Here is a 72,089-nt window from a genome sequence, read left to right on the forward strand (position 1 = left end):
GCGTGTGAATATGAAACGTTGTCTTTTTTTGTATATATTCCATCCTCCTATCCTGCGCTTGCCTTACATCAAAGTAGTGTTCGTCTGTATCATGCATCAACCAGTTATGCAGAGCTAATTTTATTCATCTTCTTGTGGTTTTGACTTCATAAGGAAATATCAGAAAATAGGAAGGAAAAGAGTAAGTTAGGGGATGTTGGTGGTCCTCCGCACCGACGCAAACAGAGACTCTCTAGATTTGCCACTGCTACTGCTAATGAAGTTGAAGTCCCAAGTCTACATGATGACTTCATCTCCCGTACTCCACCATCGCAGGTGCTTGCTCTAAGTTGATAGTGTGATAATTGGTTTCATGTTGCATATGTTGTCTAGCCTGTATTTCTTCTATTTTGATTAAATTGCACCTTCTGAGTTTATACGATATACATGTGCATATGACATGGCTTTCTGTGTCTAGAATACACTGCATCTATCTATCATACCATGTTCTTACATCAAAGTACTGCTGTTGTGTATCCCGCATCAGTCACACATGATTGGACGCTTTTAACATGGCAGTTTGATAGTGGTTGCATCTTGCATTGATTTCTACATTGTACTACTTCTAATTTTTCGAATTGTCACTTATGACAAGACACTTTTAACTTGGCAGAGTAATATTGGTTGCATCTTTCATATGGTGTCTAGCTTTCATTACTTCTATTTTCTTGAAAATCCTTCTGCTTAGTTTGCACATCGTAGCTGTGAATATGTCATGCCGTCCTGTTTTTCTTACATATTCCATCCTCATACGGTTGTCTTACATCAAAGTATTGCTTGTCTGTATCATGCATCAATGAGTTCTGAAGAGTGATTTTATTCTTTTGTGTTGTGGGTACAGCTTGACATGGCAAAGTCAAAAAAGAGCAAGGCAAATAATATAGTAGGGAGTGCTGTTACTCGTCGGGTGAAACGGAAAAGGTTCTGCCGTCGAGATTCTGCTGGTACTTATAGTGCAGTAGAAGGTCCAGGTCCACCGGCTAAATCTACAAACACAGTATCACCTGCTCCACTAGCTGCAGCATCTGCTTCAACTGTACCAGCATCTCAACCAGTTACTCGTTCGTTTGCTCCGGAACTGGCCAGTTCCCAAGCTGCCTTCACACCTAACACTACTTCCGAAGCACTGCTGACACAACAGGACTTGGCAAGATCAGATGAACCTCATGAGCATCAACACCGAGACGGTACCTGACCGAGTCAAGTTGCAGTTGCATGCTCCTTTATATGTACTCTCACAGTTTGATGTACACTAACACTTTCCATATTCGTTGTTGAACTAGCACCACGGCGCAAGCGGAAACAGACATCAGGGATAATGCTTGACAGATTAACAAAATCAAAATGAGGAAGAATGGAGATCCATTTTGAGGCAGGTTTAAAAAGGCCACGTGATGCAACAGAGTCAGCCAAGTTAGTATCAGAGGCAGCCGTTGCCGTTAGGTGTCATGCACGTATCCTCCCAACGTGGATCCAGTACAGGAATGAGAAAGACAATACCCAGTTTAACACCTTCCTTGACCATTTATCCGTAAGTAATGTTATTCATCGCAATTAGTAATATTGTCTTGCTCTGTCCCATACTTTCTAGCTTCCTCCTAATAAGACTCACATTCTTTTTTCAACAGATGAGGTTCAAGTTGGGTCCGAAAGATGATGCAACTAAACAAGCATGCACTGATGTTTTTCAGTCTGCTCTGCGACAGTATCGGTACCACCTTAGAAAATCTCACTTTGAAGGCAGGGCTAACAATGAAATCGCCCAAACATCTCCAGTGGAATATATTACAGATGAAGACTGGACAGCCCTCGTTAAACACTGGTCTGATCCAAAGTATCAGGTAGGCTATATGTATTTGATCAGACCACATATTGAACTTGTATTTATGTATGTGCCTTACAAGTGTATCATCTTCTAGGCTAACTGTTTGAAGGACAAAACCAACCGTTCTAAAGTGAAATTCCAACAAACAACAGGATCTCGTAGCTATATTGCACACTGCGAGGCTCTTGTAAATAGCTGCTACTTCCTTTTTTTGTGCCATATTATCGTATCTATATTGACTTGTTCCAAATACAGAGGAAAGCCCGTGCGGACCAAAAAGAACCTGAACCGAATGCAGTGCAAATCTTCAAGGATTGCCACACCAGCAAGATGAAGGGCATGAGCACACCAGTTCAAGCCGCTGTTGTAAGTCCTTACTCCTCCTGCCTTGAACTGATTGGTACTGTGATGTGTTCATTTAACTACTTGGTTTGCAGCCAATGTCAGTTACTCTGTTCACTTTTATTCATAGTTGTCTTAACGTATCATTTCACCTTACATGGTTTAAAAGAGATGAAGGATATTCTTTTGGTCTTGATCTGTAATCTAGTTGTTATGTTCACGTGCGCACACAATGATAAAATAGCCTTTTTGTTTTATATCTGTTTGCCCATGATATGAATGATGTCATACTATGTTCATCCTACTTTAAACCATGTCTCTTTATCCTTAGATGTCAAGAATGTGAGGAAATAGACAATACAGTAGGCATGCTACATGGACATATGTTCCGAAAGTGATTTTATTATGTAGTTGGCACTACAATGCATGCTAATGTGTTACAGTAGTTCACCAAAATAAGTTATGTATAAAAGTTTAACCTACTTTGTTTGTTTTTGTCTTGTTAGTAACTTATCTGGTACACTAATCTACAAGTTCAAACTTTCAAGAAGCTATGGAACAAATGATTGAACAGCCACAACCACCTGAAGGTGACGAGGCTACTACAGGCACAATGTCACCTCTTGCTGCACTGCGTCAGTATCTCTCCACTAACAGTGCAAAAAGCACCTTCCTGCGTAATTTTGGGTTGGTTGTCAAGGTAACCTCGTCCAAATCGCCTATTGAACAAAGTCTTCCTGATAGACAGAGTGATATATCTGTTCTCCAGACACAAGTCCAATCCCTAATGGACGTTGTTTCAGAAACAAGAATAGTGGTTGAGAAATGTCGTCAAGATATGAATGGTTTTGAAACCAGACTATCAGACATTCGCTTCGTTGTTCAAGAGCAATGGCGGAAAAAAGGTGGAGATCGTGCTGCTCCATCAGATTCTACAGCCTGAAACATTAGCACTCAGGTCAAATGATCTGTGCTTCTATACATCTGATGGTGCTTTTATCTAGAAAGACTGTAAACTTTATGCCAACAGGCCTTTTATTGTATGGTTGGAATTTATTTTGTTGTGATACAACATTTATGATGCTGCCTCAGGCTGCAGTAATTACGACGCTATTTTTGTATAGTGTAGGTTTATCTTAGTAATGTATTCGGCTGAAAGCTTCGTACGAGCCCAACATGCCAACATTCGTCGGGCCCATTCCAATTGGGCTAAAAACGATTACGGGCCGAAACTGGCATGTAGCCCACTAAAAATATCTGGGCCTAAATCAGCATAAGCTTTCATATTTTTCTAGTAGGCGTGTGCCCATAGTGGGCCTTTAACGGGCCTAAACATAATTTGGGCCCTCAGTAAAAATAGGCCGTTTACAGGTGTAAATATCTCGAGTCCATAAAAAACATGGGCCTTTAATAGACCGAAAGTGAGATTGGGCCCTGATTGTGCCAAATAACCCACTAGACTTAGCAGGCCGAAATGGTGGCCCATTTACGATGCGGATCTTTGACAGGCCAAAATTCGGACGGGCCGTAAATGCGCCGACCTAATACACGGGCCTTTAACAGGCCGGAACTTCGGTCGGGCTAGATTATCGTCATTTTTATATGGGCCGTTAATGGGGCCGATATGACGTTGGGCCACATATGGCCCATGGTTTACGTCCGGCGTTAACAGGCCGAAAATGACAACAGGCCGAAAGTGGCCCAAAGCTATAGTGGGCCTCTAACAGGCCGAATGTCAGACATGGCCGAATATGACCCAAATCCTTCACGGTCGTTTATGGGCCGAAAGTTTTGATGGCCTGTAAATGGGCCCAAATGAAGCCGCACCTTTAACAGGCCGGAAATACACCGGGCCGTAATTCGGCCCAATTACTTAGCGGACTGTTAACGGGCCAAAAGTGACCATGGGCCGCGTTGATGACAAGTTTAGGATAGGCTGTTGACGGGCCGATTTGACAGAGAATGTTGGGCCTTTAGCTGGGCCGGCCCATTATGGTCTGCAGAATCTTGTGGTCCTTTAGCTAGGCCGGCCCATTGTGGTCCGCAAAATTTTGTGGGCCGTTAGCTGGGCCGGCCCATTATGCTCTGCAAAATCGTGTGGGCCTTTAGCTGGGTCGGCCCATTATGGTCTGCTAAATTTTGTGGGCCTTTAGCTGGGTCGGCCCATTATGGTCCGCTAAATCTTATGGGCCTTCGGTTGGGCCGGCCCATTTAAACTTTGTGGGCCACTTTTGGGTCGGTCCATGTGTCAACATATCATAGGCCCATCTCGACCGTTGGATGAGTGACACCTGTGCCAACGCGGAGCTGACGCGTGGATCTGTCAGCCAATGAGAATTTTACACGTGGAAAATCGGCATTGGTCGTGGCTGTTAACGGGTTATCGGATCCAAAATCCGACCCGATAGCTTAACGGCGTTCCGTTACGGTGGATGCCACGTGTCGGTCACCCTTGACGAAAGCACTTCTGTGACGCGCGATTTATCGTCATGGAAGTGGACACTTCCGTGATGATAATTTTGGCAATGTCATGGAACACTTCTACGACAGCACAGGTATGACTATCTTGATTTTGTCATAAATTTGTCATGGATGTACATGCATGACAGAAAACGCGACCTACTGTGACAAACACGTATCATCACGGAAGTGTATTTTTTTGTAGTGGGAGATGCCCATCAATAGATATCAATGTGAGTGAGTAGGGATTGCCATGCAACGGATGCACTATAGCTATAAGCTTATGAAAGCTCAAGAAGAAACTAAGTGGGTGTGCATCCAACTCGCTTGCTCACGAAGCCCTAGGGCAATTTGAGGAAGCCCATCACTGGAATATACAAGCCAAGTTCTATAATGAAAAATTCCCACTAGTATATGAAAGTGAAAACATCGGAGACTCTCAATCATGAAGATCATGGTGCTACTTTGAAGCACAAGTGTGGTAAAATGATAGTAACATTGCCCCTTTTCTCTTTTGCTCTCATTTTTTTATTTTGGGATCTTTAACCTCTTTTTTTCTTTTTTTCTATTGTTTATTTTTCGTCCGGAGTCTCATCCCGACTTGTGGGGGAATCATAGTCCCCATCATCCTTTCCTCACATGGGACAATGCTCTAATAATGAAGATCATCACACTTTTATTTACTTACAACTCAAGAATTACAAGTCGATACTTAGAACAAAATATGACTCTATATGAATGCCTCCGACAGTGTACCGGGATGTGCAATGAATAAAGGGTGACATGTATAAAAAATTATGAACGGTGGCTTTGCCACAAATACTTTGTCAACTACATGATCATGCAAAGCAATATGACAATGATGAAGCGTGTCATAATAAAATCTCGGAATGGCTATGGAAATGCCATAATAGGTAGGTATAGTGGCTGTTTTGAGGAAGGTATATGGTGGGTGTATGGTACCGGCGAAAGTTGTGCGGCACTAGAGAGGCTAGCAATGGTGGAAGGGTGAGAGTGTGTATAATCCATGGACTCAACATCAGTCATAAAGAACTCACATACTTATTGCAAAAATCTATTAGTTATCGAAACAAAGTACTACGCGCATGCTCCTAGGGGCATAGATTGGTAGGAAACGACCATCACTCGTCCCCGACCGCCACTCATAAGGAAGACAATCAATAAATAAATCATGCTCCGACTTCATCACATAACGGTTCACCATACGTACATGCTATGAGAATCACAAACTTTAACACAAGTATTTCTACAATCCACAATTACTCACTAGCATGACTCTAATATCACCATCTTTATATCTCAAAACAATCATAAGGAATCAAACTTCTCATAGTATTCAATGCACTTTATATGAAAGTTTTTACTATATGCCTCTTGGATGTCTATCATATTATGACTAAATTTATAACCAAAGCAAATTACCATGTTGTTTAAAAAGACTCTCAATATAATATAAGTGAAGCATGAGAGTTCAATAATTTCTACAAAATAAAGCCACCGCCGTGCTCTAAAAATATATAAGTGAAGCACATAGAGTATTCTAATAAATCATGATTCATGCATGTCCCTCTCAAAAGGTGTGTACACCAAGGATGATTGTGGCAAACTAAAAAGTAAAGACTCATATCATACAAGACGCTCCAAGCAAAACACATATCATGTGTTGAATAAAAATATAGCCTCAAGTAAAGTTACCGATAGACGAAGACGAAAGAGGGGATGCCTTCCGGGGCATCCCCAAGCTTAGGCTCTTGCCACTCCTTATTCCATAGTCCATCAAATCCTTACCCAAAACTTGAAAACCTCACCACACAAAACTCAACAGAAAATATCATAAGCTCCGTTAGTATAAGAAAATAAATCACCACTTTTGGTACTGTTGTGAACTCATTCTTTATTTATATTGGTGTAATATCTACTGTATTCCAACTTTTCCATGGTTCATACCCCCCAATACTACCCATATATTCATCAAAATAAGAAAACAACACATAGAAAACAGAATCTGTCAAAAACAGAACAGTCTGTCGTAATCTGGATACTTCGGATACTTCTATAACTCCAAAAATTATCAAAAATTAGGACAACAGAGGAAATTTGTATATCAATCTTGTGTCAAAAATTCAGAATTTTATCACGCTTCTGTGATTTTTACAAATTCTGGGACTGGGCGCAAAAGTTTCTGTATTTCAGCAAGATCAAATCAGCTATCACCGTAAGCCATCCCAAAGGTCTTACTTGGCACAAAAACTAATTAAAACACCAAAACACATCTAACCTTAGGCTAGATGAATATTTATTGAAAAACAGAACTAAAAAGCAAGGAACAAAAATAAAATTGGGTTGCCTCCCAACAAGCGCTATTATTTAACGACCTTAGCTAGGCATAAAAACACAAATAGATCTAGGAATTGTCGTCTTTGGTATGCAATCCATAAGTAGCTCTCATAATAGATTCATATGGCAACTTAATTTTCTTTCTAGGAAAGTGTTCCATGCCCTTCCTTAACAAAATCATAAATTCTTTAACACTATTCTCAAAATCAGAGGGCATCTTATTATAATTTCCTTAAGAACTATTGTAGGAATTACCATAATTATTATAGGAATTACTAGGAAACGGCCTAGGTTTAAAATTGCCTCGATACGCGTTATTACTAAAATTGTTCCTACCAACAAAATTCACATCCATAGATTCATTATTATTTTCAATCAAAGTAGACAAAGGCATATCATTAAGATCTAAAGAAGCACTCTTGCTAGCAAATAATTTCATAAGCTCATCCATCTTTCCACTCAAAACATTAATCTCTTCAATCGCATGCACTTTTTTACTAGTGGGAGATCTTTCAGTATGCCATTGAGAATAATTAACCATAATATTATCTAGGAGTTTAGTAGCTTCTCCTAAAGTAATTTCCATAAAAGTACCTCCCACGGCCGAATCTAAAAGATTTCTAGAAGTAAAATTCAATCCGGCATAAATTTTTTGTATAATCGTCCACAAATTCAAACCATGAGTAGGGCAATTTCGTATCATCAATTTCATCTTCTCCCAAGATTGTGCAACATGTTCATGATCAAGTTGCTTAAAATTCATAATATAGTTCCTAAGGGAGATGATCTTAGCGGGAGGAAAATACTTGGAAATAAAAGCATCTTTACACTTATTTTCCATGAATCAATACTATCTTCAGGCAAAGATGAAAACCAAGTTTTAGCATGATCTCGAAGTGAGAACGGAAATAGCTTCAATTTAACAATATTATTATCCACATCTTTTTTCTTTTGCATATCACGCAACTCAACGAAATTATTCAGATGGGCGCGACATCTTCACTAGGAAGGCCGAAAAAATGATCTTTCATAACAAGATTCAGCAAAGCGACATTAATTTAATAAGATTCCGCATTAGTGGGGGGAGCAATCGGAGTACTAATAAAATCATTGTTATTAGTATTGGAAAAGTCACACAATTAGGTATTCTCTTCAGCCATCGTGACAAAGCAAGCAATCTAACACACGAGCAAACAAAAAGCAAACAAAAAAGATGAGCGGAAGAAGGGGGAAAGAAAAGGGCAAATCTTTTCAAAAATCATTTTAGGAGTGGGGGAGAGGAAAACGAGTGGCAAATGGCGAATAATGTAATGCAAGAGATGAGAGTTTTATGATGGGTACTTGGTATGTCTTGACTTGGCGTAGATCTCCCCGGCAACGGCGCCAAAAATTCTTCCTGCTACTTCTTGAGCTTGCGTTGGTTTTTCCCTTGAAGAGAAAAGGGTAATGCAGCAAAGTAGAGATAAGTATTTCCCTCAGTTAGAGCACCATGGTATCAATCCAGTAGGAGACAACACACAAATCACCAATACCTGCACAAACAATCAAACACTTGCACCCAACGCGATAAAGGGGTTGTCAATCCCTTCACGGTCACTTGCAAAAGTGAGATTTGATAGAGATAGATAAAACTAAACAAAAGATAAAGTAAATATTTCTGGGTTTTTGGTTTATAGATCAGAAAGTAAAATATTACAAAATAGTCGATCGGAAACTTACATGATGGAAAATAGACCTGATGGCCATAGGTTTCACTAGAGGCTTCTCTCAAGATAGCAAATAATACGGTGGATGAACAAATTACTGTAGAGCAATTGATAGAAAAGCGCAAAGTTATGACGATATCCAAGGCAACGATTATGAAATATAGGCATCACGTCCGTGTCAAGTAGACCTACTCCTGCCTACATCTACTACTATTACTCGACACATCGACCGACTCCTGCCTACTTCTAGAGTATTAAGTTCATGAAGAACAGAGTAACGCTTCAAGTAAGATGACATGATGTAGAGGAATAAACTCAAGCAATATGACATAAACCCCATATTTTTATCCTCGATGGCAACAATACAATATGTGCCTCTCTACCCCTACTATCACTGGGTTAGGACACCGCAAGATTGAACCCAAAGCTAAGCACTTCTCCCATTGCAAGAAAAACCAATCTAATTGGCCAAACCAAATCGATAGTTCGAAGAGAATTACAAAGATATCAAATCATGCATAAAATAATTCAGAGAAGATTCAAATAATATTCATAGATAAGATGATCATAAATCCACAATTCATCGGATCTCGACAAACACACCGTAAAACATGATTACATCGGATAAATCTCCAAGAACATCGAGGAGAACATGGTATTGAGAATCAAAGAGATAGAAAAAACCATCTAGCTGCTAGCTATGGACCCGTAGGTCTGTGGTAAACTACTCACGCTTCATCGGAAGGGCAATAGGGTTGATGTAGATGCCCTCCGTGATCGAATCCCCCTCCGGTAGGATGCCGGAAAAGGTCCCCAGATGGGATCTCACGGGGACAGAAGGTTGCGGCGGTGGAAAAGTGTTTTCGTGGATGCTTCTAGTGGTTTGGGAATGTATGTGAATATATAGGAGGAAGATCTAGGTCAGGGGGTCACCAAGGGGCCCATAAGCAAGGGGGCGCGCTCTACGCCCTGGGCGCGTGATACGTCTCCAACGTATCTATAATTTTTTATTGTTCCATGTTGTTATATTATCATTCTTGTATGTTTTACAATCATTTTATAGAACTTTTATATCATTTATTGGGACTAACCTATTGACATAGTGCCCAGTGCCAGTTGCTGTTTTTGCTTGTTTTTTACGTCGTAGAAAATCAATACCAAATGGAGTCCAAACGCAGTGCAACTTTTTGGAGATTTTTCTGGACCAGAAGACACCTGTTGGGCCAAAGAAGTGCCAGAGGGGTCCTCCGAGGGGAGCACAACCCACCAGGGCGCGCCTGGGGACCCAGGCGCGCCCAGGTGGGTTGTGCCCACCTCGGTGGCCTCCCGCACCGCCTCTTTGCTGTATAAATACCACAATATTCCAGAAACCCTAGGGGAGTCAACGAAAATCAATTCCAGCCGCCTTAAGTTCCGGAACCACCAGATCCAATCTAGACACCATCACGGAGGGGTTCATCATCCTTATTGGTGCCTCTCCGATGATGCGTGAGTAGTTCACTGTAGACCTACGGGTCCATAGTTAGTAGCTAGATGCCTTCCTCTCTCTCTTTTGATTCTCAATACAATGGTCTCTTGGAGATCTATTTGATGTAACTCTTTTTGCGGTGTGTTTATTGGGATCCGATGAACTTTGAGTTTATGATCAGATCTATGTTTTTATCCATGAATGTTATTTGAGTCTTTTGATCTCTTATATGCATGATTACTTATAGACTTGTATTTCTTCTCCGATATTTGGGTTTTGTTTGGCCAACTTGATCTATTTACCTTGCAATGGGAAGAGGTGCTTTGTGATGGGTTCAATCTTACGGTGCTTGATCCCAGTGATAGAAGGGGAACCGACACGTATGTATCATTGCTATTATGGATAACAAGATGGGGTCTATTTCTACATAAATAGATCTTGTCTACATCATGTCATCATTCTTATTGCATTACTCCATTTCTCCATGAACTTACTACACTAGATGCATGCTGGATAGCGGTCGCTGTGTGGAGTAATAGTAGTAGATGCAGGCAGGAGTCGGTCTACTAATCTTGGACGTGATGCCTATATAATGATCACTGCCTAGATATCTTCATGATTATTTGAAGTTCTATCAATTTCCCAATAGTAATTTGTTTACCCACCGTATGCTATTTTTCTCGAGAGAAGCCACTAGTGAAATCTACGGCCCCCGGGTCTCTTCTTTATTTTATTTGCCTTTGTGATCTATTTTTATTTACTCTTATTTTCAGATCTATTAATCCAAAAATACAAAAATACCTTGCTGCACTTTATTTTATTTGTGATCTATTTATTCAATATATTACAACTTTCTCACGTCCACTTGCTAATTTCTGGCACTGTTACCCGAAAGGGATCGACAACCCTTTAACACGTCGGGTTGCAAGTATTTGTTCTTTGTGTGCAGGAGCTGTTTACATGGTGTTGCGTGGTTCTCCTACTGGTTCGATAACCTTAGTCTCATCACTGAGGGAAATACCGACCGTTTTTGTGCTGCATCATCCCTTCCTCTTTGGAGAAATACCGACGTAGTTCCAGCCAACATCAGCGCGCCCTCCACCCTTGTGGCCGCCTCGTAGCTCTACTGACTTGCACTCCAAGTCTCCTGGGTGTCTTCTGGTCCAAGAAAAATCATCACGAAGGTTTTATTCCGTTTGGACTCCGTTTGGTATTCCTTTTCTGCGAAGCTAAAAAACAAGGGAAAAACAGAAACTGGCACTGGGCTCTAGGTTAATAAGTTAGTCCCAAAAATAATATAAAATAGCATATTAATGCATATAAAACATGCAAACAGATAATATAATAGCATGGAACAATAAAAATTATAGATACGTTGGAGACACACAGGGATCACTAGCCCTGGGCGGTGAACCGCAAGCTGAAGAAGTAGCGGAAGAGCGCCACCGAGGGCCTCACGCCCACAAAGACCTCGCAGTAGAAGGCGAAGATGGACAGGAGGAGAATGGAGTTGGCTGAAGGTGGAGGGCATGGATTTGGTAATGCGCAAGGATGGTGTAGAAGAACTCGGAGAAGGGCGAAACTAGCCCGGCGAAGATGTTGTGGAGGAAGAAGGGGTAGACGGACTCCCCCAGGCTGCACCGCGCGCCAAGCCCGGCCATATCTGGGTCGCACCCCATTCGTTATGGTCGTCGGCTATCATAGGAAGCACCGGATTAAGGTCCTTCTCCTCAGCGACGGTGGAGGTCAGGAGCGCTGGCGCGAGGGAGGAGGAACTCGCGGCTGGGGCTGCGGACTTCGCCTTCCCAGCGGGCGCCATTCGCGAAGTCGCCGGCGCCGGCGAGGAGGAAGGAAGAGCTGCTCGGTTTGGATCTGGAGAAAGCTCGCGCAAGAGAAAGGGGATCTCGGCAGGACAAGGAAGACGCAGGACAAGGGAGCAATGATGGCTCTATGGCGCGCGCGAGGCTTTATGTCAGCCTAGGCAGTTGCCGCAGCGACGTGGGGAAGTTGGGGCGTCCCGTGCCCCGTCGTGCGCCACGCGTCGAGCCTGGCCCACAGGCGGTTGGGGGCCGCACTTCTTCGCCCTCTCCTCTTCGCCTTCGTCTCAAACCAGGATCATGCGCGCCACGGGCCCAGGGGCTACTAGGCATGTCTGCCTGCGGCCCATCGTGTGGCATCATCAAAGGGCCCGGCCTGGCCCAGTGTCAAGACTCCCCAAGCAAGAGCCTCGCGAGGCCCTCGCCTCGCGAGGCGAGCAAGAGCAAGCATTGTAAGGCACCCAAGGGCTCCGTTAGGGGCAGCCTCCCGAGGCCCCTCGTGGGGGGATACTTCTAGGCTCACCACCCCGCGCTCGCGATGCACGTGGGTGACGCGAGCCATGACGAGCAGCGCTAGAAGGGTGCCAGCGGGCGCGAACTGAGAGGTTTTCCGCTTTGGTGCTAAAGGGACAAGGCTAGCGCGTGGGTTCCCAGGGTTGCCTCTTTGGTGCAATAGGACCAGGACGGCGGGCTCGGCAGGACGGAGGTCATCGCCAAGCCCGCCTATGCATCACAACCAGAAGCTTTGTAGGCGAAGACCACCTTTAGTCAGGATAGGGTGTACTATTGTCCCCCTTCAAAATTGGCCATTGTGGACTCCCCTTCCCGCCTAGAGCTTTGGGGGAGGAGGACCGGGCCAGTATAAATATAGGTTAGATGCCACCGTAGAGAGGGATCGGATCCAGAGACCGAACCCTGAGCCCTCACGAGGTAGTTCATCCTTATACTAGTTCATACTCAGCCTCCTCGCAAGGCAATCCACCACAAAGCAGGAGTAGGGGCTTACACGGCAAGGTGGCCCGAACCTGGGTAAATCACCGTGTCCACCTTTCCTTCCCTCCCGCTCGAGCACGCCGGAGCAAGGCCGTGAGGCAGTGAGCAACAGGTTTAAACTTGGTAGAGTTCTTCGCGCACACCCCAGAGTTTGAACCTATCTTGGGTCTGCGGAGCCCCAATTCCGACAACAGCGTCATGCGGAGGTGGACGTACATATGTGGCGAAGGCAAGTGGTCATGAAGGAGGCCCATTCGCAGCGGGGCAGCGACGGGCTGGCAGACGCACAGGCGACAGCCGTGATGGGCCGCCACATCGCCCAAGGTCATCGCTTCGGAGAAGAGGCCAGGCGGTCGCGCCGGTGTAGGAGTAGAGGAACGCAGGGTCGACGGCGGCAGTAGGTGATGCAGACCGATCTTAGATCAGAGAACCACAAAGAAGACATCGATCAATGCGACCGGGGAGAGAGGAAAACCTAGATCAAAGGATCGGGGAAAAGACTCTATGGGGCAGCCGATCAACTGGATCGGCAGACGAACCCGTGGTACAGGTGGCGCAACCCCTGGTGGCTACCATAGAGATCGACCGCCCCGGGGCGGCGCAGTGCGGAAGCGGCGGCGTCTAGGGTTTGGATCGAAGTTAGGCTGATACCATGTAAAGGGAATAGAGAGGGAGATTGACGTAATGCGGTGGTTGTATTATTGAGCCTCGAGGGCAAGTATATATAGAGTGCAAGACTTGGAGGGCAAGAAGGCGCTCCTAGAGATAAGATAGGAATCGTATCTAAAAGATTTTGATCAATCTTAAAAACCCCTAACCTATCATAATCTATATTTTTTAGAAGAACAGGGAGGTTCCTCCCCGGTCCCGTTGCTCGAAAGAAACCCTCAGACATAGTTCCTTACATGAGCTCACTTAGAGGAGCAGTTCGGAAAGAAACATCAAGAAAAATTAAAAACAAGTTCATCTAATACGCCCTATTACAAGGCAGGCTGGGAACAACTAAAATGGTGGTCGAGGGGGGAAACTACTGGATGCAGGTGACCTCCTGAGATGCCCTGCTGGTCTTCATAGGTGGCGTCGCAGTGGCTTGAGGAGACCAGCAGTTGATGAGTGTCTACATAGGGCTAGTCAAAACAGGTTTGTCACCGATGTCTCTCTTCTTGGGAAACAAGAAGCCCCCATCGTCTTCAGAGATCTTTAGTTTCCTCCATGGGTCAAACGCCAGCATGTTTTGTGGGCTCATCCACAAGTGATCATCATTGGTTTCTGAAGGAATTTCGCCATTTGTGCTGCAAAGACCAACAGTCTTTCCTTGCACAACTCTGGGGACAGAATAGTCCAGTTCCTGACTGTGTTCAGGATCAATCTGAGCACCTAGTTAACAGAGATCCAAGTAGTGTTGTTGAAAATCATAGAGTTTCTATATTTCCAAAGACACCAAAGCAATATTGAACTAATAGTATTCAAGGCCAAGTATTTGTTGTTAGAAATCCATAATCTAGCAATAAACTCAAAATCGGACCCCCCCACTTGAACGCCAAAGTGTTCATTAATGAAGGAGCACACATGTTTGGCCACAATACAGTCAAAGAACAAGTGCATGCCGGATTAATGTTCAGAGTAATAAACACAATCAAGAGGCTTAATTATACATATCTTCCTTAAGTTGTCTCTGGTCATTTGCTTATTATTAGAAAGCAGCAAGAGAAAAACATGTATTTTAGGGGGAACACTAAGTTTCCACACAACATGGATAAACATGGGTTGGACCCCCCTAAAGTTGATCACATGATAAAGAGAACTAGATGAGTAATGGCCCTTGTTATCCAATTGCCAAATCAGGGCATTAGGATTAGAGGACAAAGCAATGCTCCCAACTATTTCTACTAGTTGGTACCATTGTTCCATCAACTTGTCATCAAAGTTCCTTCTAAAGGAGAGCTTCAGCTGATGACCATCCCAGACCTCATTCACACATTTAGTTTGCTCATTGCAGATAGAGTAGACAGGCCAAAATTGAACTGCCAAGGGAGAAGTGCCAAACCATGTATCCTCCCAAAACCTAACTTTATTACCTACACCAATATTCCACCTATATCCAAATTTCAAGGTTTGAGTAATGGAGCTAACCCCTTTCCCAAATCTGGAGCAGTTATGAGTTGGGGCAGGGGAAAATAGGTTAGGCCTCCCTGCCATGTATTTATGATCAATGATCATCTTCCAGGGTTTACCTTATCCCTCTTAATACCTTTTAATCCAAGAGCCCAAAAGGCTGATATTAATCTCTTGGAGGTTAGGGATACCAAGGCCCCCAAAATCTCTTTTCGTAGAGACCATCCCCCAGTTAGCTAAGTGGAGTTTTCTATGACTCTCAAAATCATTCCATGGGAAATTGGCCATTTGGGAATTGATCATATGGACAACCCACTTAGGGAATTTAAAGAAAGAAAGAAGATAGATAGGAATGCTGGCAAGACAGGCCTGTATCAAAACCATCCCGCCTTTGTAGGATTGGAGTTTTCCTCTCCACCCGGTGATTCGCTTTAGGATTTTATCTAAAAGAGGTTGAATGTCCTCTCTCCTTAACTTGTCATGGTGTAGGGGGGATCCCTAGATATTTGATAGGAAACTTCCCCCACTACAATCTAAGATGGGGAGGTAGTAATTAAACTCATGATCGTCAATATTTATGGGAATGGGTTCACTTTTAAAATAGTTAATCCTCATGCTAGATACCTGTTCAAAGCAAGTTAAGACAATTTTGTGGTTCTTGGCATGACTAGGGTTTTTGTCGAGGAACAGAATGGTATCATCTTCATACTGGAGACAGATGATACCCCCAAGACAGACTCCTGGGCAGAGCCCAGCAATCAAGCCCTTGTTATTAGCCTTATACAACATTTACTAAGAACATTTACAACTAAGTTGAAAAGGAGAGGAGAGATGGGATCCCCTCTGCCTCAACCCTTTTCCAATGAGGAAAAATTCACTTTCTACATTATTGAGTTTAACCCCAACAGAACCCCCATGAGTAACCACCAAAACCTCTAAGTTTTAATAGTTCTATCAGGAAACTCAGGTCAACCATGTCAAAAGCCTTCTCATAATCTAATTTGAGGACCAGGCCCTCTTCTTTACTAGAGTGGACTGAGTGCAGTGCCTCATGTGCAGTAACCACACTTTCTAAAACATATCTCCCTTTAAGGAAGGAGACTGATTACTAGCAACCATCCTTTGCAAAACTATAGAGAGTCTGTTGGTGAGAACCTTGGAGAAAATTTTGAAACTACAGTTAATAAGACTAATTGGTCTAAACTTCTTCATATAAGTAGCCTCAGCTTCTTTACGAATGAGAGTGATCATGGCAAAGTTAAGCCTATGTATATTTAGTTCTCCTCTGTGAAAGACCTGAAACAAAGCCACCAGGTTTGTTTTGATGAGATCCCAAAAGTGTTGGTAGAAAATGAAAGGAATCCCATCAGGGCCAAGGCCCCCATCTGGGTAAGAGACAAACATAGCTAATTTAATCTCCACTTCAGAGAAAGGGGTCTCTAGCACATTATTCTCATCTGGGAGACTTTTTCTACATCAGAGAAAAAAATCAGGGCTCGGGCTAAACCCAAATCACTCTTCCTTCTTAAAGAGGTCTTTATAGAAGTCACTAGCAATCCCAAGCATGTCTTTAATATCAGTGACTAGGCCATCAGGACCATCTAAGGAGTGGATAAGGGTTTTACTTCTCCTATGGTTGTCTACTGCATGGAAATATGCAGTGTTACTGTCTCCCTCTTTGATGTCCCTATCTCTAGACCTCTGTTTAGCTTTGGTCTCCTCTTTGAGACAAATTTTGTTGAGCTCCTCATGAATGAAATTCATTCTAGTTAGCTTAGTTTCACGGTATCAGAATATTCTGATTTAATGTCTAGGGCATCAAATTCCAGAAGGAGAATCCTTTTGTATCTCCTAAGGCTACCTTCCTCATTAGTACTCCACCCTTTTGTGGCCTTCCTAAACCTTCTAACTTTTATCTGCCAGTTCTCCAAAGGAGAGCTAGCACCAGTGGGTTCTGACTAGATCTACCTGACTAGGTTAGAGAAGTCCTCGCTCAGAAGCCACCACTTTTCAAATTTAAAACTACTTTTCCTAGGGAGTTGGTTCATACCAGAGTCCTAGAGAATGGGGGTGTGATCACTACCACATCTAGTTAAAGCTTTGCAAGCGGATAAAGGAAACATTTTATCTAGGTTAGTATCATAGAAAAGTCCATCAATAGTAGACACAATAAGGTCCACTTGATTATTGGCCCAAGTAAATTTCCTACTAGTCAGCTTAATCTCCAAGAGGCTCCAATTCAATCCAAGCATTGAAATTGTCACCCCATTTATGATTAATCACACCATTAATTTTATCCCAGAGTTTTAACAAGATTGAAATCCCCGCCAATGAGAGTAGGAGTATCCACATCAATAAAAAGTGTGTGGAGCTCAGAAATAAAAGCTTCTTTGCCTTCCTCATAGGAAGAGCCATAAACAGTAACCAACCTAAAGATTTGCAAATCAGTTTTTACCTTGACTAAACAACTAATAGAGGACTCTAGGTGAGACCAAGAAATTACATCAAAAATTTCCAGGTCCACTCCCATCAGGATGCCACCAGCAGAGCATTTAGATGGTAGGTGATGCCATGAAAAATCCCTAGTCCCCACCAGGGATTTAAGGTAAGAGACAGAGAATGCTCCTTTTTTAGTTTCCTGGAATCCCAGAACAGTTGCATGAGTTTTACTAATGGTGTCAATAATGAGAGGTTTCCTCCCCGAGGCAGCAAAACCCCTCACATTCTAGAACAGAGCATTCGTGAGGAATCTCTGGTCATGGGGTGCTTGCCCCATCTATGTTTGCAAATGAGGGACCAGAGCCCTTCATTATAATTAGCAGGGGAATCAGGAGGAATTTTACTAGAGGTGCTACATGCCAACTCGGATCTAGGAACAGTTCCACAGTCCTGTCAAAAGTAGTATTTAGATCACTAGCATTATCTATTTTATCAACTTCTACACCAATACTAGAGGCAACAGAAACAAACAAGGAATTATTGAAAATAGGGAAAGTGGGGTTTTTCTTACCATGGTATGTAGGTACCTCCAGGTTCTGAAGCTCCTTGAATTGCTGAGCTTTCTCAATTATGGTTCTTTTATCACCAGCCAACCATGACCTCATTTTGACAGCTTGAACAGACCGCCATTTGGTTGAATTTTTGGGTTGAGGGAGCCTGGGAAATTCAGTCTCATATTGATCATCTATAATGGAGGCATTGTGAGTTAATCCAATCTTAGAGTCCACCTGGTCATCATGCAGGTCCTCAGAATCCTCCTCAGTTTCAAGATCATCACCCATCAATTCCAACTCTCTGAGCAAGTTGAAACCCACAACATCTCCTTGCACAGAATTCAGAAACTTTTCCAAGTTACTGACCCTGCGTGAGTATTGTGATTCTGGGAGGTGAGTCTTCAAGTGGGAGGTGGGAGTCACTTCACTAATTAGGTGGTTATGGCCAATAGACTGGTTTCTAGGGTTAATATATAGTTTCACAACCAGTACCAAAGCCATGATCAAACCCAGTTCTAGAGCCCTTGTTAGACCCATCTTCCTCAGAAGTATAGTCCCTATGTTCTGTATCCATGGATGGTTGAGTACCAGAGGAAGGGTTGGTGGAAATGACTGGGTCTGCAGGAGGTATGAGAGGTTCAACCTCAATCAGAAACCTATAGATTTTTCCATCAATCCCAAACATCCTTTCTTCTGGAATCTTATAAGGGTCCTTGCACACAATTTTAACTCTGACAGTCTCATAGAAGGACCTGGAATTATGTTGCTGGTCCACATCATTTAGCACACCTAGAGTAGAGGTGATCTGGTCCAGCATTGACCATTCACACCATTTGGGATTCAAGTTCCTAATTTTGATCCAAACCTCCTAGAGATCATCTTCAGCCTCCACGTCACCTTTCCAAACTTCCAAATTAACAATGTCATTATCCTTCTTGAGACCAAAGCAAGGATACCCAACAACTTGTACCACATATATTTCAGGAGGGAATTTCACTAGGAAGAACCATTCATCCAAAGCATTGATAGGCCATGGCCAATTTGTCTTATAGATACCTACAAATTCACTAGTCAGCTCCTGTTTAGTAACTTCTCCAGACTCCACAAGAACAATGCCAACATTCTTCAAAGCACCAAGATGCTGAGCATGAACAGTTGGTTCATCCACATGGTAAAACCCCAGTCCAGGTGCAGCATTGCCAACATATCTAGCAGAAGTATGTGGCGTTTTCCTGACAGGACAGTTGTCTACTCTGTGGGTGACCATTTTGCAAATGAAGCAATTTTTAGGCTTCACACACTTGTCCACATGATGTCTAGGATCATCACTATTGTAGCAGACCACATCAAGCCAGTGATTGGGTCTGGAGAAACTTTAGCTGCCTGATCCTGCTTCTTCCTCTGTGAATTCTTGTTCTGGGATCTGTTGCTGACCTGGCTCCCAAACGAGACAGAAGTTGGATCTGTCGAGCTCCCAGGGCCTTGCCCCTGCTGTGGACCAAGCGGTGGTGGAGGGGGGCTAAACCACTACTGCTGAGGGTACGGGGGTGGGAACTGCCCAGGGAAGTCCCATGGCGATAGAGCTCCGTGGAAGTCGTACCCAAAGAATTGTTGTGCGGCCCCATTTGAGCTTGCAGCGATTGCTCTTGTTGCCAAGGACCCATGTTCTCCCCTCTACCCCCCCTTTGTTCTTGCCCCTCCTGCGGCCGCGCCGATTGTCCCCATAGCACAATCCACCCAAGCTGTGGTGGAGGCGGTCTTGAGGAGTGGGGTGGAGGAAGAAGTGTTGTTAGGGTTTGCAGGCACGCCCCTATATATAGGGGCCCAAAGTTGGGTATGGAACTCTTCTGCCCAGTCACCATGGCAGCAAGGCAGCAGGCCCTCCATGATGGCATCTCCGTCAGCACTTTTTTGACAATTTTCTTGGCGCGTCTCTCCTTCTGAAAGAATCTGAATCCACCTTATCTCTGCATCACCAACATAGCAGTGCCATTTTCCTGGCCAGAGCCAGCAGCCGCGAGCGCAACCACTCCCCCAGCATCAAACTACCCCCTCTGTGTTGCGAGCATATCTGAGACAGGGCTATGCAAGGATCGCTCCAGCTTTTGCTCACTGGGGATCCATTCCAATCCATGCACGCATAGGTGATGTTTATGATAAGCAGAGAAACAAAGCTGGGCAGATGAGGCTAAAATCCCCTGATCCTGCTCCCAAATGTTATCAGCTAGGTAATTGAGGTGCACTCCCACAAAAGGCAAACCTGAGCCCCCCAAATCCTTTTGCCTAGATCCTGGAGGTCCAACTGGTGCAGCACTGAAACTTGTAGTATGCGGCGCAGCCATCAGTCCATCGCTGGAATCGGCGACAAATACGGCAGCAGATCCACCTACTCCGGCTATGGCAGAACCCTCCTAGGCATCAGGCCCGTCAGGCACTCCCACCGAGTTGCGCGGCGCGGGTCCTCCGATTTCCCCTCCTACTTTGCCCAGTTGACAACGCGGCTCATGGATGCAGCATCCTGCGCTTCTCCTCCAGGCTGCCTTCGAAGTAAATCCTCCAGGCCAAGTTCAGCAGTTCCCAATCTGTGCGAGCCTTGCACATCAGTGCATGTCGATGGGAGATCGAGTACGGATCTGAGCTCTCCTCCACCTCCTCCTCCGCTTCCCTCCACCTCCGAACACATATCGTCCAGGAGAGGGCGTCGTCGTGGATCCGCTACGCTCCACCCGATCCCTCCATCTTCTCCCCCTTGTCTCTCGTAAGACGTCCGACGAGACTGCGCTGAGAGACTGCAACATCTCCGGGAATGCCTGATAGACGAATGGAAATGGCATCTGGAATCCTCTCCCCTCCCCGAACAGCGTCCTTGTGGATCTGGGGGTATGAGGCTGGGGGGGGGGGGGGGGGGGGGGGGGGGGGTAGTGGCGTCGGTGGTGGCATCGGCGGTGGGTAGCGGTGGCGGCGGTGATAGTGGCGTGCGGTGCGGTCCCTAGAGCAGTCATGCGGTGGCAAGTAGCTAGCTCATTGCTTCAACCTATCATAATCTATACTCCAACAAAGACCACGCGGACTAATGCGTCGGCCACGTTGGGCGCATCGACCAATCCAAATTCAAAAGTGGACACGCGCGTCCGCTCGGCCGACCCGAGGAGAAAAAAGAACAGCGTTCGGCGATGGAGTTGCCCTAACAGTCGGTCATACTCATATAGTACATATGGTCTTTGCTTTTGGCTAGCCACGCGGATACTCATGCCTCGCTTTTTGGTAATCCTACGTGAGCTAGCTAGGCTGCCGATCTCACTTGTTGGACGGCGGCGACGCCACCATTGGGGTGCGATGTACTGGTGTGTGATGTGATGAGAGGGCGGCATCTAAGCATGCTATTCCGAGTCAGAGGCTGTCCCCATTGGATGGGAAGCCCTGCAAAGAACAGCCTCGAAAGATTGCGGCCATGATTCAGCCTTTCTTTTGTGAGCAAGCTGTTATGATTCGTCCTAATGCCATCGCCCTCTTTTCAGTCGTTATCCCTGCAATTGTAACCCTACCTCAGTTTAGTAGTTTATGGTACACTGGGACACTGGGACAGCAAGAAAAAACAAGTGGTCTATGGTACGTGCTCGGCTGCTCGCCCAATGTATAACAGTAGTATAAGACTAGTCTAGGACTGGGACTAGGAGTGCACTTGGCCTCGCTTGGTCTCCTGTCATGTTTGAATCATTTTGGCAGCATGCATGGGTGCATGGGAACGATAAAACTAGGTACGATTAACCGCGCGTCCGGCGGGTCCCTTTAAATTAGTGCGACTGGTTGCATGTCTTGTTGCGCGCGCGTGTGTATTCTGTGTGTACGTACGCACGGCGCCCCTCAGGCATCAGTGCATGGCTTGGCCTGCATGCATATGGTCGCCGCGCCGGATGCGGCACGGAGAAGCAAAACACGCAGCATTAGTAAAAGGGGAGACGCACCGGTCGTACGTGCGTTAAAACAGCAATGGCACGCCGGAGCCCAGCCCTGTCCCGGCAGCGCAGAGGGCATGCAGTGGGTTTTGTCGCGCCCTACGGCACGTTCTCGCCGGCCCCGCCTGCCCGGCGGCAGGCAAACCGGCGAGCCAACCGCGCTGGCTGGACCGCCTCCACGTACGTACGGTCTCCCGTCTCCGGCCGCGTGCATGCGTCGGAACCAACCGGGCCGCACCACCTGCTGGACGGCTTGTGGCGCAATCGGCCTCAGATTCTGCTTCAACTAGTAGTAGTACTCTCTGTTTTTTGTTTGAAACTGATTCTAGCTAGTGCGCGTTGAAGGGATTAAACTGCATGCATACGTGCGTCACAAAGCTCTAGCGGAGTTGCAATATTTGTAGCCTTCACACTACATATGGAGCAAGTTTCATAATGTTTTGAAGCCTGTTGAAGCTGTACGCAGCTCGCCATATAATGTGGCCTCCATCTCCTTTTCTATTCATCTGTTTTCTTCTTTCTACACTATTGCAACTATTTTGATCAAACAATTCAATACTCTAACAAATATATTACAAATTATTAATCCGAATACAAATAATTCAGATTAAGAAACAATCCAAATGCAACAAATAGCCCGACCAAATAAATTGTACAAGTAAAAATAAATGAATTTCGGAAAAAAAGTAAGCACACTATTTAGCTAGCTGCCAATGGCGCTGAATGAGATCCTCATTCAGCTGATGATGGGAGAACCGATCTCCAAACTTCGGGTACTCCTTAAGAAATGTTTGAATGTGGTTTGTGTGTCCACGGGTCCTCACGATTTGTGCCAATATGTCTGTATTCAATGGGGCTTGCCATGTCTCTCTCATCCATGAATTCATGATCTTTGTCAAGAAATTCTTATTCCAGCAATGAGAAGGCCCCTGGAAATTTTTCAACCTTGCTTGCTGCACTCCAAATGCTCTTTCAATATCGTTCCTCGCTACTCCTTGCATCTTGGTGAAATGTTTAAGTTTCTTCTTGTCGATATTAGAAATTGTCTTCACAAATGTTGACCAAGATGGATAGGTGCCACCAGCTAGATAGTAGCCTTGGTCATGGCCATTCACCGAGAACTTGCAAAGTGAAGCAGTACCACCAGCTAGCCTTGCAAACATATGAGATCTCCGCCAGGCATTGATGTGATTGTGAGATACAGACGACGCAAAGTAGCAATGGCAAATCCACAAATCTTCAGAGGCTTCCAAAGATATTGTTCGGTCAGGACAATGCCCGGTGAATTTGTCGTGCAAGCTGCAAGGTAGTTCTTCCACCTTCAGTGCATACTTCCAACACTCCATAGCATCCTAGGCCAGCCTCTTGCTTCACTATGCGCTAGAAGCCTTGTCCTGTCCTCGGCATTGGGTGCTCGCATATACTGCTCTTCATATACCCTCACCATAGTTTCAGCGTACATTTCGTGCATTCATGCATTTGCAAGAATGCCGCATCAATCATCCGAAGTGCCTTGGTGACCTAATAACAGGAAGCCTAGGACACAAACATCTTTTCCCCGTTGTTGAAAGAATGGTTTATTGGCTTCCATGTCCGACAAGACAGTCATACGGTCATGCGGAAGCAGCGCCAAAAAAACGAAAGGGAAGATACAACTCGACAGAAAGTAATCACGCATGAGCTTCTTGTGGCCCTCGATTTTGTTAAGTGAAATGTCGCACGACCAACCTGCGACCTCACACGCTTTCTCTTTGTTCCGGTTGCCTCTATCCATTCGGCAATCATGAACACTCCTTGCCTTTGCCAGACTGATCTCACTTTTGAACTCAGAGCTTGAATCCAACAAAGAATCATAAAAAAAGCTCCACCAATCCATCTACATACAATGTGAATCCTATGTCATCAACACCAATCTATGAGCCGCTAGACTAAATCTATAAGAAAAGGTTTGGGAAATTTATCTCTCGGAAAGTTGTCGAAAACCTTGGGGTCGTCCGATGAAAGGGTTCACGGTCAGATGGTGGGAAGTAGGCGCGAGGCTCCGATGAAGCATGGGAGTTCTATGAGTGGCTTATCGCAAGCGACTGGGGCCAAATTGTGCAGTCCGAGTGGCAAAGGTGGCACCAAATAGTGGCCGCACTGGGTTATGTGCAGAAGCGGAAAAGCGCATGCATCCTAAAATGTCTGTGGCGCCAATATTTGGGTGGATGGAGGGAACGCTATATCTCCTCACCCAACTGCCAAATACTGAGGTTCGCAGGGCTCGATTTGGCGCGACCTCCACAAATTAGGCCGATCGAGCACGGATGGCAATTCTGCTACAGCAACTTTTTGGCCAAAATCGCCATACTGGCGATTATTATGGCAATCACACTGATATAACAAATTTGCTAGAGTTGCTCTTAGATTCTTCTGCTGGTAGTGGTATCTGTTGTTGTTTGAAACAAGATTTATAAGTACTTAATGATCTAAACGATGTCATATTTCTTTATAGAGGAGTATATGTGTGGCTAGTGTGTGTTGAAGGCACTAAACTGAATGCATAAGTCGAAGAGGGAGCGAGGAAAGATGGTGGCTTGTGCAGTTAAACTAGATAGGGAAAAAGACTATGGTAGAGTGGAGTGATCATACTTGAGAGACAATATGCTCATATCGGGTTTCTACTTATCCCGGGTTAATATCGCGATGAAGTGTGCGTGTATTATGGATTTCTTAATAAAGTTAACAAACAACTCCGGGACTCCATTAAGCCTACCAGGCGTATTAGGCAAGAGGATCCCATTCTCCTATCTTTTTCGGCTTTTTAGTGAGGGGATCTTAAGCTTACTGAAACTTTTTGGGCCGCAATTCCTATCTGGAGGTATTCATGTGGTGATCCACGTGCCATGGATTTACTATCTACTCTTTGTTGATTACTACTTGATCTTTGCCGAAATTCGGCGAGAGGGGCTGATTGTTTACAGTCCTTGCTTGATTGTTGCAATAATGGTTCTTGGTAGCTAGACAATACGACACAATCCACAACTTCCATCAGCAATAATTTTCACAATGATGTGAAAACCAAAGTTCTTCAGCATCTTAACATTGATTGGGAGGCCCTTGGGAAGAAGTATCTGGGGATGCCTAGAACCTTGCAAGGAAGGACGGCGAAGGCCTTTGAAAATGTATGCACTATTGTGCTCAAGTTGGTGGTTGGGGGGCGATAAGTTTTAAGCTTGCCTGGGCGGGAAGTGTAGCTGAAATCTATGGCCCAATCAATTTTCAAAAAATCCTTGACCCGCTTCTCCCTGTCCAATATTATGTGTACAAATTTAATCTTAGCTATGGCTGCATATTGGTGGGGAGCTGATGTGGACAATCGCAATATGCACTGACACAAATGGAGCGAGATTACTCAGCCAAAGCCCTGGGTGACATGGGTTTTCTTGACATCGAGAGATTGAATGTGCCGATGTTAGGGAAGCACAAACAGCGCATGATTACCAATCCAATGAGCTTCTGTGTGTGTCTTCAAAGGAAAACTGTTTTTAGAAATGAAGAAATTATGAATGCGACAAAGAAAAAGGGTGCTTGTCACACTTGGCGGGATTACCTGAAAGGAAGAAGTCTGCTGGAGCTTGGCCTTATGGAACGCATTGATAATTGTAGATCTACTAAGATTTGGAAAGACAAGTGGAACCCTGTTGATGTTCTATTTAGTAGTGCTATTGAGAGATAGCAAATCTATTTGGGCGGGTATACTAGTGGTAGATTGGAATGACTACATATTCGAGACAACATGGTCTACCCAGTTTGTAACCCCCGAACGTGGTTACACCCTACTCCTACTGTGGGGATGTATTACGTTGATGTTCATCGGAGATGGGGGAGATCTTGGTGAGGTAACTCGACTACAAGGTGCTACAATGAGAGCCAGCAAGAGGGATAGGAAAGATTAGGCGAGGAAACCCCTTTCCCGCTTTATATACTTGGATCGGTTACATTTCTCAGGTCTGTTTATATGTTAGTGCATATGCTACTGGTCACGTTGGACATGGGTCGGTTAGTCAGCTGGTTGGTTCCCGTGTCCCTTGAGATGGTGGAGGCTCCCTCATATCTACTACACACTTCAATTATTGGAGACTTTGTTGGGCCTCCAAGCAAAGACGATTGTAGGACAACCGCAATTTCTCTCAAGTGGATTACCTAATGTTTATCAATTCATGGGAGGTGTAGTTGAAAGTAGTCCCTCTCAAACAACCCTACAATCAAGATACAAGTAGTCTCTTGTATCCTCAACATGCGCAATACAGTTGTCAATTGTATTTGTGCACTAGTTCAGGAAGATATTGAAAATTTTGATGGTAAAAATACTTTTGAATTTTGGAATGAACAAGGACAGAAAGGTAACAAGTAGCAAAAGTGTGTAAAATGGTGACTCAATGCTTGGAAATAAGGCGTATAGTTCATACTTTCACAAGTTTCAACTCTCTACATCATTAACGTAGTTAAAAGACATGATTCAAAAAGTGTGGTAAAGAATCACCCCCAAAGTTCCTCTTCTTATTAGATAAAAGTGGGATGAGATAGCATAAGTATTGCTAGGCACACCCATAAGTTTATCTTTCTAATCATGATTCATAAAAGAATGCCCCAATGTCACCTCAGGCAACCCCAAAGTTTATAGTCAATAATCAAATAATGATCTTTATCGTTCTACTCTTAATCCACGGAGTCACCTAAGTGCCACTACGGGTATGTCTGGAGATTATACTAGATATGCATCACATGATCTCACTGATTCCCAAAATATTCAATCCCAAATAAAGAAACTCGTAGCATGAGCAAGATTCAATTCACCAAAGGAGGGAATACATCACATAGTTAAACTCCATTTGCTACAAGAAAAGGGCACATCCATGACAATATGGCCCAAACAAAAATATTTTCTGTCATGGAAGTAATACTTCCATGATGATAATAGTGACAAAAACATGTATCATCATGGATGTGGTGGGTACCTACTTCTATGAAAAAAGATGTGCTTTTCTTCTTGGGCGGGCGAGAGGCGCACGTGCATGACATTTTTTTGGGCCGTCCATGACGTAAAAATCATGGTAGAGGTGAGGGCGAGAATTTTTTGGGGACTTCTCTGCCTCACACGGTAATACGACGGGTGGTCGGGAGGGCTGGTTTGCATGTTATCTCGTATGCACGTCTGTGCGAGCGAGCCCTTTGCATTACTGAACTCGAGCGATCCCTCCCATTACTGAGCTCGGGCGTTAGATGCGAGAGTCGACTGATTGAACGTTGCTCGTGCACATACATAGTTTGCTGGCCCGACCGGTCAATGCGAGTCTCTCACTACCTTCAGTTGTGTGTGGTGCACGAGAAGCCTGCATATGCGCGAGTCATTGCGATTATGCGTGGTAGTGTTGGACGACCGATTGAATGATACATGTACATTACTCTCGCTCGCACGATTGTGTAGTTGTTGTGAGGATTATACTTAGAGTCGAGACCAGTTGTTTGTTGCATCGAGCCCCCATGTGCGGAACATAGAGGTGGCCTAGCCGGTTGTGAGAGGAGGCTCTCTATGTGTACAGCACCCCCATACTCATCCGGTTGTCTATCGATGTCCAGTCCCCGTTGCTACCGCGCGTGTGTATGCCCACCCCAGCCGGTGTGGGATTATGAACTGGACCCTATTGAGGTCATAGGCAGTTTGCGCTGGATAAACAGGACCCCGAGGAGGCCGTTCTGCGGTCCGCCAGACCCTAGTTGGTTGCACCAAAATTATGATGGATGCAGTCATTGGAACCATGAGGGCAGGCTTGAACAAAGCAACAGAGCTATGCTTCTAAACACTGATTGTCCCTTCCTATGGTGTCGTCCGACTATGGGGGGGGTACAATGATGACATGCGAATTTGCGTGACTGCCTTCTTGAAAAGTTCCTTCCACACAGAGCTTATTAATATGCGATCTCTATCACGCACTAGAGCATTGGGCAGCCCATGTAACTTGTAGATGTTGGTCATGTAAGTTGTGGCTATGTGCAGAGCAGTCAAAGGATGTGACAAGGGCACAAAATGATAATAGTGTGTTAGCTTATCCACCACAACCATAATGCAAGAATATCCTCTAGAATTAGGCATCAATTCGATAAAATCTGATACGTCCATTTTGCATCATGCTTTTATATTGATATTTATTACATTATGGGCTGTTACTACCTATTTTGGTACAATACTTATGCCTTTTCTCTCTTATTTTAAAAGGTTTACATGAAGAGGGAGAATGCCGGCAGCTGGAATTCTGCGTTGTAAAAGGAGCAAATATTAGAGACCTATTCTTCACAACTCCAAAAGTCCTGAAAGTTCATGGAGAGTCATTTTGGAATTAATAAAAAATATTGGGCGAAGAAAGCACCCGGGGGACCAACCAGGCAACCACAAGGGTGGGGGCGCGCCCTACCCCCTGGGCGCGCCCCTGCCTTGCCGCCTACCTGGCAGGCCCCCGGTGCCCATCTTTTGCTATATGAAGGGTTTTTACCTGAAAAAAATTAAGAGGAAGCTTTCGGGATGAAGCGCCACCGTCTCGAGGTGGAACTTGGGCAGAACCAATCTTTGTCATGGAAACATCCCTCCCGGAGGGGGAAATCATCGCCATAGTCATCACGAACGATCCTCTCATCGAGAGGGGGTCAATCTCCATCAACATCTTCACCAGCACCATCTCCTCTCAAACCCTAGTTCATCTCTTGTATCCGATCTTTGTCTCAAAACCTCAGATTGGTACCTGTGGGTTGCTAGTAGTGTTGATTACTCCTTGTAGTTGATGCTAGTTGGTTTATTCGGTGGAAGATCATATGTTCAGATCCTTAATGATAATTAATACTTCTATGATTATGAACATGAATATGCTTTGTGAGTAGTTACGTTTGTTCCCGAGGACAAAGTCTTGTTATAAGTAATCATGTTAATTTGGTATTTGTTCGATATTTTGATGAGATGTATGTTGTCTTTCCTCTAGTGGTGTTATGTGAATGTCGACTACATGACACTTCACCATGATTTGGGCCTAGGGGAAGGCATTGGGAAGTAATAAGTAAATGATGGGTTGCTAGAGTGACAGATGCTTAAACCCTAGTTTATGTGTAACGCCCACGATGCGGCTATATCTCCCACGTGTCGAGGCACGACTTAGAGGCATAACCGCATAGTGGTTTTGTCGCAAGAAGGGTCATCTTCACACAATCCCATGTAATGAACAAGAATGGGATAAAGAGTTGGCTTACAATCGCCACTTCACACAATACATGATTAAATATCATACATCATCCAAAATACAATCATATATAGACTGACTACGGTCAAAATCCAGATGAAAATAAGACAACCCCAAATGCTAGATCCCCGATTGTCCCAACTGGGCTCCACTACTGGTCATCAGGAAAAGCACATAGTAACGACCACGTTCCTCGTCGAACTCCCACTTGAGATCGACGCCATCATCGGCACTGGCATCGTCGACACCTGCAACTGTTTTGGTAGAATCTGTGAGTCACGGGGAGTCAGCAATCTCACACCCGCGAGATCAAGACTATTTAAGCTCATAGGAAAGGATGGTGTAGTAAGGTGGAGCTGCAGCGGCAAAAGAATATATGGTGGCTAACTTGCGCAAATGAGGGCGAGAAGAGAAGCAACGGAACGGACGTCATCTAGCAATGACCAAGAAGTGATCCTGAAGACCTACTTACGTCATACATAACTCAGACCGTGTTCACTTCCCGGACCCCGCCGAGAAGAGACCATCACGGCTACACACGCAGTTGATGTATTTTAATAGGGTCAAGTGACAAGTTATCTATAACCGGACATTAACAAATTCCCATCTGCCTCATAACCTTGGGCACGGCTTTCGAAAGATAATACCCTGCAGGGGTGTCCCAACTTAGCCCATCATAAGCTCTCACGGTCAACGAAGGATAAACCTTCTCCCGGAAAGACCCGATCAGTCTCGGAATCCCGGTTTACAAGACATCTCGACAATGGTAAAACAAGACCAGCAAAGCCGCCCAAATGTGCCGACAAATCCCGATAGGAGCTGCACATATCTCGTTCTCAGGGCACACCGGATGAACACTACGTACAGCTAAAACCAATCCTCGAGTTTCCCCAAGGTGGCGCTGCAAGTGGCTCTAGTTTGGACCAGCACTCAGAGGAACACTGGCCCGGGGGTTTAAAATAAAGATGACCCTCGGGCTCTAGAAAACCCGGGGAAAAAAGGTATAGGTCGCAAATGGTAAAACCAAGGTTGGACCTTGCTGGAGGAGTTTTATTCAAGGCGAACTGTCAAGGGGGTCCCATAAATCACCCGACCGCGTAAGGAACGCAAACTCAAGGAACATAATCCCGGTATAACAGTAACTAGGGCGGCAAGAGTGGAACAAAACACCAGGCATAAGGCCGAGCCTTCCACCCTTTACCAAAATATATAGATGCATTAATTAAATAAGAGATATTGTGATATCCCAACATATCCATGTTTCAACAAGGAACCAACTTCAACTTCACCTGCAACTAGCAACGCTATAAGAGGGGCTGAGCAAAAGCGGTAACATAGCCAAACAACGATTTGCTAGGAAGGGATGGTTAGGGGCTGACATGGAAAAATGGGTGACATGATATAGCAAGTGATAGGTAGCGGAGCATGGCAATAGAGCGAACAACTAGCAAAGCAAAGATAGAAGTGATTTCGAGGGGTGGTCATCTTGCGTGCAAGGTTCTCAGAGTTGTCGAAATCTTGATCCTCGTAAGCGTACTCAACAGGTTCCTCGTTCACGAACTCATCTCCCGGCTCTACCCAAGACAAGAACACAAGCAAACGTAATCACAATCAACCACGAGAAATGCACAAGCAACATGATGCAAAACATGTATGATATGCAAGATATGATATGCGATGCATATGCGTGCTCCGGAAGGAAATGATGAACATGGCAGTAACTTGGCAAACCAAGCATGCCACTGGAAAGATGAGATTATTTCGGTTGAAATCGATATAAAGATCACCGGAATCGGATGCACGGTTTGCAAATGGCAAGCAAAACAAGAATGACACGAATCTGCGATTAACAGCAAGGTAGCACTTAAAATGCAACAAGCAGCAATGCTACAGCACCCCAACATAGCAACAAAGCATATGACAGTAATCTACAGGAGATGCTTGACAAAATATGAACACTGAGCTACGGCTAGATCACAACATATCAAGCTCAAACAAGCATGGCAAAAGTGCAAAAGATAACAGGATCACAGACGGTGAAAAACTGGACATGGCAGAAAACAGCATCAGATAGCAATGTTCAGAGCACGAAATCAATATGCTACAGAAACTTAACATAGAAAAACAAGGCATGGCAGTGTTCTACTAAATGCACATGACAAAAGTCCCTTACTAACCATAAGCCAAATAGGACCAGAAGATATGATGGCAAGCATGTAAACATAGCAAGTTTCGTTATCAGGTTTCAGACTTAGCAGAAAACAGAGCATGGCAGAAATAATAATATGTAGGCCTCTTTGTGAGCTTGATGCACTCAGTACATAGCAATTCATGACAAACCAAGCATACCTACAGCAAGATGGCATGTTTAAGAAGCTATCCACGGCAAGAACACAAGCATAGCATGTAAGCATAAACTATAATAAGCTTGGCAAAATTGCATATCATGTTAAGAATCTGCCAGAAATATTTAATAGCAAAAGTAGAGCAAGATTGAGTCATGCTACGGCACTCCTTAATTGCAAAAAATTGCAGGAATGGATCAATTACAACTATAGCTACAAAACATCCTTACTGAAAATTTCCAAAATATGAATGGATCTCTCTGTAGCATCAAGTTTACATGGCAACAAAATAACAGCAGACAAGGACAGAGAGAAATCACTAAGTCCCTGAAATCAGAAACATTACGGAGCCTACTTTGCATGCTTGTGCTAGTCACCAAAGAGATAACAAAAATACATGGACTACACCACTGGAAAGATGGAATGGCATACTTCAAAACACATGTAGAGCTGATTCCCATAAGATGCACAGATTTAATGATACAAAAATGACAAATCTCCAAGTTCTGATAAGAACCAGAGAATAACAGCAACTAGCCCTCTTCCGACAGAGATTTGGGCATCAAGATTACCTCTAATGAACATGGTGCAATTGAACAAAATGTAGAGCATCACGAGTCGAATAATTTGACATATTACACGCGCGAATCGGAGCTACATGGAAGGAGTTACACATTGAGGAACATGAGCATATGCTGTGAAAAAATGAGGACAGAAGAATTTCGGGCGGCTCGGGGAAAAAGTCAACCGTACGGGATCGATCGGATCTGGCCCGAGCTCGGGCTCCGGTGGCCGGTGCGCTGCTCGCCGGCGCGGAGGAAGGAGCGGCGCCGGCGGTCGGAGCTGCGGGAGGAGGGGGCCGGTGACCGGCGACGGGAGAGGACGAGGCGCCGGCGGGGTCGGGGTCCCCGGGAGGCGCGGCTGCCGGCAGGGGAAGGGGCGGCGCCGGCGGAACGACGGCGGCGGCGCGGGCACGGCGGCCGGCGGCGGCGACCGCGGCGGAGGGCGCGGGCGGAGGAGACGGCCGAGGAACGGGCGCGGGGAGGCGCCGTGGGCCGCGGGGGCCGGCCACGGGCTCGCCGGGCCGCGGGCGGCGCGGGGTACGGCCCGTGACGTGGCGGCCTGCAATTGGCCGGGCGCGGCGGCGCGTTTTGTCCGGCGGCGGCTGGACGCGTCCGGTGGCGGCGGGGATTTTTAGGGTTACGGGAGACTGCGAACGTATTTCGGGATGCACACATATTTATAGGTAGAGGGAGCTAGGAGGCTCCAAATGAGGTGCGGTTTTCGCCCACACGATCGTGATCGAACGACCTAGAGCATGGAAGAGAGTTTGGTGGGTTTTGGGCTGGTTTTGAGGGGGTTTTTGCTGGACACTCAAATGGACTTTGCGGATGCCCGGTTAACCGTTGGAGTACCAAACGACCTCCAAATGGAACGAAACTTGACCGGTGGTCTCCGGGTGGTATAATAAGGCCACTTGACAAGCCTCGGTCCATTCCGAGAAAGTTTAACACCCGCACACGAAAGAAAACAAGAGGGGTGCACCGGAGGAGATAGGAGCGCCGGATTGCAAAACGGACAACGGGAAAAATGCTCGTATTTGAGAGACGAACACGTATGCAAATGCAATGCACATGATGACATGATATGAAATGCATGACATGAACAAAATGCAAAACGAAAGACAAAACCCGACAACGGAGGGAATATCATATCACATAGCCGAAAATGGCAAGAGTTGGAGTTACAAATATGGCAAGTTACATCCGGGGTGATACATTATGCGTTGCTTCGTAAGGGGCTGATTTGGATCCCTATGTTTCATGCCGTGGTTAGATTTATCTTAATACTTCTTTCATAGTTGCGGATGCTTGCGAGAGGGGTTAATCATAAGTGGGAGGCTTGACCAAGGAACGGCAGCACCCAAGAACCGGTCCACCCACATATCAAATTATCAAAGTAACGAACGCGAATCATATGAGCATGATGAAAACTAGCTTGACAATAATTCCCATGTGTCCTCGGGAGCGCTTTGCTTTATATAAGAGTTTGTCTAGGCTTGTCCTTTGCTACAAAAAGGATTGGGCCACCTTGCTGCACCTTAGTTACACTTGTTACTTGTTACCCGTTACGAATTATCTTATCACACAAATATTTGTTACCGATAATTTCAGTGCTTGCAAAGAATATCTTGCTGAAAACCGCTTGTCATTTCCTTCTGCTCCTCATTGGGTTTGACACTCTTACTTATCGAAAAGACTACGATAGATCCCCTATATTTGTGGGTCATCAAGACTCTGTTCTGGCGCCGTTGCCGGGGAGTGAACTGCCTTTGGTAAGTGGAATTTGGTAAGGAAACATTTATATAGTGTGCTGAAATTTATTGTCACTAGTTATTATGAAAAATAATCCTTTGAGGGGTTTGTTCGGGGTATCTTCACCTGAACGGAAGAGCAAAGAGTTGCCCCTCAACCTGATGAACCTACTGAAAATATTTATTATGAAATTCCTTCAGGTATGATAGATAAACTGCTAGCTAATCCTTATGCAGGAGATGGAACATTACATCCTGATATGCATCTAATCTATGTGGATGAAGTTTGTGGATTATTTAAGCTTGCAGGTTTGCCCGAGGATGAAGTCAATAAGAAGATCTTCCCCTTATCTTTCAAGGGAAAGGCATTGACATGGTATAGGCTATGTGATGATATTGGATCATGGAACTACAACCGATTGAAATTGGAATTTCATCAGAAGTTTTATCTTATGCATCTGGTTCATCGTGATCAGAATTATATATATAATTTTTGGCCTGGTGAAGGAGAAAGTATCGCTCAAGCTTGGGGAGGCTTAAGTCAATGTTATATTCATGCCCCAATCATGAGCTCTTAAGAGAAATTATTATTCAAAATTTTTATGCTCGGCATTCTTGTAATGATCAATCCATGCTCGATACTTCTTATACTGGTTCTTTTATGAAGAAGACTATTGAATTCAAATGGGATTTATTGGAAAGAATTAAACGCAACTCTGAAGATTGGGAACTCGACGAAGGTAAGGAGTCAGGTATAAACCTAAAGTTTGATTGTGTTAAATTTTTTATGGATACCGATGCTTTTCGTGAATTTAGCACTAAATATGGACTTGACTCTGAGATAGTAGCTTCTTTCTGTGAATCATTTTCTACTCATGTTGATCTCCATAGGGAGAAGTGGTTTAAATATCATCCTCCGATTGAAGTGAAAGTAGTAGAAACTATTAAAGTTGAAGAAGAAACTATTACTTATAATGTTGATCCTATTGTTCCTACTGCTTATATTAAGAAACCACCTTTTCCTGCTAGAATAAAGGATCATGTTAAAGCTTCAACTGCGATTCGTAAGAGTTATACTAGAGCACCTACACCCCATGAACAAATTAAAGTTGAACTAGTATTGCTATGGTTAAAGATCTCTTGGTCGATAATATTGATGGGCATGTTATTTATTTCTGTGATGAAGCTGCTAGAATTGCTAAACCCGATACTAAAGATAAACATAGACCTGTTGTTGGCATGTCTGTTATTTCTGTTAAAATAGGAGATTATTGTTATCATGGCTTATGTGATGTGGGTGCTAGTGTGAGTGCAATTCCTTTTACTTTATATCAAGAAATTATGAATGATATTGCACCTGCTAAGATAGAAGATATTGATGTTACTATTAAGCTTGCCAATAGAGATACTATATCACCAATTGGGATTGTTAGAGATGTTGAAGTCTTGTGTGGGAAAATTAAATACCCTACAGATTTTTTTGTTCTTGGTTCCCCACAAGATGATTTTTGTCCCATTATATTTGGTAGACCTTTTTTTAATACTGTTAATTCTAAGATAGGCTATGAGAAAGAAATTGTTACTGTAAGTTTTGGGGATATGTCTCATGATTTTAATTTCTCTAAATTTCGTAGACAATCCCATGATAAAGAATTGCCTAGTAAGGATGAAATTATTGGTCTTGCTTCTATTGCCATGCCTCCTACTGATCCTTTAGAAAAATATTTGCTAGACCATGAAAATGATATGTTTATGAATGAAAGAAAGGAATTAGATGAAATATTCTTTAATCAAGGGCCTGTTTTGAAACACAATTTGCCTGTTGAAATCCTTGGAGATCCTCATCCACCCAAGGGTGATCCCGTGTTTGAGCTTAAACAATTACCTGATACTTTGAAATATGCTTATCTTGATGAAAAGAAGATATATCTTGCTATTATCAGTGCTAACCTTTCAGAGCATGAAGAAAAGAGATTATTGAAAACTCTGAAGAAGCACCGTGACGCTATTGGATATACTCTAGATGATCTTAAGGGCATTAGTCCCACTCTATGTCAGCACAAAATTAATATGGAGCCTGACGCTAAACCAGTTATTGATCATATACGACGGTTAAATCCTAAGATGAAAGAAGTGGTAAGAAATAAAGTACTAAAGCTTCTGGAGGTAGGTATAATTTATCCTACTGCTGAGAGTAGATGGGTGAGTCCCGTTCATTGTGTCCCTAAGAAGGGAGGTATTACTGTTATTCCTAATGACAAGAATGAATTGACCCCACAAAGAATTGTTACAGGTTACCCTCTACCTTTTATTGATCAAATGCTAGAAAGACTATCCAAACATACACATTTTTTGCTTTCTAGATGGTCATTCTGGTTTCTCTCAAATACCCGTGTCAAAAGAGGACCAAGAAAAGACCACTTTTACTTGCCCTTTCGGTACTTTTATAGACGTATGCCTTTTGGTTTATGCAATGCACCTGCTACCTTTCAAAGATGTATGACTGCTATATTCTCTGACTTTGGTGAAAAGATTGTTGAGGTTTTCATCCGTTTACAGAACTTCTTTTGATGATTGCTTGAGCAACCTTGATCGAGTTTTGCAGAGATGTGAAGAAACTAATCTTGTCTTGAATTGGGAGAAGTGCCACTTTATGTTTAATGAAGGTATTGTCTTGGGGCATAAAATTTCTGAAAGAGGTATTGAAGGTGATAAAGCTAAAGTAGACGCTATTGAAAAGATGTTGTGTCCTAAAGATATCAAAGGTATAAGAAGTTTCCTTGGTCATGCTGGTTACTATAGGAGGTTTATTAAAGACTTCTCTAAAATTTAGGCCTCTCACTAATCTCTTGCAAAAAGATGTTCCTGTTGTTTTTTATGATGATTGTGTAGAAGCATTTGAAATACTTAAGAAAGCCTTGATTTCTGCACCTATTGTTCAGCCACCTGATTGGAATTTACCCTTTGAAATTATGTGTGATGCTAGTGATTATGCTGCTGGTGGTGTTCTAGGACAAAGAGTTGATAAGGAATTGAACGTTATTCATTATGCTACTAAAACTCTAGACAGTGCCCAGAGAAATTATGCTACTACTGAAAAATAATTTTTAGCAGTTGTGTTTGCTTGTGATAAGTTCAGATCTTATATTGTTGTTTCCAAAGTAACTGTTCACACTGATCATGCTGCTATTAAATATCTTATGGAAAATAAAGATGCTAAACCTAGACTTATTAGATGGGTTCTCTTGCTACAAGAATTTGATTTGCATATTATTGATAGAAATGGAGCTGAGAACCCTATTGCAGATAACTTGTCTAGGTTAGAAAATGTTCTTGATGACCCACTGCCTATTGATGATAGCTTTCCTAATGAGTAATTAGCTGTCATTAATGCTTCTCGTAATACTACATGGTATGGTGATTATGCTAATTACATTTTTGCTAAATTTATACCACCTAGTTTCACATACCAGCAAAAGAAAAGGTTTTTCTATGATTTAAGACATTACTTTTGGGATGACCCACACCTTTATAAAGAAGGAGTAGATGGTGTTATTAGACGTTGTGTACCTGAGCATGAACAGGAACGATCATACGCAAGTGTCACTCCGAGTCTTACGGAGGACACCACGTTGGAGATAGAACTACACATAAGGTATTACAATCTGGTTTTTATTGGCCTACTCTCTTCAAGGACGCTCGTAAGTTTATCTTGTATTGTGATGAATGCCAGAGAATTGGCAATATTAGTAGACATCAGGAAATTCCTATGAATTATTCACTTGTTATTGAACCATTTGATGTTTGGGGCTTTGATTATATGGGACCTTTTCCTTCCTCCAATGGGTATACACATATTTTAGTTGCTATTGATTACGTTACTAAGTGGGTAGAAGCTATTCCAACTAGTAGTGTTGATCGTAACACTTCTATTAAGATGCTTAAAGAAATTATTTTTCCGAGGTTTGGAGTCCCTAGATATTTAATGACTGATGGTGGTTCCCATTTTATTCATGGCGCTTTTCGTAAGTTGCTTGCTAAGTATGATGTTAACCATAGAATTGCATCTCCATATCATCCTGAGTCTAGTGGTCAAGTAGAATTGAGCAATAGAGAGATTAAATTGATTTTGCAAAAGACTGTTAATAGATCCAGAAAGAATTGGTCTAAGAAACTTGATGATGCATTATGGGCTTATAGAACTGCTTATAAAAACCCTATGGGTATGTCTCCATATAAAATGGTTTATGGAAAAGCATGTCACTTACCTCTTGAACTAGAACATAAAGCTTATTGGGCAATCAAAGAGCTCAACTATGATTTCAAACTTGCCGGTGAGAAGAGGTTATTTGACATCAGCTCACTTGATGAATGGAGAACCCAAGCCTATGGGAATACCAAGTTGTTTAAAGAAAAAGTTAAAAGATGGCATGACAAAAGGATACTAAAGCGTGAGTTTAATGTAGGTGATCATGTTTTGCTATACAACTCTCGTTTAATATTTTTTGCAGGAAAGCTTCTCTCTAAATAGGAAGGTCCTTACATTATCGAGGAGGTCTATCGTTCCAGTGCCATCAAAATCAACAACGCCGAAGGCACAAATCCGAAGGTGGTAAACGGTTAAAGAATCAAACATTATATCTCGGGTACTCCCATAAATGTTGAAATCAATATAATTAATACCATAACACCGGAGGAGTACAATGTGGACGACAATGCTTGGTTGATGCAGATGGAACTCAGGAGGGCGGAGACCGAGAAGGGGATTCGCTTGAGGTCCACCCTCCGGCTTCGGAGAGGGGCACTCTGGCTGGCATCTCCACTATTCCCAATCCCCATCAAGTTGTAGGGACTACGAGTAACCATGAAGGCCAACAAATACAAGGAGGACTTCCTCCCAGGAGGCCCTTACACAGGTTACGTCGGAACAACTTTCATAATCTAGTTCATAATTATGGAGGGGAGAATACACCTCGCACACATATACCTTCCAATTGGGACATATCCCGTCCAAGTGAAAGTGATGTGGGCAAAAGCTCATGGTGGCTAGAAAACAAGCATCTTTTAGAAGAGATTTAGAAGAATGCAATTATGCTTCAACGTGTACTCCGAGAATTGCAGGATTTGAAGGGTAGCTTAATCAAGCTAACAACAACTCCATCATCACCACCTCCGAAGAAAGAGACAAAAATACATGGGTATGGGCACCCCCCTTGGCAACTGCCAAGCTTGGGGGAGATGCCCCAGTATCGTATCACCATCACACCTTTAATTTTATCGTTTTTCTTAGTTTGATCCTTTTGGTTATATCTTGATCTAGTAGAATAAAGTTTTAGTATGATATAGCTTTGAGTTTTGTTTTGATCTCTATCTATGTAATCGAGTCCGCGAGCTATATAATAAAGAGTAGTTTTGAGTTGAGAGCTTTGCTTTCTTGCTATGATCTTGAGGGAATAAAATATTAGAAAGAAAAAAAGAAATAAAAAAGATCATATATTGATCTTATGGAGGGTAATGACTTCACATATAAAGAGTATGATGAATAAATTTTTTTGACAGTTGACAAACATAGTTTTGGTCATTGTTGCAATTAACAGGAAGTAATAAAGAAAGAGAGGCTTCACATATAAATGTACTATCTTGGACATCTTTTGTGATTGTGAGCACTCATTAAAATATGACATGCCAAAAAGTTGATGTTGGACAAGGAAGACAACACAATGGGTTATGTTTTCCTATATCTGAATAGAAGTTATATTTTCATTGATCCTCCAACGTGTTGAGCTTGCCTTTCCCTCTTATGCTAGCCAAAGCCTTTGCACCAAGTAGAGATACTACTTGTGCTTCAAAACATCCATTAGCCCAGTTTTGCCATGAGAGTCCACGATACCTACCTATGGATTGAGTAAGATCCTTCAAGTAAGTTGTCATCGGTGCAAGCAACAAAAGTTGCTCTCTAAATATGTATTATCTATTAGTGTGAAGAAAATAAGCTTTATACGAACTTGTGATATGGAAGAAATAAAAGCGATGGACTGCATAATAAAGTTCCCTATCACAAGCGGCAATATAAAGTGACGTTCTCTTGCATTAAGATTTTGTGCATCCAACCATAAAAGCGCAAGACAACCTCTGCTTCCCTCTGCGAAGGGCCTATCTTTTACTTCTATCTTCTACCCTTATACAAGAGTCATGGTGATCTTCACCTTTCCTTTTTACACTTTTTTCTTTTGGCAAGCACTATGTGTTGGAGAAAGATCCAGATATATATATAGGTTATCATAACGTATTATTGTTGACATTACCGTTGAGGTAAAATGTTGGGAGGAGAAACTATAAGCCCCTACCTTTCTCTGTGTCCGACTGAGGCTTTGAACCCATAAGTATCGTGTGAGTGTTAGCAATTTCGAAAGACTAAATGATGGTTGAGTATGTGGACTTGGTGAAAATCTCTTGTATTGACTCTTTCCGATGTTATGATAAACTGCAATTGCTTCAATGACTCAGATCATAGTTTATTAGTTTTCAATGAAGTTTTTGATTCATACTTTACCTTGTTACTTTGGCATAAGAAATTATATGACATTATATGTTGTTGTTCTAAACATGATCATGATGCCCTCATGTATGTATTTTATTTTATCGACACCTCTATCTCAAAACATGTGGACATATTTTTCGGTTTCGGCTTCCGCTTGAGGACAAGCGAGCTCTAAGCTTGGGGCGGTTGATACGTCCATTTTGCATCATGCTTTTATATTGATATTTATTACAGTATGGGCTATTATTACCTATTTTGGTACAATACTTATGCCTTTTCTCTCTTATTTTACAAGGTTTACATGAAGAGGGAGAATGCCGACAGCTGGAATTCTGGGCTGAAAAAGGAGTAAATATTAGAGACCTATTCTGCACAACTCCAAAAGTCCTGAAACTTCACAGAGACCCATATTTTTCTATATGAAGGGTTTTTACCTGGAAAAAATCAAGACGAAGCTTTCGGGACGAAGCGCCGCTGTCTCGAGGCGGAACCTGGGCAGAACCACTCGAGGGCTCCGGCGGAGCTGTTCTGCCGGGGAAACATCCCTCCCGGAGGGGGAAATCATAGCCATCGTCATCACAACGATCCTCTCATCGAGAGGGGTCAATATCCATCAACATATTCATCAGCACCATCTCGTCTCAAACCCTAGTTCATCTCTTGTATCCGATCTTTGTCTCAAAATCTCAGATTGGTACCTTGGGTTGCTAGTAGTGTTGATTACTCCTTGTAGTTGATGCTAGTTGGTTTATTCAGTGGAAGATCATATGTTCAGATCCTTAATGATAATTAATACTCGTTTGATGATGAACATGAATATGCTTTGTGAGTAGTTACGTTTGTTCTGAGGACATGGGAGAAGTCTTGTTATAAGTAATCATGTGAATTTGCCATTCGTTCGATATTTTGATGAGATGTATGTTGTCTTTCCTCTAGTGGTGTTATGTGAACGTCGACTACATGACACTTCACCATGATTTGGGCCTAGGGGAAGGCATTGGGAAGTACTAAGTAGATGATGGGTTGCTAGAGTGACAGATGCTTAAACCCTATGTTTCATGCTATGGTTAGATTTATCTTAATTCTTCTTTCGTAGTTGCGGATGATTGCGAGAGGGGTTAATCATAAGTGGGAAGCTTGTCCAAGGAAGGGAAGCACCCAAGCACCGGTCCACCCAGATATCAAATTATCAAAGTAACGAATGCGAATCATGTGAGCATGATGAAAACTAGCTTGATAGTAATTCCCATGTGTCCTCGGGAGCGCTACGCTTTATATAAGAGTTTGTCCAGGCTTGTCCTTTGCTACAAAAAGTATTGGGCCACCTTGCTGCACCTTAGTTACACTTTTTACTTGTTACCCGTTATGAATTATCTTATCACACAACTATCTGTTACCGATAATTTCAGTGCTTGCAGAGAATACCTTGCTGAAAACCGCTTGTCATTTCCTTCTGCTCCTCATTGGGTTCGAGACTCTTACTTATCGAATGGACTATGATAGATCCCATATACTTGTGGGTCATCAAAATCCAACGTCACCATATGCCATGGATGCGGAGGCAGCAATAATGGTTCAAGCATCCCAAGATATCTCACATGCTAAGGTTTGGTTTGTTTGCATGTAGTGCATTTAGAGACAAATTGATGCACATCCTTCTTCATACCCGGCCAGGCAAAAAGTTTCTTGATTCATTCATAAGTGGCATGCATCCTAGAATGTCTACCTGTGGTGCCATACTGAACCAATTTAAGATCTTCTCTTGTGCCTGACAGTTGGTCCAAATGCATACTCTGCCCTTATACTTGATGATAACACCCCACATTGTATAGTCTGAAGCAATATCGCCTGCCTCACCGAATTTTCGCAATAGCTTCCGAGCAATTGGATCTTGTTGATAACCATGATCCACTTCATCTAACCATACTAGAAGAGAGAGAGAGAGAGAGATGCTAGTTCCCCTTCCTTTCTTAACAAAGCATCTGCCACTTTATCATCAACTCCTTTAAGGAGTCGAAGGCGATACCTTAAGCCCAAAATTTTAGTAAGAGCTTTTTCCTGCCAAGGGGTAGCTAATCATTGGTCATTGATATGCGTGAAACCTTTTTGATCAGTTTGAATGATGAATTCATTTTGTTGTAGATAATGTCGGCACTGATACACCGCTGTTGAGATAGCCACAAACTCCTTTTCATAAGTGAAGAGTCTCCTATGTCTTGGACCCAGGAGTTTGTTTAAAAAGGCCAACCGATGGTCGTCTTGCATGAAGACTGCTCCAATACCATAATTAGAGGCACCTGTTTCCAGCTCAAAGGGGTGATCGAACCTTAGTAGTGCTAGAACTGGTGTCATGACCAATGCTTATTTTAAATGTCTTAAAGTTGCATCAGTCCCGTCTGTCCATAAGGAGACCACATTATTTTTCAACAAATTGGTCAAAGGTCGACCGATGACCCAGAAGTTGCGAAAAAAATGATGATGATAGCCTTCCAGACCAAGAAACCCACACACTTCTCGCATTGTCATAGGAGTGGCCAATTGTGTATTGCCACAATGTTCATTTCGTCTGTTGCCACTCCTTGAGCGCTGACAACATACTGAAAATATGTTAGTTCCCTTTGCGCAAAGAGACACTTTGACCTTTTGATGTGTAATTGGTGTTGATCTAAGAGAGTGAACTCTTTCTACAACAACTTGATATGATCAAAGAGTGTGTGGCTATAGACAAGATTGTCATCCATGAGCACCAAGACTACTTTTCTTAGGAGGGAAGCAAACACAATGTTCATTGTGTTCTGGAATGTTGCTGGATTGCCTAGAACACCATACAGCATCACAAGATACTCGTAATTGCCATGATGTGTTTTGAATGTTGTCTTATGGTCGCCTTCTGACTTCGTATGTGTCTGACCCATAATCGAGACTCGTGAACCATTCTGCTACTGTAAGCTCATCCAAAAAGCTCCTCAATTACAAGCAGGAGGACTTGTTCTTCACTACGCATGCATTTAAGTGATGATAGTCGATGTATAGGCACTAACTACCATCCTTCTTCTGAATGATCAGTACTAGCGATGCATATCGGCTACTACCACTACTGGAATCAGCTACTTTGCCATCTGCCAGCTCTTTGCCGTCTGCTAGCAGACGGCAAAGAAGCTCTTTGCCATTAGCTACCCAAAAGTTGACGGCAATGAACTGGCTGATGGGAAAGAAAGTCTTTGCCATCAGCCAGTTCTTTGCCGTCCACTAGCTGACGACAAAGATTCTTTGCCGTCTGCTAATTGACGGCAAAGAGGGAGGGGGGCCCACTGATGAGCTGCTTAAAGAAAACTTAACGGCCCCCCTCTTTGCCGTCTGCTAGCAGACGGCAAAGAGCAAAAAAGCGGACGGCAAAGGGGCCGGACGGCAAAGACTTAACATATCTAACGTTAACGGCCGCGCCCCACCCCGCCCTGTTTCTCCCTGCTCTTCACACGCGCGCCGCCGCCCCCACCACTCGCCGCCGCCCGGTCGCCCCACCACCCCGCCGCCCCACCGCCCCCGCCCCGTCGCCACTGCCGCCCGGCGCCGTCGCCCCACCACCCGGCGCCCCACCGACCCCCTGCCCCGTTGCCCCCGCCGCCGCGCCCCGGCCCCCCGCGCCCCACCGCCCCGGGCCCGGCGCCGCCGCCCCAGGCCGCCCCGCCCCCTCCTCCACCGGCCACCTCCCCCACCGGCCCCCCGCCCCGTCGCCCCCGTCGCCCTACCGTCTCGGCGCCACCGCGCCCCGGCCCCCCCGCGCCCCACCGCCCCGGGCCCGGCGCCGCCGCCCCAGGCCGCCCCGCCCCCCTCCTCCACCGTCCACCTCCTCCACCGGCCCTGTCCCAGGTGAGCTTTACCTCCTCTTTTTTTTTTCCTTTTTTCTTTTTTTTTTAGTTTTAGGTTTATGTTTAGTTTAGATTTAGTTTTAGTTTTAGTTTTAGGTTTAGTTTTAGGTTTAGTTTTAGTTTAGTTTTAGTTTTAGGTTTAGTTTTTTCCTTTTTTTCTGTTTTTTCAGTTTTAGGTTTATGTTTAGTTTAGATTTAGATTTAGTTTTAGTTTTAGGTTTAGTTTTAGGTTTAGTTTTATGTTTAGTTTAGTTTGAGGAAAGAAGAAGAAGAAGAAAAAAAGAGGAGAGGAGGAGAAGAAGAAGAGGAAAAAGGAAAGGAAGAAGAAGAAGAGGAGGAGGAGAAGAAAAAAGAAGAAGAGGAAGAAGAAGAAGAAAAAAGAGGAGAGGAGGAGAAGAAGAAGAGGAAAAAGGAAAGGAGGAAGAAGAAGAAGAAGAAGAAGAAGAAGGAAAAAAAGGAAGAAAAGGAAGAAGAGGAAGAAGAGGAAGAAGAAGAAAAGGAAAAAAGAGGAAAAAAAAACCCGACCCGACACGGCACCCCGACCCCGACACGACACCCCGACCCCTAGACCCCGACCACGACACCCCGACCCCGACCCCGACACCCCGACCCCGAGCCTGACCCGACACCCAGACCCCGACACCGACCCGGCACCCCGACCCGACACCCCGACACCCCGACCCCGAGACCCCGACCCCAAGCCTGACCCGACACCCCGACCCCGACACCGACACGGCACCCCGACCTCGACCCGGCACCCCGACCCGACACCCCGACCCCGACACCCCAACCCCAAGCCTGACCCGACACCCCGACCCCGACCCGACACCCCGACCCCGAGACCCCGACCCCGACCCCGACACGGCACCCTGACACCGACACGACACCCCGACCCCCGACACCTCCCGAAAAGGTGTTCTTTGGCCTTCCAGAGGCCGACGGGGTCATATATTTGTGAATTATTAGTTAGGTCATATATTTTTAGATTTTGTTATGAAAAACATCATATATAATTGTGTTGATCGGGTAGTTTTAAATATGCAGTTGTTTCATCGCTGCGAGGTTTGGTGTTCGACGACCTCGCCGTGCGTTTGACGAGCTCTGCCCCTTCGTTCGTGGGTGAGCACAAATGACATGTCCTCCTCCCCCATTAATTATTTGATCTATTCCGATGAAACTTGATAGCTAGCTATATATGTGTCTTGAATCATCAGTATGCGTAACCAATATGTGTCTCCCGTTCGAAAGCGTCATAGTTATAAATATGCATGCATTTGCATATTTATAAATCTCGCACCAGCCAGTGTTTCAAATCCAGTATCTTTGGATAACGAACAATGGCGGACCATTTCGTTGTATATCTTCAACAACCTGATAGAAGTGCGGCCGTACATCGAGTAAGTTCATAAACGATCCATTTCACCTAACTTAGCTCCAAAAGATCCATTTCACCTAGGTTAGCTCATAAACAACCCATTTCACCTAGGTTAGCTCATAAACGACCCATTTCACCTAGGTTAGCTCATAAACGACCTATTTCACCTAGGTTAGCTCATAAACGACCCATTTCACCTAGGTTAGCTCATAAACGATCCATTTCACCTAGGTTAGCTCATAAACGATCCATTTCACCTAACTTAGCTCATAAACGATCCATTTCACCTAAGATAGCTCATAAACGATCCATTTCACCTAGGTTAGCTAATAAACGATCCATTTCACCTAAGTTAGCTCATAAACGATCCATTTCAACTAATTTAGCTCATAAATGATCCAGTTCACCTAAGTTAGCTAATAAATGGCATATACTTCTTCTTCTAGTCTTCTTCTTCTTCTATTCTTTTTCTTCTAGTCAAATTCTTCTTCTAGTCTTCTTTTTCTAACTTTCTTATTTGTCATTTTGCAGGTTTCATTCACTTCACGGAAGCCAGCTTCCTATGATGGATTGCTTGTTTTTTCCTTTGATGCACTTCTTGTATTCTGCTCGCTTGCTATGATGAAACTAGATTGCTATGATGAAACTTTGCATATTGTAATATGTATGGATCGATGGAACTATGTGCAACCTACTATGTATGTATGGATCGATATATATGTGCTGGATATTTATTATGTTGGATATATATGTGCTGGATATTTATTGTGAAAGAGCCCTGTGATATATTTGCTGTGATAATTGTTGGATATAAGAAAAACAGAATAAAAAAGAGGCAGTGCAGGCTCTTTGCCGTCCGCCACGGACGGCAAAGACACCTTTGCCATCGGTGGCAGACGGCAAAGGGCGCACGTGGCGCCCACCTGTGCTTCCTGAGAGATGGGCCATTTGGCAAATTTGCCCACCGTGGCGGACGGCAAAGCTAAGCTGATGGCAAAGACTTTGCCTTTGCCGTCCGCCGTGGCAGACGGCAAAAAACAGCGGGCGCTGACGCATTGCTGACGTCAACTGGCGGACGGGAAAGCCGCCGTTAGCCGCCTAACGGACTAACGCTGGCGGACGTCCAATATTTTTGCCGTCCCTCCTCTTTGCCGTACGCCGCTGTAGGCAAAGGACTCTTTGCCGTCCGCCATAAAAAGCAGATCGGCAAAGGACCTGTTTACCGTAGCCTACTTTGCCAGAGCCTTTTGCCGTCCGCGGATGACGGCAAAGGCCTTTGCCGTCCGCCGTTCATGCCTTTGACATCCGCCGTGGCAAACGGCAAAATAGCTTATTCCTGTAGTGTACTATGTTGCACTACTTTTATTTTAACAGTGTAGCGACTTGTGTTTCAATCCCATCCTTCTTTGTTGGTGTATAGCGGTAGGGTATCAGGTTGACTAATTGCGCCCTGGGATTAAGAGGAATCAAGTGATCAAATGGCCGGGAGGGAGGCAATCCAGCCGGTTTTTCAAACAGATGGGTAAATTGTGCTATGAGTGTAGATATTTCTTTTGGCAGTGGCGCCTCAGCTGTTAGCCCTTCAATAGAGCATAGATGGACCACTTGTTTGATAACACTAGAGGCAAACGGAAAGTGCGTTAAGCCAACTAGAGGGGGGTGAATAGGCGATTTTTACAAATTCGTCACTGAGGAATTTCAGGGTGAGGAAATTACTAAGTCATGAACGACTAGCAGCGGAATATGTACTCAGATGCAAACATAACAGAAAAGAAACACAGTCATCATGGTGAAATGAAAACAAGCACATAGTATAGAAAGCGTAAACACAGGATAAGCAGGCTGAAGACAAACTGACTGAAGAAATTGAACTGAGGAAATTGAGAATGTCTTCAGTCAGAGTCTTCAAACAGTAGCGATCAAGTACACAACACAGTAATGAGGAAATGAAAGGGTTGAGGAAATAGAAACAGTTAGCTCGGTGAAGACAGAGATTTGGTAGACCAGTTCCAACTGTTGTGATAGTTGTACGTCTGGTTGGAGCGGCTAGGTATTTAAACCCGAGGACACACAGTCCTCACCGTATTCTCCTTGAGCTAAGTTCACACAGACCTCGCCCAATCACTCGTGGTAAGCCTTCAGGTGACTTCCAAACCTTCACAAACTCAGTCACTCGGCGATCCACAATTTCCTCTTGGATGCTCTAGACCATGACGCCTAACCGTCTGGAAGATGCACAGTCTTCAAAAGGTAACAAGCGTCGGATCCACACAGGAACGATCTCTTCAATGATGCTCAATCACTTTGGGTTTGTAGGTGTTTGGGTTTGGGTTTTCCTCACTGATGATTTTCGCTCAAAGTCCTCGGAGGATGGGATGCTCTCAATGACAAGTGTCAGTTTCTCTCGGAGTAGCCAACCAGCTAGTGGTTGTAGGGGCGGCTATTTATAGCCTAGTGAGCAGCCCGACATGATAAGACATAATTGCCCTTCAATGATATGACCGTTAGGTGGATAAGATATTTTGGGACAGCTGGCGCATAGCACAACAACGGTCGGAAATTTGAGGTTCAAATTCCTCAGGGCTATCATGTTCCTCACTAGTAGGCAATCCGCACTGGCGAATTCCTAACTCCTCAGTCAGAACAAATTCCTAAGAGACCAGAAGATCTTCGTCTCTGTCACTGAAGAAATTGACTGAACTATATGAGATTTCCAATGGCTTCACTCGAAGGGATTGATAGTTGTACGATTTTGAGATGGGCATCACTTGGAAACTTTTCCTTAGTTTTACCTCGACCCCCTTTAATAGTACGGTGTTTCCTATGGCTCAAGAGAGAGAAAATGAAACTATGAAAACAAAAGTCTTCACGCTTCATGTTCCTCGCGTGAATATCAAGTCTTCATGGTCACACCAATTTTTCACTTTCAAAATCTTCAGAAAGCCAAAGTCTTCAGTTGAAGACATTCATTTTTAGGGGTCGACTTTATCTGTAAATATCAAACTCCCAATAGACTTATAGACCAGTGTACACTCACAAACACATTAGTCCCTTAACCTATAAGTCTTCAACACACCAAAATCACTAAGGGGCACTAGATGCACTTACAATCTCCCCCTTTTTGGTGATTGATGACAATATAGGTTAAGTTTTCAACGGGGATAAACATATGAAGTGAAAATACTGATTTTGAGGACTTTGATTGCAAGATATAGAAGAACTCCCCCTAAAGATGTGCATATGTGAGGAATTTGCTTTTGAGAAGCAATGCACATTGAAGAGGAGACTCATGGAGATCTCCCCCTATATCTTGTAATTCATACCCGCATTTAACATATAATATGAAGAATTTGAAATGCATGATGAAATATGGTGACTGATGTAATTCAGCGCGTGCATTAACATATATGAGGAAATAGCATGCAGAAGAACAACATTGGCCATAGTCCTCATAAAGAAATCATGGTAGTTGACAGGAACTCCATGGATGATGTTGAATAGCAGATTCTTCATGATGCCAACGACTTCTTCTTCATTAGAGTCGTGGCCTTTGATTGGACTGAGGGTCTTGGTCAAAATTCTATAGACAGTCCTTAGCACATATAGCAATTCCTTAACGAGGAATTTGGTCCTTGGGGCTTGACCGGGCTTCAGAGGCTTCATCAACACTTGCATATAATGATCAGATAGCTCAGGTTCATGGTAGATGAGCTGCGCACCTTCAAGGGGAGGACTGACAGGCGGGGCATGAGGCAATTCAAAGGCTGGTGCTTTGTAGTGTGTGTTCTCTGTCATCTAGTCCAACACCCAAGAGTTCACATCTTCAGCGTGGCCGGTGATGTGCAACGTAGCTTAGAACTAAAGAATTAGCTCTTCATTCCAGTCGCATATATTGGTGCAGAAGTTGAGCAGCCCAGCGTCATGAAGAACACTGAAGACCGGAGTGAAGCACAGCAGCGATTCCATATCCACATGAGGAATATGCTCATGGTCAAAGATCTTGTCTTTATCGAATAGTAGTGAAGAATAGAAGTTCATCTGACTTGCTGTCCAGAAATGCTTGCGTCGAAGATGAGCAGAGTCATAGGGATTATATTCCATGAAGAAAACGTGTTCATGGAAGAAATCATCAACTTTGAACTTATGCTTCTTTGAGAAGGGATTCTTCGGCTTGGGCTGAGGAGTATCAGTCAATGTCTTCACCGCCTCTTGAATCACAATCTCAGGAGCCGCAGGCTGAGGAATTTCAGGTTCAGCATCATCAGTAGCAGCCTGGGCCTCCATCTCTTCAGCAGCTTGAACATCAGCACTAGTGGCTGGAATTTCTTCTGGGATGGTAAGAAGTGAAGCTTGAGGTTCATCACAGCCCATTTGAACTTCTTTAGTTTGGACTGGGGACTCAGGAATATGTTGCAGTGGGGTGAACATGGGTGAATTGGGGTGATGACTTTCCCAATAGTCATCATTCAGAACTGGAGTGGTGCACCCAATGTCCACGTCTTCTTCTTCATCCATTTCCTGAACGCCTGCCTCTTCAGCTGTAAACTGAGGCATGGGCGATGATACCAGGGGTGTTGAAGGGATATCATCCACTTCAATTTCTTTGTCCAACTGCTCTGATGAAGCAACAGAAGGATCTTCTTCATCTGATCCGCTTGGGATCTCATAATCCTCACCTTAGGGAACAATCTCCTTTGATGGCATATTTCAGAGAGGAACAACATCTATAGGATTGTCATAGGAGCTTGTCAAAGTCTTCGTCTTCTTGGGTGCAGAAGACTCTGAGGAAGTAGATGCTTTCCTTTTCTTCACTGCTGCTTGCTCCGCAACCTTGGTTTTCTTCACTTCTGATGCTGAAGGAAGGGTAGGACTTGGCGCTGGTGCAGGAGGAGCAGAGGAAATTGGTTCATTTTCCTCAGGTGCAACTGATGCAGTTGCCCTGGCTTGTTCAGTGACTTCAGGCTCAGCGGTAGATGCCTCAGCTGGCCTGGCTTGATCTTCAGGCACAACACTAGTGGTCGCCATGGCAGTTTCATCAGCGGCTGGAATAGCTTCATCAGCCTTGGTACTCTCATTTTCTTCAGCAGACTAATTTTCATCAGTGGTGCTGGCATGTTCTTCGGTAGGCTATGCAGATGCTTCAGCCTAAGGAATTTCATGTTGCGTTGAGGCAGCAACATTTGAGGTGAATCCCTTGGTCAGCTTGATGAATCTGACTTTGGCTCCCAGCCAGTCAGCATAGTATCGATCAAATTCATCACTGAGATTCTTGATTTCTGATTGCAGAGCGACAAGTTCATCAGGTGATTGCTTCAAAACATTTTGCTTCAGAAAGCGCTCTTTCTTGTACTGAGCTTTCTTCACCTCCCTCCCCTGTTCAAATTTCCATTTTTCCTCACCAATGAAGGCAGTCAACATATGACTTTGTCCAGGAGTGAGGTTCATCTCAGGCAAAGGAGTGTTGGGATCCTTATGCCATATGTTGATGAAGTCTAGGATCAACTTTGGATCCAGCATCAATGGCACATTACTGCCTTTGGCTCTAGCGGCCCTTTGCTGTCTGTCTCTGATGATTTCAGCAAGTTCATCATCATCAGCTTCGTCTTCACTGGACGGTACTTGGAAGGCAAACTGCTTCTTGTGAGGACTTGGTCTAGTGCCTCGTCTAGCAGTGGCCTTGGTCTTCAGCAAAGTGGGCCTGTTGAGGACTGCGGAGGGGCTGAGGAACTTGCAGAGGCTCCTGAGGCAATTGAGATGCCTGTGGTCCTTTGGCAAGTGGCGAGATGCACAAGTCCTGAGGACTTTGCCGGAGGAGCTGAAGGCTTTGCAATCGGAGGAACTGGAGCAGCTTGAGGAATTTGCCGTGAGGGCATAGATGAGCTTGGCCGTGTAAGTGCATCTAGTGCTCCTTAGTGATTTTGGTGTATTGAAGACTTATAGGTTAAACGACTAATGTGTTTGTGAGTGTACACAGGTCTATAAGTCTATGAGGAGTTTGATGTTTATAGAGAAAGTCGACCCCTAAAAATGATTGTCTTCAATTGAAGACTTTGGCCTTCTGAAGACTTTGAAAGTGAAGAAATTGGTGTGACCCTGAAGACTTGATATTCATGCGAGGAACATGAAGCGTGGAGACTTTTGTTTTCATTGTTTCATTTTCTCTTTCTTGAGTCATAGGAAACACCGTACTGTTAAAGGGGGTCGTGGAAAAACAAAGGAAAAGTTTCCAAGTGATGCTCATCTCAAAATCCTACACCTACCAATCCCTTCGAGTGAAGCCATTGGAAATCTCATACAGTTCAGTTAATTTCTTCAGTGAAAGAGACGAAGATCTTCTGGTCTCTGAGTAATCTGTTTTGACTGAGGAGTTAGAAATTCTCCAGTGCGGATTGCCTACAAGTGAGGAACATGATAGCCCTGAGGAATTTGTACCTCAAATTTCCGACCGTTGCTGTGCTATGCCCTAGCTGTCCCAAAATATCTTATCCACCTAACGGTCATATCATTGAAGGGCATTTATTTCATATCATGTCGGGCTGCTGCCTAGGCTATAAATAGCCGCCCCCTACAACCACTAGCTGGTGTAACATCCCAAATTTTCAATTTGGAATGTTATACATAGGTCATCATATGCATATCATATTTTATTTGCATTTTGGTTTGGATCCTAGAAATTCTAAGCAACTCAAGGACCTACGGAGAGAGTTGGGGATTTTATTAATTTCATATTTGAATTTTCTCAAATATTGAAAAGATGATCATTTTGGTTTTAATTATTTTTCTCCATGAAATATTTCAATATAAAAATAAATGAGAGGAGATAATATGACTTCTCCAAAATAAAAGAAATATTGGAGGAAAACCGTGCTCAGCAGAAGCCTCGTTTTACCCCGAACTCGGGAGGATATACTCATAACCATGGAGGCCATACCCACAATGGAGGAAGTTCGCATAACCACAGTGGCCCCAAGAATGGAAACGGGAATGGAGCAGGCAGCAATCAGAACCGCTCTAACCCAGCCACACCCGCCAAGAAGGATCTAAGTCACATTACTTGTTTCAAGTGCGGGAAGGCTGGACACTACGCCACCGAGTGTTCTGAAGCAAAGAATGGTAACGACAATGGAAGCTCTAGGAAGAATCCCAACCCTTTCAACAGGGGACAAGTGAACCACGTGAACGTGGAAGAAGTTGAAGAGCAGCCAGATGCAGTTATCGGTAAGTTTTTGGTTAAGTCATTTACCGCTATCGTTCTTTTGATACTGGTGCATCGCATTCATACATATCAAGGGGATTTGTGGACAAGTTCAAGTTACCCACCTTAGCCCTTAGGTCACCCATGTTAGTAAGCTCACCAGGAGCAGAGTATATGGCCAGCCAATGGTGCGATCCGATACCCTTGACCATTGATAGCCATGTTTTCCCCCAGACCTAATAATTTTGGAGTCACAAGGATTGGATGTGATACTAGGTATGGATTGGCTATCAAAGTATGGAGGAAACATTGACTGTGCTAGTAGGTCAATTCTGCTCACCACCCCGGAGGGAAAAAGGATCAAGTATGTATCCAGGCATGCGCCGAGGAGGACCCAAGTAAATTCTCTCACCGGAGTTGTTCAGGAGGAAGTGCCTGTAGTGAAGGATTATCCAGATGTATTTCCAGAGGAACTACCAGGCATGCCTCCGGATCGAGACATTGAGTTTTTGATAGAGCTGTTGCCAGGCACCGGACCGATATCGAAGAGACCATACCGGATGCCCGCAAATGATCTGGAGGAGATTAAAAAGCAGATCAAGGAGTTATTGGAGAAGGTTACATTCGACGAAGTTCGTCACCGTGGGGAGCCCCAGTGCTCTTGGTTGAGAAGATGGTTGGAGCTTATAAAGGATTATGATATGAAGCTGCATTATCATCCAGGAAAGGCCAATGTCGTAGCAGACGCTTAGAGCCGGAAGAGTTATGTCAATACCCTCTTAAGCAGAGGATTTACAAAGGAGTTAGCCGAGGATCTCAGGGAGCTTCATTTGGAGATAGTCCCTAGAGGTTTTGTTGCAGCAATGGAGGTTCAGTCAACATTATTGGGAAAGATTCGAGAAGCTCAGAAGGATGACAAAGAGATTGCTGAGATAAAGGAGAAAATGAGTAAAGGAAAGGCCAAAGGTTTTCGTGAGGATGAGCACGACACCTTGTGGTTTGAGGACCGAGTTTATGTACCCAATAATGCAGAGATCAGGAAGTTGATACTTCAGGAAGCTCATGACTCGCTATACTCAATACTCCCCGGAAACACCAAGATGTATTTGGATTTGAAAGAGCGTTTCTGGTGGACTAATATGAAGAAAGATATTGCCGAGTATGTAGCTGTATGTGATGTATGTCAGAGAGTGAAGGCAGAACATCAGAAGCCAGCAGGATTACTGCAGCCTATGCCGATACCCGAATGGAAGTGGGATAAGCTTGGCATGGATTTCATCACCGGATTGCCCAGGACCCGATCGGGATATGATTCTATCTGGGCAGTAGTTGATCGTTTGACCAAGGTGGCTCACTTTATCCCAGTGAAAACCACCTACACAAGTGCGAAGTTGGCCAAGATATATATGACCAGGATCGTATGTCTGCACAGAGTTCCGAGGACCATTGTATCAGATAGAGGAACACAGTTTACTTCAAAGTTTTGGCACTAGCTGCACCAGACTTTGGGCACCAGGCTTTTCATCCGCACACAGATGGATAGACCGAGAGAGTCAATCAGATTCTGGAGGACATGTTCAGAGCTTGTGCGCTAGATTATGGATCTAGTTGGGATGAAAATTTGCCTTACGTGGAGTTCTCATACAATAATAGCTACCAGGACAGTCTGAAGATGGCGCCTTTTGAAGCTTTGTATGGAAGGAGGTGCAGAACACCGTTGATGTGGGATGAAGTTGGAGACCGTCAGTTGTTTGGACCAGATTTGATTAAAGAGTCCGAAGAGAAGGTTAAGTTGATTCGGGATAGACTGAAGGTAGCTCAGTCCAGGCAGAAGAGTTTATGCCGATACCAAGTGCAAGGAGGTAGTCTAAGAGATCGGAGACAGAGCATATCTTCGTATATCCCCATGGCGAGGAGTTAAACGCTTTGGGGTTAAGGGAAAGTTAGCCCCGAGATTTGTAGGACCATACCGAGTTTTGGAACGTATGGGAGAAGTGGCCTACAAGTTGGAATTACCCGAAGGACTGTCAGGAGTTCATGATGTGTTCCACGTTTCCCAGTTGAAGAACTGTCATGCTGATATGGACGATATTCCTCCGAGAGATACAGTGCCCCTGGAAGCAATTCAATTGGATAGTGATTTAACCTATGAGGAGAAGCCTGTCAAGATTCTCGAGTTTGCCAGCCGAGTTACACGCAACAAGGTTATCAAGTTTTGCAAAGTTCAGTGGAGCCACCATACCGAGGATGAAGCCACCTGGGAACGAGAGGAAGATCTACAGAAAGAGAGCACCCACACATATTTTCTAGCCAACCCGAATCTCGAGGACGAGATTCATCTTAAGGGGGGTAGGTTTGTAACATCCCAAATTTTCAATTTGGAATGTTATACATAGGTCATCATATGCATATCATATTTTATTTGCATTTTGGTTTGGATCCTAGAAATTCTAAGCAACTCAAGGACCTACGGAGAGAGTTGGGGATTTTATTAATTTCATATTTGAATCTTCTCAAATATTGAAAAGAGGATCATTTTGGTTTTAATTATTTTTCTCTCTAAAATATTTCAATATAAAAATAAATGAGAGGATATAATATGACTTCTCCAAAATAAAAGAAATATTGGAGGAAAAATGTTAAAACCAAATAAATATTTTTACTTGGATTTTATCGCTATTTTATTTGAATTAGAAAATATGCATTCTTCAAAATTGCATTTTTAAGCGGAGAAAATGTTCACTTTGTTCTAATATTTTATTTAGATGGTGAAAATTGTTTTTGGCATTTTTAGAATTTTTTATATTTATTTATGATTTTTCTTTTGGTGGAATTTTTTTAAGTCTTCCGACCGACTGGGCCGAAGCCCAGCTGGCCCAGCCGCGCCGCCCCCGCCCCCGAGCAAGAGTCCCACTCCCGCACGCGCCGCCGCCATCGCCGTCGTGGCCGAGTCGGCCTCCGCGCCGGCTAGCCCCTCCCCCAAGCCGCCCTGCCCCTCCCGCCCCCTTAAATAGCCGCCGGCCCTGCCTCACTTCGCCACCCCGCCGCAGCCGCAGCAGCCACAAGCAGCAGCCGCCGCCGCAGCTCCGCGCAGCCCCGCCGCCCCACCTCGCCGGAATCCCGCCGCCGCCGCCGGATCCGCCGCCGCCGTTTTTTTTAGTTTTAGGTAAAAACCGCCGGTTTTCTTAAAAACCTTAGTTTGGCTTTTATTTATTTATTTAGATCGGTTCGGTTTGGTTCGGTTTTTCTTTGGTTAAGTTATTTAGCGAGCGTTCGCTCTTTAGTTCGTTCTTAACGAGCGTTTTCGTTCGTTCGTCTCTGTTAGCGGACGTTCGTCCGATAGATTTTTCTTTTTCTGCCAGGGACCTATCCGTGATTATTTTTATCGCAGATTAGCCCCTGATTTTCAAACCCCCGTAACTTCTCAACTGTTTGTCCAAATCCAGTGAAACCAACGCCAAAATCTTCATCTCGAGCCACTCTTTCTGTTTAATCAACTTGAGCATGATTTTGACAATTTAAAATTTGGTTTCATGCAGATTTGAAATCGAAGTTCTTTTGACCGTAGTTTTAGTTTCGTAGCTCCGATTCGATTGATTCTGTTTGCAAATCAAAGCTCTTCAGTTGAACTTTCAGATTGGAACTTCTTATTTGAGTTTTACCCTTGCATATATGCTTGAGTGCTTATGTATGCTATTGTTTGTTTGCGATAGAATTCCCGGAGTGGGAAGCGTGCTACCATGAGTCTCTAGGGTTTGTGGATCGTCAGCAAGGCAACTGACACATTGATCATACTTTTTTCTGTTGGAGATATGACCTAGAGGCAATCATGTATGTTGATATTTCCTGTGTGTTTATGAATAAAGATAGTCCTTGGATATTATCAATGATGTGTATCAGCAAGTACGTGACTTTTTTGTGGGACTATGCATTGTATGATGACTATCCTAAAAGGTCCCTAGTCGAAAGGGCTGTGTGGACACGCAGCCGACTAGACTAGCATATGACACAGTCGTTGGCTTGGTCTCACTAGCCATGGAGCATTGGATGCTAACCGGATAATATGGACTTGGAAGGATCTGGTCGGATTCGACGTAGTCGGATCCGAGTCAAGATAAGGTCCGAGTCGGGCAGACCCAACTATGAGATGCAGCGATATGTCATATGTGAGTCTCTAGTACGACATACGTTCTATGTCCTAAGACCTGAGCTGACGCATGTACTCAGGATGGTGACATGCCTGCTTTGGGCCGACCAAACGCTACTCCGTAACTGGGTAGTTACAAAGGTAGGTTTCGGGTTTGTCCAGACCCATGCTGCGAGACATGGTCGAGCAAGATGGGATTTGCCCTTCCAATCAGGAGAGATATACTCTGGGCCCCTCATGTGATCCGACCAGGATAAGCATGGCCATGCGCCAAGGATTATGAGATAATCTGGTTTGTGGTCAGCATCACTGGAACGAGAAAGAGGTCGGGCTAGCAAAAGGATGACAGACTCGCCTTGATCCCGACAACATATATAGTGTGGCAAAAGGAATAGAAATGTGATGTACAGGTTCACCTAACCAGCTTCATAGTCTGCTTGGTGTTCGGCATGCCTTGCTAGAGGCCGCTACCAACCGTGTAGTTCGGAGGTGATCCGAACTGCGGCCAAGCCGACTTGAACCTAAGGGGTCACGCGCTTAAGGGAAGGAACCTACGAGGTCCGATCCGGGGACACTGGTCGGATGTGATCCGAGCTGTATCCGGATTGTGGCTGAGTAGACTTATGGGCTTTAGGGTCCATGTGAGGCCCAAGTGTTGAGCCCTCGATGGACGCCTATATAAAGTGGGGTGCGGCACACTCATGCGGTTGATCGCTTCGGCGCTGTCACTAGGGTTTGCATGTGTTGCGAATAGGCACCTCCACTCGCCGCCGGTTGTGTGATCGGACCTAGCAGTCCGCCGCACGACGTTCCTCCTGCACGCGCGGATACCGTTAGAGGCGGTGCACCTGCGCCGCTCCGGCGAACCTGTACGAGGGATCCGACGACCGGCTGTTCGAGGGAGATCGGACGAGAAGGAGACGAACCACGCGGACGTGCTGCCCCAACTCTTCTTCTGCTGCACGTCACCGCGTGTCTAGTGGTAACGATATGTGATCCATCTTCCGTAGCATGTTCTTGGTTGTTCTGCGCGTAGGAAATTTTAATTTGCAGTCGACGCACCGTACCATAGAACCCAACAGTGGTATCAGAGCATCTGCTATAGGATTTGGATTCAGATCGTATGCATATTAGATATGTGGAGGCGGCAGATGAGATATGTTGTCGTTGATGAGATCGGCTATGTGCACGGTTGATGAGATCAACTGCACATGGGGAATGATGGCTATGTTTTCTGATAATCGGGACCGCCGTGTGCATAGCGCCTTGTATTTCGTACACGATCATTCAAACCGGTAGAATGCGATTCTATGCATAACTTTGTTTTGCAGGTTTGATGTGAATAGTATGGCTCATGTGTATGTGACACATGTGTGTAATTTGTACATGGCCTGCGTGTCATGTTTGTCAGCCGGCAGGAGCCAAAGTGTTGTCATTATATTGTATAACGACATGCGTGTCGACTTGTGACTCTATGTAAAATTCATTACTAGTTGTAGTACTTGGATAATAGAGATCAGGTTGCTGGCTTGGCGTCCGGGCGTCACAAACAAGATGGAGTTCCTAGATGGTCATCGGAGTTGGAGCATTAGTTACAATCCTCAAACACTACATGATTAGGATGTGATTAACTTGTGGGTATTGGGAAGTAGATGATGAGGTAGAACCTATTACCTGTTTTATTATCAAACCCTTGGGAGTTACTTCTACGTCATGCTTATATTACCATGCTATGCTCGTAGATGTGGATTGGGTTCGAGTGTATCCATGACAGTTGTGAGATTGTTAATTAACGGTTAACTTAAGGTGGCTACTTAAATACACATCTGGGTGGATTGGTTGCGGGCACCTGGAAATCCAGTGTTGTCCTAGGATATCCCGGAGTACCCGTGTGATCTTCCTATGGTTCGCCACCCAGGCTCAAAGGGATCATAAGATTATTCATGCTAGAAACTTTCGTGTGCAGCCACAAGCTATTATGGGCTCTAGCATAGTTGAGTATGTTGCATGACCTCTTCTAGTGGTAGGCTAGCAGATGTAGGGGATGTAGGTTGGTACTGTCTACCCAGGGTTAGAGTTAATGTTTCTGAAAGACTATGTCTCATTCATCCGTTTCTCAAACACCATGTAGTGCGAGAAATCCAACGGAGGAGATCGAGTCTTGTGGGGAAAAGTGCGCAAACCTCTGCAGAGTGTACAAACTAATCATGGTTAGCCGTGTCCCCGGTTATGAACATCTTGAGTATCTGGTTCTTGGATTATCATATTGATCTCATCACTCTAAATTAATTTGATGGGTTGTTAAATACTGATTAATTGGGGTTAATTGGAGGAACCTTCTCAATGTTTCAACCACCATGATAGTTAAACAAATATGTTCCTTTTTTGTAGGAAAAAATTGGCTTTTCGCAAAACATTTTAACCATAGAGCCTCCACCAGCCATATATGCATGTAGTGATAGCACGTATTCTGTTCATTGCTCTATTGTGTTATATTGCCAGCATATTCCATGTGCTGACCCGTTTCCGGGCTGCAACATATCATGTTGCAGACTTTTCAGATGAAGAGTAAGGTGCGCTAGGTCTTTGTCGTGCACTCAGCTATGCCGTTGGAGTTGTTGGACTCACTTTGTCTTCCAAGCCTTCCGCTGTTATCTTATTTTAGATGGCCTTAAGCCATATTTATTGTAATAAGTTCTCTTTTGAGACATTCGATGTAATAAGTGTGTGGTTGCACTCTGTTATAAGTCCTTCAACTACTGTGTGTGTAAGCATTACCGATCCAGGGATGACACTTATACACAGAGATTTGACCGCCTGAGGTCAGATCGCTACAACTGGTTGGCTGCTCCGAGAGAAACTGACACTTGTCATTGAGAGCATCCCATCCTCCGAGGACTTTGAGCGAAAATCATCAAGTGAGGAAAACCCAAACCCAAACACCTACAAACCCAAAATTCATTGAGCATCACTGAAGAGATTGTTCCTGTGTGGATCCAACGCTTGTTACCTTTGAAAACTATGCATCTTCCAGACGGTTAGGCGTCATGGTCTAGAGCATCCAAGAGGAAATTGTGGATCGCCGAGCGACCGAGTTTGTGAAGGTTTGGAAGTCACCTGAAGACTTACCACGAGTGATTGAGCGAGGTCTATGTGATCTTAGCTCAAGGAAAATACGATGAGGACTGTGTGTCATCAGGTTTAAATACCTAGCCGCTCCAACCAGGCGTACAACTGTCACATCAGTCGGAACTAGTCTACCAAATTCATCTTCTTCACCGAGCTAAATGGTTCTATTTCCTCAACCCTTTCATTTCCTCATTACTGTGTGTGTACTTAATCACTATTGTTTGAAGACTTCTCAATTCCCTCAGTTCAATTTCTTCAGTCAGTTTGTCTTCAGCCTGCTTATCATGTGTTTACGCTTTCTGTACGTCGTGCTTGTTTTCATTTCATCATGATGATTGTGCTTCTCTTCTGTTATGCTTGCATCTGAGTACTTATTCTGCTGCTAGTCGTTCGTGACTTAGGAATTTCCTCACCCTGAAATTCCTCAGTGACGAATTTGTAAAAATCGCCTATTCACCCCCCTCTAGTCGACTTAACGCACTTTCAATTGGTATCAGAGCAAGGTACTCCCTTGTTCTGTGTGATTTTGGTTTAACCGCCTAGAGTTTTAGTTATGTCGACCGCGGGAATGAAGGCTATGTCATGCCCCATCTTTGACGGTCATCATTATCCCAAGTGGAAGGCCATGATGAAGAAGCGACTCATGGCGATGAACAGCGAGCTGTGGACCGTCACTAAGATTGATCTTACCGATCTGTGCAAGATGGCGGATGCTGATGACATTCGCAAGTACACACTTCTCAAACTCAAGGCAAAGGACATCATCTGCTCCTATCTGTCTCAAAATCAGTTCAGGAACATTATGCATCTCAGCCATGCGAAGCTTATCTGGGACCGACTCTGTGAGGTCTATGAAGGTCATCGAACTCGTCACGACCCATGGTTTGAGGATTTCAAGGAATCGCTCAAGGCGATGACTTTCGACCCAGAATCATTATCCTCTCACTACAAAAAAAAGACACTCCATGATGATACGTGTTTGTCACAGTAGGTCACGTTTTCTGTCATGCATGTACATCCATGACAATTTTATGGCAGAATCAAGATAGTCATACTTGTGCTGTCGTAGAAGTGTTCCATGACATTACCAAAATTATCATCACGGAAGTGTTCACTTCCATGACGATAAATGACGCGTCATGGAAGTACTTTCGTCAAGGGTGACCGACACGTGGCATCCACTGTAACGGGTCGCCGTTAAGCTATCGGGTCCGGTTTTGGATCCGATAACCCGCTAATAGCCACGACCAATGACGATTTTCCACTTGTAAAATTATCATTGGCTGACGGAACCACGTGTCAGCTCCGCGTCGGCACAGGTGTCACTCATCCAATGGGCGAGATGCACCTATGATATGTTGACACGTGGACCGGCCCAAAAGTGTTCCATAAAGATTAAATGGGCCGGCCCAACTAAAGGCCCACAAGATTTCGCCGACCATAATGGGTCGGCCCAGCTAAAGGCCCACGAGATTTTGCCGACCATAATGGGTCGGCCCAGCTAAAGGCCCACAAGATTTTGAGGACACTAATGGGCCGGCCCGTTAACAGGCTGCCATGTTTTGGGCCAAATGCCGGCACATAATTGATCCAGTCCATTAACAGCCTGCCACGTTCCGGGCCCAATAAAGGCCCATTTGAGATCCGGCCTGTTAAAGGCCTACCACATTCTGGGCCAAATTATGGCCCAGATCAGATTCGGCCCTTTAAGAGGCTTTGGGCTAAATTATGGCCCATATTAGATTCGGCCCGTCAACTGGACACTATGCTTTTGGGCCCACTTGCTAAAGGCCCATTTTGTAATTCGGTCTGATATTAGTTTCGGCCTGTTAAACGCGTGTTTAACATTTCGGCCCTATATTTATTTTGGCCTGTTAAAAGCCCGTCATATAGTTGGGCCTAACTACGGCCCGGTTTGCATCCGGCCGGCTCACAGCCGATAATTTGATTGGGCAAAACAAGGACCGAGACAATTTTGGCGTGTTAACGGCCCGTGATGTGATTGGCACAATCAAGGGCCGGGGTCTATTTCGGCTTGCTGCCGGCCCGGGAGCTGTTCGGCACGTTTCAGGCCCAACCTACTTTTCATCCTCCTAAAAGCCCATTGAGTTTTCTTGCGAAAATAGGGCCGGCGGTTTACTCGGCCTATTAGAGGCCCAAATCTACTAGTGGGCCAGTTTACATTTAGGCCTGTTAACGTACCGACTATGTAGTGATTTGCATGACGGCCCGATTATGTACCATAATTTTACGGTTTCGTCGGTTTACTGCGAAGACAGGATGTATATATATAGTAAAATAACTGCAGCATCGTGAATAAGAAAAACCTAGACTATACAATAAAGAAATTACAGCATATTACATCCACTGGGCATCAAAGTTCGCCACTATGATAATAAAGCACAAGCAGACAACAGATTACATACACTGGGCATCAAAGATCACCACCAGCGCAAATAAACACGCCGAGAAAATAATATACAAAAATGATAGCACTTCAATAGAGTTCAAGAAAGGTTAGCCCTGCTCGGGTGCTGCAACGCAAGCAGCTGAGCAAGCTGATGAGACTGCGCTTGTTTAACACTTATATCCTCCACACTATGAAAGATAAACAAGCAGACAGATGACAGGTTTTGCACATATAAGTATCAGTGCTGACAATTCATCACATTTCTTACTGACGAATAAAGTGACACAATTTAAAATAGCATTAACACAATATGGTATTGTTCAGGTTAAGACATGGCAGGAAATAACATTGTGAAGGAGTTGGCAGCTTCACGACACCACTAGATTACAGATCAAGAACTCATAATTATCAATGGTTAGTGTACTATCAAGTTATCACATTTCAAATTGGAAAATAAAGAGAGGGTTTAAATAATAGTAGAATGATATGACATTGTTCATAGTTAAGACACTCCAAAATATGAAATTGTGCTGTAGTGGGTAGGTTCACCACACCACTGGATTATGGATCAAGATCAGAAGCATACATGCAGTGCAAAAGAAGATCACTTGCTTTGTATAGTTTAATTAACATGGTATGAAGAATGAACTTGGTTGTACAACTGAAAACTTAAATTGAGAAGGAAAAACTTTTGTTTATGAACTACATAATAAACTTTAAACATGCAATTTCATGCAAACACCAAAAATAAACAGCTGTTGCAGTCATGCCTAACCAAATATACACAACAAAGTTTGAAGGCTTGAGAAGGACAAACTTACATTATTGGTGAAGACAGGCTCTATAAAGCCCTTGTCCATGCTGATGGGGGGGGGGCAATTCAAGAAGTTTACCACATAATGTTCTTCATAATCATTGCCTTTATTCTACATTTTGTTAAGAGTAAATATAGATGTGATAGTATAAGAAAAAATGGAGAATATTTAAGATAATATGAAGAGTGATGCTACATAACCAAGTAGCTATAAATGTAAGTACAACGATACAGGACAAAGGTACAGCCAAGAGCAATGCAGAGCTAAACTTCTTCAGGACCATCGGTGTTATCCAACCTTATGGTAAGAGTAAATATAGATCTGATGCGTAGAAAATGGAGTGCAAAGGAAAATAAGCTGGAGAGCGATGGTACATGAACAACTACCTATCAATATAAGTACACCGATAAAGGACAACAGGTACTTACAAGAACAATGCAGAGCTAAAAAGTTTCATTGGCATTCGATATGTTCTACACTAATGTAACCATTCATACAGATCAGATAATTTGGAGCGAACAATTGATAAGCAAGCTATCATGCATACTGCTCTCACATAATGAACCAGGTATGAATGCAAGTACAGTGATATAGGACAACATGTACTAACAAGAGCAAAGCAGCGGGCAGCAAATTTGCGATATCCCGTCGTTCTTTTCAAACTGGAATTCTTCTTCGAGTTGATTTCCTGCAAAAAAGATCCATAAGGGACATGCGAAAAAGTAGAAGTTCAAAATTTCATGTGATATCATAGACAGTACCTCATCCTAGGAACAAGACCAGTGCATAACAAGGTTTTTCCATTCAATGTCTTCTAAATTTAGCATAGGAGACTTCACCGGAAATTCATTTATAGACTTGCCATCAAAGTGTGAATTCCTTAGGTAACACCGATACTGCTGCAATGCTTCCTTGAAAAGCGCAAGCAAGCTTTGCTCGTCATGACTATCCACATTGCCCCTCGCCTACTTACAACAATGTAATGTAAATCATTGATGTGTTCAATCAGCAGAAAACAGGAAAATAATCACCATTAATAATAGCACTTACACGTAAGTGGGACAGGAAGATGTGAAAATGGTGTTTGTCTTCACTATAATCTTCCCATGTTGGGAATATATGCACGTAGTCCCTAACAACATTGAAAGCATTGTCTTTAAAACTGGGAATAACTGAAATGGGGTTCCAATCTATAGGAATTGGCTGTCTCTGTAGTTGTGATAGGTCTTCGGCCGGTGGACTTGCTATACTTTTTGCTGGAGTGGGATGTTTCTGTGGTACGGCTGGTGCTATGGCAACTGAAATCGGCATACCTTTTGCTGGAGTGCAGGTCCTATGTGGTGGGGCTAGTGGTGTGGCCAGTGAAGTATGGGTACAGTCTGCTGGAGTCGGTCCTACGTTTTGTGTCGCTGGTTGTACAGCCAATATAAGTGGGGTGCTGTCTGATTTCTTCGGCACCACCACGTTTTTCAAGGACTTTGCTGGTGCTCCTTCAGGTTCGGCAATCACCCTCTTCCTTTTGGATGTCTGATGCACAAGAACAACATTTGAGTGAAAAAACATGGTATGATGACAAATGGAATATGTATTAATAATGGATGGGCATGGCATCTTGACATATATGATGAGTAAACTAAGCAGATGGCGGTGCAACGAAGTAGAAGAAATGCAAGACAACATATGCAAGATACGCGCAATCAATAAAACCTTGCCAAATTCGAACAAGCACCTTGATGCGTGAACAGGATAGGCCATCTGCCTTTGACTCCTCGAGGTTAGACTAGTCATTAGGATCATATTCTGAACAAGAATCTACAGGTGGGGAGCGTATGAGTCTCATTGCATCCAGAATGGCACTCAATGCCTTGGTGCCAATTTTGTAAGTCGTTGCAGTGTTCCAATATTCTTCTGATGCGTGGATTCTAATATTCACTGTAATTGCGTATAATATCTAAGAACCATGAAAACATAAATAGTAGTGAGATTATCTTTGTAATGCAGAGGATAGTCTAATATAGGGGCGCCCCTGTAAACCCTTATGTGCTATCACTGGATTCTGATGAGAGAGCTCATGTGTGCTGTAATATGGTGCGTGCATTAATATAATCTGGCACAAGTACACAAAAAAATAGGTTCTAGAAGTAAGGTTAGTTGGCAGATGATAGGTTCATAATATACTGTATAGAGAGTTTATTGCCAAACCATGATAACGAGAGCACACAGCAACTAGGCAGATCGTAGTGTACATAAAAGGGGTACACCATAACCACGATATATAAATCGGGAAAGTGGAACTGGCTGGAAAATACGGTGTTGAATTGCCGCTACTAATTGAAAGCCTATCGATCACGTACAGGCCAGCTCTATCAGCTGTTGACCGCAGCTGTCCTTGCGCCCCTTCCGGACAAAGAACATATTGTACGTACTAAATACAGAATAAAAAAAGAGCAACATGTTAAAGAACAGAAGAGGAAGCATATTCTTGAGATTCCGCTTCATTGCATACAATGTTGGTTGCCCACTCATGATGAATCACAACGTCCAAAGAAATGCAATTCCATGTTGTCTCTCTATATCTGGCCACATGCATTTGGAAAATCAAGTGGGAGCACTACCTGACCAATTAAATGTGTGTCTGTTAACTAATATCAGTATCATATCACAATTCGTATTTGAAGAAGTAAGCTTTGGACTTATGATTGGTGTGTTGTTTAGATTCAAGAGTGGACTGCTGCTAGTGCTGACACATAGCAGCTACACAGATCATAGTGTAGATATAACGGGAAAACCGTAAGCATTAGGAGTAAAATCAGCAAAGTGACACTTGCTGGAATATATGTTCTAGTATTGCCGGTGCGGCTAGAAAGGCTTCGTATACCAGCTCTCTTCAACTGGAGGTGCGGTACTGTTAATATCAGTGTAACTCTCAAAGGCATGTCTGCATGCAAGTCGTGTGACTTTTGTCATTTGGGTCAGTCGACCATTTCAGGCGGTTGGATGAAGATCCTACGTCTCCTAACCCTTATTCTTCCTCGTCTCTGATTCTTCCCATAAAAAACACTGCACGGGCCGCCGGCCGAACCACCGGCCCCCACCGCCTGTGTTCCTCCGCCACCCCCACCCCCCACCCCCGCCCCCACCCGCGTCGAGTTTTCTTCATTTGGGCGAGGCCCCACCACCGCCACCCACAACCACCATCCCCACCCGAGCCCCTTCCTTCGCACTGGCGAACTCCGGCGAGCTCTCAAAAATCGAATGACCCAATTTTGAAATTTAGTCTACTGTCATTTAACTTGTGTGGAATATAAAAGGGGAAAACCATAAGCATTGGGAGTACAGTGTTGAGCATGCCATGGCGGATCTGAAGGTGCAAACCTGACAAAGGCAACTTCGCAACCAATGTTTGCTTTCAACTAGCAAGTAAGTGATGGACAAGAAATCAGAGTAAAGCAGTGGCGATCTATTTTCTTGCTGCGATAAATAAGTTGAGAAGATACGAAAGAGTACCATCTCTGGTGCGGCCCCGTGTATGCATCTGCTGAGAATTTGACGGTGTTGCGGTAGCGATGGCTATCGGCGTCGTGGAAGCAGATCTAGGAGGGTAGACGGTGGCGGTGGGGCGTGATGGACGAGACGGTCGTAGGAGCGGCGCCGGCAAGGTGGACGACGGCGGGGAAGAAGCGAGAGGACGGGATGCAAGGATCCCGGTCCAAAGCCGTGGATGAGAGAGGTCGATCTCTTGTAATGGCCGACGGCGTCGGGGTATCAGCTCCGTCATGGTGGAGGAGGACGGCGGTGGATGGGGTGGCGGACGGAGGAGGCTGGGGTGGAGAGGGTGTTTTGGCGCCCACGGAGTACGAATGGGCAAATGGAGGGAGAGAGGAAGGGGGGAACCATGTCTTCAGGGCGCGCTTGTCTCAAATGCGAGGAAATTTACAAACTTAGCCCCCGTTTAAAATTTCCTACATCACAACAATATTAGTCGGTTGGGGATAGGACGGTAATCTTGCATACACCGAATATTTGCCGACGAGTGTTTGTTTTTGGCGCCCACCGTGTATGAATCGGGGAGGGAGTCAATTTCGGCCGAGGAGACACTGTGTTTTGGCGCCCACCGTGTATGAATCCGGGTGAGAGGTGGTTATGTCATGTTTGAGTGAAATTACAAACCTGCCCCTATCGAAACCTATAGAAATCGAGCTGATATGCTTTGCGTGTCAGGGATAGGCAGTAATTTCCATCTCGCGGATTTTGGTTTCGGGCGGTTACTGCGACTTTCCCCGCTTCGTTCAAATTTTTGCAGAGCAAGAGTGCACGTTTACCGTGCCAACTCAATTCGAATCTAGTTTGTATTCTATTTTTGTTCGGGCAGGATCCATTTGCGATTGGAATAAAATTATATATACATCATTTTTTATATATACTTTCAAAAGCACAACAAAGAATTCTGCTCCTTTATATGTATATAATATGATTTACAAATACAATGATCTCAAAATCATACGGTTGAATTCAAAAAAAAAATAAACCAAATTATGTTCTACTAAAATGTATGGATCAGTAATATCTACATATTAAATAGCATAGATGCGCATGAATTCATATGAGTCTGCATGTTTGATAGATCAATTTTGGTTCGAGTATGAATTACATGTATCATCATCTCGAATTCAAATATTTGAATCCCTTTTATGTTGACTCCTTTCACGCCCATCTCTCTCGCATGCTCCTTCATGTAGCTATCATTCTCTTTTCTCCAGCTCACCCGCACGCTCACTTCATGTTTCTCCTATCTTTGCAAACATGGTCTCTCGACGTCTCCCTTGAGAAGTGTCACACTCTCCCTATCATTATACATTACACGGTTTTCATTATCTCTCGTCTCTGCCGTTCTCTGATATCACTAGGTACCTAAGCTTTCTTTTTCACCGCCACACACACAGTCTCACTCGTCTTTCACTTTGTCTTTCTCTCTATGGGGTTCTCTCACACACATATGTCTCTAGATATGACTCATACCACTAAGATTACTCTCTCCTGCAGACACAACATTTATTGCGGTCTCTTTTCCGTCTCCATCCCAGTTATAAAACTGACATTATTCATTTGTTTACCGGTCAGACAAACTCCCCCCCCCCCGCTCTCTCTCTCTCACACACACACACAGCTCCTGCTTCCACTCCCCTTCCCGACTATCGTCTCTCTCTCACACCCACAAAACTCTCGCTTTCGCACCCCCGACTCATATTTCTCTCACATCATTGATCGACTAGCCTCCAGATAGGTATATACACCCGCACACTCGTGCTTCCACTATCGCGTACATGTCTCTCTCGCGCTCCTTGTATCTATGTAGATTTTTCGTCCCTTCTTGAGACACGCCCTCTCGATCGTGCACGCACACACTATCGCCTCATTTTAAGCTGATACCTCTCGCATACACACTCTTTGTGTCTTTGTCACACCTGCACTCCTTCCTCCTCCTCTCTCCCTCTCTCTCTCACACACACAACACACACACACATGGGCTTTTTGCAACAACTAGCAAGATGCCCATGCGTTGCACGGAACATCAAGATGCATTTGTATGAGTAGTTTATCTTGTGGGAGAAAAGGATGAACGAGGGAAGGCCTTATTTGCAAATGTGGAGAGGGGTGTGGGTATCTTTTTGCAAAATTGCCATAGTTTCCTTCCTATCCGTCAGATATAAATCGGACGGCCTATATTGCAAGATGGCAGGCACAACATCATCACCAACTCTGTTTTGTATCTCTACTCTTATAAAAAGCATAGTCGGTGATGATGGTGTGCCTGCCATCCGGCAATATAGGCCATCCGATCTATATCTAACGGATAGGAAGGAAACTATGGCAATTTACCCGCACTCCTCTCCACATTTGCAGATAAGGGCTTCCCTTGTTCATCCTTTTCTCCCACAAGATCTTGATGTTCCGTGCAACACATGGGCATCTTGCTAGTAAGAATAGAAATTAGAGATGTACCACCTTGAATCTTTAAACCAACAACATTCCTCCCTTATCTCATCAAAACTGCCAAAGGAATATATTTTGAGTGAAACATAAGATATTTTTAGTGATACACGTATTTCAAAACTAGACTCTTTTTTCTATCAAATCGGTGAATATGTATTAATCTACTTTGCTCGTGTGGCAACGCATTGGCACATTGCTAGTAGTTATTACTACTGTATAATTTTTTGGACACCAGACAAACAGTGGAGTACATATACGAAGAGAAGAGGCGCACACACGCAGTCGGTCTCTCGCTGTCTCGCACACATGAGAGTTATGTAAAGGCACCGTTAACAAATAAACCCTAAAACCCTAGGTGCATGATTGCTGCATGCGCGGGTACCGGGTACGTGGTGGAGCGCACCTTTGTAGGAATAGTCAGCTCCCGTGATAATTTGATCCGTAGGAGTTGATGGTCGGGACCACAGGTGAACGACCTGGAGGCGGTGGCTCGCCAGTTGCCACAGATCGAGTAGCCATGTTTAAAATATCATTTTTTTAGCAGGGTAAGAGTTCCGTTTTTCAAGGGCGCGTTATAAGTACTTAAGTAGTTTTTAGAACGATTGGTATGGAGAGAAAATGGAATTCATAACTAGTACTACCTCCTTGGTGTATGGTTGTATGGGTTTATGTTGTGAGATGTTGAACCTGGTAGTTCTAGGGCAAATACTATGGGTTATATGTTGGTTTTCAGTAATGAAAATCGGAAGGGGGAAACCCTTCTTTGATAAAAAAAACTACTACCTCCATCTTGGTTTACTAGTCCCCATCGTATTTTGGGTGAAAGTTTTTCCACGAATTTTACTTATAAAATGTGAATGGGAAACGAGATTTTGTTATACCCAAACAAAAAAGGACTGGAGGGAGTGATTTCTCTGACACGGACGCGACCTCTCATAGCGCAGGCATTGAACCGGCGCGCCGGCCAAGAGGGCTCCACTCGCTGCAGGCCCGGCTGAACACGCCTCCTCGCCGCATGCAACCGGCTTCAGACTGCCCCGCCTGCCTCCATTGAATCCGCGCGTGTGCCGGCAACACGTCCTTCCGCGAACCGGCCGACATTTTAGAACACAAAAAATGATCAAAATATAATTAATTACGCATGGTCTTGACTTGTTGTGCTCGCACTGGTAGCAGGAACTAGAGGTTTTTCTTTATTTATAACTCTCCTCACATTTTTTTCGCTTTGAAGTGAATCATGGTTGTGGACATTATCTATGAATGTGCAGATATTTGTGAACATGAGTTTGATGCGGAAGTTGAACTTGGAATGTTGGGCTTGCGCTTGAACTGTACCATGTCCAATGCTTCGTCTGTTATTGTTTGGAAAGTAATTGCTGTTATTACATGACCCTAAAAAATATATTTTGTGCCACATCAGTAGATGCACGGACATTACAACAGGCATGCTGACTGGATAAACATTTGAACCTAGCTATTATGAAGGAAAATTTGTATTGGCAACATTTTTAGATAGCCGAAGATGCCTAGCCTTCTCTGCCTCTGCTAGCTTCTTTCTGGCTTCTTCCATCTCTTCTTTGGCTTGGGTGAAGAGAGCATCTGATTGCTCTTTTTGCTTCTTCAGGAACTAAGCTACATTCTCAAGGGCTGCTGCACGCTTTCTTTCAGCCTTTACTAGAGCCACAAGGACACGAACAGTTGACGACCGATACGTCTCCGTCGTATCTACTTTTCCAAACACTTTTGCCCTTGTTTTGGACTCTAACTTGCATGATTTGAATGGAACTAACCCGGACTGATGCTGTTTTCAGCAGAATTGCCATGGTGTTATTTATGTGCAGAAACAAAAGTTCTCGGAATGACCTGAAACTCCACGGAACTTATTTTTGGAAAATATTAAAAATACTGGTGAAAGAATCAAGGCTAGGGGGGCCACACCCGAGCCACAAGGGTGGGGGGTGCGCCTGCCCCCCTGGGCGCGCCCCCTGCCTCATGGGTCCCCCTGGTGCTCCACCAACCTCAACTCCAACTCCATATATTCGTGTTCGGGGAGAAAAAAATCAGAGAGAAAGATTCATCACGTTTTACGATACGGAGCCGCCGCCAAGCCCTAAACTCTCTCGGAAGGGCTCATCTGGAGTCCGTTTGGGGCTCCGGAGTGGGGAATCCGTCGCCGTCGTCATCATCAACCATCCTCCATCACCAATTTCTTGATGCTCACCGCCGTGCGTGAGTAATTCCATCGTAGGCTTGCTGCACGGTGATGGGTTGCATGAGATTTATCATGTAATCGAGTTAGTTTTGTTAGGGTTTGATCCCTAGTATCCACTATGTTTTGAGATTGATGTTGCTATGACTTTGCTATGCTTAATGCTTGTCACTAGGGCCCGAGTGCCCTGATTTCATATCTGAACCTATTATGTTTTCATGAATATATGTGAGTTCTTGATCCTATATTGCAAGTCTATAGTCACCTACTATGTGTTATGATCCGGCAACCCCTAAGTGACAATAATCGGGACCACTCCCGGTGATGACCGTAGTTTGAGGAGTTCATGTATTCACTATGTGTTAATGGTTTGGTCTAGTACTCTATTAAAAGGAGGCCTTAATAT

The 72,089-nt window shown here is 44.1% G+C and overlaps 1 protein-coding gene across 1 annotated transcript; it reads right to left on the reverse strand.

The window, feature by feature from the left end:
* Positions 1–10,988: 10,988 nt before the first annotated feature.
* LOC120976544 (uncharacterized) lies at positions 10,989–20,989 on the reverse strand. The gene is made up of 2 exons (XM_040403644.3): positions 18,134–20,989; positions 10,989–14,385 (listed from the first exon to the last, which is right to left on the reverse strand). The coding sequence occupies exons 1-2, from the start codon at positions 18,651–18,653 to the stop codon at positions 14,126–14,128; spliced, it is 780 nt and encodes a 259-aa protein (XP_040259578.2). The 5' UTR covers positions 18,654–20,989; the 3' UTR covers positions 10,989–14,125.
* Between the last annotated feature and the right edge of the window lie 51,100 nt (positions 20,990–72,089).

This window comes from Aegilops tauschii, chromosome 3 (assembly GCF_002575655.3).
Source record: "Aegilops tauschii subsp. strangulata cultivar AL8/78 chromosome 3, Aet v6.0, whole genome shotgun sequence".
Classification (NCBI taxonomy): Eukaryota; Viridiplantae; Streptophyta; class Magnoliopsida; order Poales; family Poaceae; genus Aegilops; species Aegilops tauschii.

Coding starts and splice junctions, on each gene's coding strand:
- LOC120976544 (XM_040403644.3), bottom strand. CDS start 18,653: ATGGGTCTAACAAGGGCTCTAGAACTGGGTTTGATCATGGCTTTGGTA. Junction 14,386..18,133: donor GGAGGTACCTACATACCATG/GTAAGAAAAACC, acceptor TCTGTTAACTAG/GTGCTCAGATTGATCCTGAA.